Source organism: Clupea harengus, chromosome 7 (assembly GCF_900700415.2).
Source record: "Clupea harengus chromosome 7, Ch_v2.0.2, whole genome shotgun sequence".
Classification (NCBI taxonomy): domain Eukaryota; kingdom Metazoa; phylum Chordata; class Actinopteri; order Clupeiformes; family Clupeidae; genus Clupea; species Clupea harengus.
The window spans coordinates 6,429,178-6,501,070 of record NC_045158.1 but is presented as its reverse complement, the minus strand read 5'-3'; the positions used below and the strand labels follow the sequence as shown (position 1 = coordinate 6,501,070).

Sequence of the window (71,893 nt, the reverse complement as noted above, 5' to 3'; positions counted from 1 at the left end):
TATTATTATTATTACTGAAAGAATGGTCACTGAGTAATGGATGAGACAAGGCCAGGTTGGCAATGAAAGTGTGGCACAAAATGTTAGGCAACTCAGGTGTGAGACTTTATTCAGCTTTATTCACCACTTGTAATAAGTCCAAAGCTCTGTGAGGCTAGGCACTCTCTTATTATTTCAACAAAGCACATTCATTTGTAAAACACACACACACACACGTTCCTGTTCCTTTTCTGGTTGAAATGTATGTAATGAATCATCTAGTTATTCATCAGTAGTGTGTGTGTGTGTGTGTGTGTGTGTGTGTGTGTGTGTGTGTGTGTGTGTGTGTGTGTTTTAGGTCCGACAGTGTGGATTTGGAGCTGCTATCTCCCTCTGTGGGAGACTCCAGTACAGGAATCAGGAGAGAAAGCTCCGAGTCTACAAGCCAGGGTGAGTATTCACTGGCAACCTGTAACCAGCAGGATTGAGATCAGACCTCACGATCAGATCACTGTGCAGCTCTGATCTCGACTCTCAGTGATCGTGTGGGTGAGGTTTCAGAGGTACTGCCCTGAGGCGCATGAGCTGTCAGTCGCTGCAGAGAGACTAGTTTCTTTGTCATTGAGGCAAAGCCTTGCTTAGGTTCAGTCATAGACAGGGGGTTCAATTGAGAATTGTAATGTGGGAGGGACCTGTGGTTTCAGGGTTCACAAGGGTGCACATCAGCAACATCGACAAAATATTTTTTTATTTAAAAAAGAAAAAGAAATTCACACACATTTCTTACTTTTCTTATTTTTATACACATTAATAAGTAGGCCTATGACTGACATAATTTGACAGACGGTACATAAAATATATCTGATATATATGATCATCATCATATATATATATATGATCTGCACTGACAACCCTCTGCTCTGAATGTGGCAGTGTGCAAAACTACAGCTGAAGGCAATAAAACATTTCTGTTAATCAGGGTCAAATTTAGGAATGGTGGTGTTAGGCTACCACTGAAGGAGAGAATATTCATACAAATTAATTAAATAATTACTTTGAAAGGGAATTAATTTACATTCTACTGATATTAAAATACACACAGACATTCATTAATTGATGAATTATGATTGATGTTATAGCTAGGAAATTATCAAACTAGCATGCATTACCCACCCATGATGTAATCTGTATTGCTTTTATATTCTGCTCAAACCACTCTAGCTAGCTTGACAATTTAACATCAATTTGAGCTTGCCAGCCAGCTTAATGTAACAGTTAGCTAGCTAGGCAACCTGTCGCTTACTATCTTACGTTAACGTTAAACAGCATGGAGTAAAATCGACACGTAGCCTACGTTGTTAACGCAGAATATCAGACATTTTTACATCCTATTTCTCTCCCTACTTGCCATCCACCTATATGTCTGGCAACTGTGCCGTCTGACTGACAAAAAAGAGGGTTGATCTGCAAGGTGGCTTTTGGCGATATCCATTGACGGTACGAAGGGAAACCCCGTGAAACCTCTGATGTTTGCAAGTTGCTACATTTTATATACTCTACAGCCACATACCAGTCGCTGCAAATAATGTAGGGTTATAAGGCCTACAGGAGGGAGCGAGAACGTGTTTTAGTCATCGTTTCAATTATGAAGACCGAGAAGTGTAAACTTGTTAGATACATTGTTGTAAATGGATGTGGTGAGATCAAGCCTTTTGAAGTGTGTGTATGTGTGTCAGTGTGTGTGTCAGTGTGTGTGAGCCAGGGCTGAGCCCCGGACAGCCTCTGATCAAAGGCTGAAATACTGTAGAGGAAAAAGTGTACTCGGCAGTGAGAAGAGAATATCCAAACACTCATACAGCCATGAACTGACTTGTCTGAAAATATACACTGTTCGCTCCCTTGTAAGACATCCTACCTTCTCACCCCCCGCACCCCCACTCTCCAGGCTCTCCACCTTTCTCCCCACCGGAGCGGGTGTACCACAAGACGCATCACTTCCTGTCGTCGTACCCCTGGTTCCATGGGCCCATCTCGCGGGTGAAAGCAGCCTACCTGGTGCAGAGCTCGGGCCTTGAGGGCCACGGCGTGTTCCTTGTGCGGCAGAGCGAGACGCGACGCGGGGACTACGTCCTCACTTTCAACTACCAGGGCAAGGCCAAGGTAAGGGACCAGCCTCTGCTGGAGATTCATCCCAGACATGACTGAATATCATGCAGTGGCTGAGCCAGAGCTAAAAAATCTTCTGCCTTATTAATGAAAGCTGATCCTTGCCTTATTTTGTGGCTTAGGTTTCAGGTTATCACACACACACACACACACACTAGTTTCATAGAAGCCTGATATTTTAATTAATTGTACACATTATATCATCATACATTTGTATTTCAAAGCATCATGAAATGGTATTTGAATTGGATAGGTCCCAAGGGGCTAAATCACTGGAGGCTGAGTCCCCAGACAACGTCACCCACCTGTGGCTTAGTAATAAATAGGGCACCTTTGCTGTTGCCTCTTGATGCACATTTTATGAGCTCCTGGCTTGTGCCAAGTCTTTTCTCTCCCCCTTCCTTGGTTTGAAACAACCCAAAACTGTGGCAACATTTGTTGCTGGCTCATCTATTTAACAGACAGCCACCTGGACAGTTTATGGAAATACCACCATCAACTTGGAAACCCTAAAAACAAACCTAATTTGAAAGCGGTGTTATTAAAGGTACAGCCCGCGATTCTAATCCGATACGCTTGCTCCTCAAGGTCCCCTTGCTGTCTGTTCTGTTTGTGTGCTCACAGAACTCTGGTGTTCATACACAATCCTGGCTCTATAGATGGGAAACAAACATAGTGGCTCGGACCACGGCATAAATAATTCCAGCCAATCAACCCATTGCTGCAGAAGGGGTGTCATTTGACGAGCTGTTGAGCTCTTATACGAGCTCTGTAACTAGACTTTTGGTGCAGCGTACATGATCATACGTGCCAAGTCGAACTGAAAGGTTCCATTCGTTGTGACATGCTATCAAATCTTTCAGATCTGAAAAAGGTTTCATAGTCCTCCAGCTCAGACCTTCGGATCCTGAGATACATCCTTCCTGGCAAAACAAAACACAACATCAGTCTGACTGGATGAGACAACAAAAATCTCCTTGGTGCAAATTCTGCAACTTGACAGTCTAGTCCTTTTGGAAGTATATCTGCAAACGGGAAACTTCACTACTACACAAACAATTTGACAATTCTGACTGATTTTACGTCTTCTAATGGCACAGGAGAAGTGGTCAGATATATATCTTTGTTTTTCCAGCATGTGGTTATATATGCTGGGTTTCTTTCCAGCATCCTGTTCAATAGCCACCCTTTTTATACATTCCAGAGACAGCAACTGCTTATGAACTTGTCTGTTATTGGCCTACAGCTTTAGGACAACTGACCTAAAATAATCGTATAATAATCGATAATGCTTAGTTGTAGACATCAACAGATTTTGTGTTCTTTTAAATGAAAAGCATTGAACGTCACTCTAGAGGCACACGTCTGAGAAGCGCTAGTGGTCCCGCGGACCTGCAGCTACAGTGTGACCTTTGTGTTGTTGGCGCCACACTTTCCTGGCTAAGGGAGCTCCAGCAGCGCAGCGCTGGGAGCCACTTGGGATGCGTGGTTTGCATAGTTTAATCCTGCAATGTTTAGAGAACTCATTTCCTGTCTTACCTCTCTATGAAATGTCCTCTGTAACCTCTCCTTTTCTCTACCAACCCCCCCCCCTCTTCTCTCTCTCTCTCTCTCCACTCCTTCCCTGCTCCTTCATTATATTTTTCTATTTCCTGTTCTCCCTCCCTCCCTTCCTCTCTGCTGTTCTTCGCTGCAGCACCTGCGTCTGTCGTTGACGGAGTGGGGTCAGTGTCGCGTGCAGCATCTGCGCTTCCCCTCCGTCATGGACATGCTCAGTCACTTCCGCCTCTACCCCATCCCCCTGGAGTGCGGGGCCGCCTGCGACGTCACGCTCTCCAGCTACGTGGTGGCCAGTGCCACCTCAGCAGGTACTGTAGCCCCCCCACACGTGTCCACACACACACACACACACATATACATACATACACATACACACACACACACACACACACACACACACACACACCAACACACACACACACCAACACACACATACACACACACCAACACACACACACACACACACACACACGCATACAGACATACACACACACACACACAAACACACACACACACACTACATACACACACACACATACATACACACACAAACATACACACACACACACATACATACACGCACAAACATACACACACACACACATGCCTGCTTAGTTGCCAGGAAATAAATGTAGAAACGCATGCATGTACACACTCAACCTGGACCACGCACAGACGTGTTAATGCACTGCCTCTGTCACACATGGATACAAATACATGAGCGTATCCCTTGATACAACAAGTTATTAAGCAGATCCACTGAAGAGCCTGTATCTAGTCTTCGATCACAGAGCCCATATCTAGACTTAGATCCCCGGAGTACCTGATGGTAAAAGTTAAACCCAGGCAGATAAGCAGGGCTCTTGAGAACTGGAAGTAGAACTTGTTTTCTGCAGAGGGTTGCTGTGTGTGTGACTGAGAGATACAGCTGGTCTGTGAGAGACCAGGGGCACCAAGGGGCAGGATTCCCACTTCTTGTCTTGTGGTTTAGACAGCTACTGAGCACTTCTGAGAAGTCATGCAGGTTACAGACGCACACACCAACACACACACACACACACACACACACACACACACACACACACAGACACACACACACACACACACACACACACACACACACACACACACACACACACACACACACACACACACACACACACACACACACACACACACGCACACACACGCACGCGCGCGCGCACTCCCTTTTGCTCTCTATTGTTATCGCTGTGTGTCTCACACAGTCATGCACTTGCGCAAGCACACACACTCACCAGGCACTTTGAGGAATCATTCAAAGCCTGTCTCTTGTGTGTGTGTGTGTGTGTGTGTGTGTGTGTGTGTGTGTGTGTGTGTGTGTATCCGCTCACAGGTCAGAATTCCCCGGCAGTGCTGGTGCCCTTCTCCCTGCACCGCTGGAGCTCCGAACCCAGCCTGGCGCTGGGCAACCCGCCCAGCCGCTCCTGCCTCTCCCCCTCCGTCAACCCCTTCTCCTCCGCCCTAGCTCCTTTGGGGTCGGCCCCGCACCATCGACCCCTCGCGCACCCTCAGCGCCCCCCTGCCCTTCCGGAACGGCCCGCCCCACCACCCCTCCGCCGGAGCGAGTCAGTGGGCCGCCGACCGATGCTGCAACGCCACACCAACCCCCTTACCCCCCTCCTGCCCCAGAGGGACTCAGACTACGAACTGGAGCCCCCGGACAGGGGTCACAAGCGAGCCATCGACAACCAGTACATGTTTCTCTGACAGCGAGCCATAGAAAGGCCTGCACAGCACTCCATGTAGATTCCTTTTTTTTTTTTTTCTCTTCCTCAGACCAGTGAACCCGCACAGAGACGTCTACAGTCTGCACTTAACACGTGCGGAGGGGGGGGGGGGGGGGGGGGGGGGGGTGGCGGCGGCAAGACCGCTGAGACAAGTTGCCCCTGTGCCCTTAACAGGATGTCTCTGCTGAGGCATCGACATACAGCACTTGTACCATAGACAGGGGGGGATGCAAGAGACCTGTCAGCGATCACTCCCCCTCCCCACTGACAGGTGGAGCTGCTGAGCCTGGACGGGGAGGGGGAACTCGAGCGGCACACAGTGACATTGTTGTGGCGTGGCTCCATTGGCACACAGGAGTAGGTGCACACCATTGGTGTGTACATGTGCGTGTGTATGTTTGGGTGTATACACGTGTGTATGTATGCGTTGTGTATGTGGTGTTTGAGTGCGCGATTGCCAGACTTGACTCAGGATTGCACCTGCGTCTCATATTGACATTGGCGTCTCCATGAATGTATTTTCCTTTTTGAGTATTTCAGTCAGTCTTTGCTATTGCTACAATTTCACTGCAAACAGCAAGAGATGCGCTTGCATTCTGAGGACGTGGGAACCCAGAGCGAAGCCTTGAGGCTTGGGGCGGAGGAGAATCCCATAGTCCTCAATAACCCACCTCCTCTGACACACACACACACACACACACACACACACACACACACACACACACACACACACACACACACACACACACACAAACTCACACTCACACTCACATTTACACACATGCAGACGTGTAGCAAACCACAGAGGCATACACTTTATTTTAAAGTGTATCTGAAGCTCACTCAAGCAAGAACACAATATAGTATGGCTCAGTTCAGGGATTATTTCGTCTGCAAATGATTATTGCAAGATATGACAGCTCACAGCAATAAGCATTGATAACCAAACCAGTATGAACAGTATGGGCCTGTTGCACAACCTATAGATGCTCTTATGCTTACCAATATCAGGCTCTCCTGGGGAACAAAAGCCTGTCAGCAATGAACAATTATAATTCACCCATTAAATTTATATATATTTGAATATTTAGTATAGTTTACGTGTTAGAATATTGGACAAATGCTGTTGCATTTGATTTTGTTTCATTTAAAAGGTCCACACAAGCTCAACATTGATGTCCTCCCAACATCTGATAGCCTTTGTGGAATCCTAACTCCATAGTTCATGTAAGCTACTGTTTTGGTTTACCATTTATTGTTGAGTTAAACATTCCTCTTTTGTATAGCCTAACCAAAATGTTGCTTCAGTGTTCAAGCACTAGTTCTCTTCCATACTCGTATTAACAGTAAATGTCTGTCTGTCGCTTAACACTAACATAGCTAAGAAATGTCCAAAAAAATAAAATAATAAAAAAAATTCATGCAGGTCACAGCCCCAACACGTATTCTGCCAATGTCATCGTTTTATTTAAATGTTTCTGTTTTTAAATATCAGAACATTTCGAACTAAGCAGCTTGGTTGATGCCTTGACAAGATTGAATTTGATTGTTGGTTGAGCCCATCGTAGAAAAAAAGTGTCACGCCGCTCCTCTTCTCACTCCGTCTGGTAATATGAGGGCCACGTTAACCCCAGGGTTTTTTCCTGCACATCGATCTAGTATGCCGAAACTCCAAATCGAATTCAGCTGTTTAAGATCAAACGCCTTAAGCAGAATGCTTTTTATTGAGTCTTAATTCTGCCTTAATCAACCACACGCACCAGTGCAGCCAAAAGCACACAGATGCCCCCCCCCCCCCCCCCCCCCCCCCCCCAATCTCAAGTCAGCTTGTGTCTTGTGCACACAAAAAACGCAACGGTAGTCTTTCTGTGTGTCATGATTTGGAAGAGCCCTACCACTCCTACAAGCTTTAATCTGAATCTGCTCTGGATACTTGTATTGTTTTCTTTGACATTGTGTGGTGAATTATCTTGGAACCTTGCACCATTGCCACACCAGCACTGCACTGCCTTGTATAAGCACATCCAAAACAGTGGGGCACTCGACTCTCATCTGTTCAAACCACGTGTGCCTTTCGCCCGTCTTTGAACAGTGTATGTTTCAGATAACAAGTCAGTTCATGGCTGTACGAGTGTTTTGATCTGACTCACAAACCCCACCCCATGTATTTTTGCATTAACATGTTTGCAGCTGTTACAGAAATAGAAATGCAAACTGTACCTGTGTATTACTACCTCGTTCATAAATGTTCCAGATTGCTAAGCACCATGAACCCACACACTGAAGTGGGAAACAGGTGAATCAGCATCCACCACATGAGTGTTGGATTTTTTTTTTTTTTTTTTGACACAAAGGGTCTGTTGCAATGTCAGAACGCTGCCAGTAAGCACCCACTCCTCTCACATGCTAATATGTGTTAGCAGAACTAGCATCCCAGCACACACTGCAATAGACCCAGAATGTCTTTTATATCAAAAAAACAAAACACTTATGTATGTTCCTCAAAAAATAAGCCCATTGGTCATGGTGTTTTTGTGAAGACAATTTGTACAGAGAACGTGACTCATCACCTCCACAGTATCTTATTGACAATGATTAGGAAAAGTTTCACCTCAGTAGTCATTGCTGACCATGCTTCTGAGCTGTCTGTCATCTTGTCAAAAGAAGCTCCCTAGGTGGAGCGCCACTCTCCCTCTCCCAGTCTGAAAGCCAGTCTCCCTGAAAGGTCAAACACGATGAATGTATACCTTCTCTATACTGTTGATTCTAGAAGACCACTGTAAAATCCCTATCTTGCTCCCATTCCCTTGGCTTACTTTAACCAGAAAACACCCTCCTGTTAAACCTATTAATCATATTTTAATCTTACTTTTCATGTAGTTCTATGCATTTAAATTATACCAACTGTATATTTGTGCTTTATTTTTTTTTCTATGATTTCTAAAAAAATAAATGTTATTGCTAAAAATGGTCAAATGAGTGGTTGTTCAAGACAAGGATGTGTGGGATCTTCTCAAAGAAGTTCACTGCTGACCTCTTGTGGATAAAAATGTAATTTGACCATTCATTGCTGAGTTTTCTGACCGCCTCACACAATTCTGTTCTTCAATATCAACTAAAGGCTACCGTGAGTGTTACATTTGTAACTTTCAATATCAAAGTAAACAATAGGTGCTCTCTTGTGAAGGGTGTTATGTGATGAAGTGATAAGACGTTGCCAGATTCTGATGACTTTCTATGAAAATAGTTACAATGACACTCAGAAGTTACACACTAAACGCTGTAATGCCTGTCACACTTTCCACTCCCGAACGAGTACAGAGTAGAATTTCTCTTTAGTATGTCGCTTGACCATTGCTGAATTTCCATTCTTGGTACAACAAATTAAGGAGCTTTCAGTGTTCTGAGTAAACCATAGAAGATGGTAGACTTATTCTAAACGCATTACCCCAAAGAAGAAAGCTACCTGCTTAGGTAGTTGTTGCAGAAGAACCATTAAGGGTAAATGTTTACATCCATGTGTAGATATAACAATAACAACTCATAGATTTGGAAGTAAAGCACAGTCTTACACACCTCAGGTACCTACTGCACTCAAGTGGAAGTAACGTGCATGACATCACTCCTACGTCAGGACCTTACGGAAATACAGTGAAAATATAGTCGTCTTAAACCAACAGGAAGAGAATGTCTTTCTAAATTCAGGATCATACACATTCAACTAGTCATTTGGTGTTCAACCAAGAAGGGTATCGTTATTAGTTTCAGAAAGCATTATATTTCGCAAACATTGCCCTGGTACGTTTGGATAGCACAAGGTGTTCGACGGAGGGACGCCGGACAAAATGTCCCTCTTCCAGTCCGCAATTGATTTCCTCGCTGGGCCCGGTTCGGGAGGAGCTGCGAGTCGGGACCAGAATGACTTTGTTGGGCAGATTGTGGAGCTTGGTGACATGAAACTTAGAATTAAAAGAGTCATTGCAGAAGGTAAACGTGTGCTTAACCTTGCATGCTATTTAATTATGTTGTGTCAGTCAACTAGCTAGCAGTTGAGTGGGTTAGCAATGCATTGCTATGAGCTACAAGCTAGCAACTTCCATTCGTTGAACGTGTCAGTTAGCAGTGTCACCTAGCAAGTAAGCTATGAAACTTGTTAGCCCTTAGCTAGAAAGCTAATTTAGTTGACAAACATTCCAGCTCCAAACCTAATTTGCCAGGCGCTTGCAGAGTCGTTCGACGATTTTGGTCTTTATACATGATGTATTCGGTGCTGTCAGCTCTGCTGTTGAACCGTAGGCAAGGCGTTCAACTTCATTTAGCTAATACCCGCGGTTAGTCGAGCTAACGTTAAGTGATGATAATGCAGCCCTGCTTAGCATCAAGGAAGAATTAGCTAGCTAGGCAAGGTAAGTTGGTCTTTTCTAACATTATGTTGCCGCTAAAGCACATAGTCAAGCTATCTCGTTCTCTAGCTAGGTGAGTGCATTCACCTGTCATGTACTTTTCTTTTTTCTGATCATGTTACATTATCCCTCCCATAAATGTCATGCCTGGTACGATAATGTTGCTTAAGACTGTCAACGTTTAGTACACGGATGCTTAATCTTGACACGTACAATAAACATTTTTCTTGAACTCATGAGTTAATACATGCTAACTACTTGTGTAACTTAACACCCTGTGTGACGAAACATTGCATAACTGGTGTTTTTTGGCTGTCACAGCGCCTGTATGGAGATGGCTTGATGGTTATGTTAGCTCCTATGTCTGCAAGTGGTTTGATTGGGTAGATTTGTCATAAGCATCTGCTTAAATCCATAATTCCTTTGCCTGATGCGCATAGATGAAGAGCAAACCACGTACCCAGGTTTGTGGGAAAGAAATGAAACACTTCCTAAGTGATACTTAGGCAGAAGCTCAGCAGTTTTGTATGCTGGGTTTGTTTGAGCACACTGAATGCCTTGGGCAGTGGTCAGCTTCATGTGAATGTCTCAATTTTTTTCTCACAGCTGGTCAGGAAATACTAGTGCAGTGCTTCTACACATGGTAGATTTTTTTGGGGAAATAAAATACTTGATAAGACATGTTGGCGGTGAAATCACTTGGCTAAATTAATTTAAATGAAGCTCTGTTGTATGAATAGAGCTTTGCTGACTCGATGCTTCTTTGGTGTTTCCCTCTGCTCTCTTTCAACCTGTCTAGAAGTTGTTATTCAGCATGTAGAGAGTCCATTTACAGCTGCGAAACGTGAAACTTTAAAGGCCTATTCATTCCAGGAGACCAGGGCACAGAAGGGCACTAGCCATTGATTTACTAGTTTCCATGGTGACCAAGACATTGAAGCCACCTGACAGGCTGTTTTTTTTGTTCTATTTGTTTTCAGGCTAACATGCTTTCAGTATCTTAAAACTGTTCACATACTGGTTCCACTCCTTAACCTGTAGCTACAGTTCAAGTTTGGAAGCCTGATAGGACTTTACATATTGATTGGTCCAATGATTGTATATTCAGTGGATGGATTGAACTAGAACTTGCTTTGTTTGCTAAGCTTTCATTGGCCACACTGCATACCATAACTTATTTTGTGCTGTGGCATTTAGAGGGTTTGTAGGAATATAGGATTATTTCACTGAGTGCTGGAGCGATTTGCAAGGTTATGCTGACTCACTAAACCACTAGTTGACTAATTTTTGGAGAAAAGAAACCCAAAATGACCTCTTCCTGGAATGCAGCCAGTTGCTCTTTTCATTGTTTCCAAAACTGTAAAACATGTTACATTTTTGGTTCTGTCTCTATTTCATTAAATTTCAAATGTGAAGGTTAAAAACATTTAGATTATTGATGTTAATGAAGATTGTCATGAAGATCTCCAATTCTCCTCTTTTGCTCTTTTAGGGGGCTTTGCCTTTGTGTATGAAGCACAGGATTTAGGTAGCGGCAAAGACTATGCTCTCAAGGTACGTGATAATATTTTCAACCTACTGCCTGTCAATCTTAATCATCCATGTTTGACACTACTTACCGGTTATCAGAATTGCTTATCAGACCGTAGATGTTGCACAGGCGGTGCCGTGCAAGTCTGATAATGGGATTTGCTTGCATACTACACAACTACTAGTGGCTATACTGTTGGACTTTTTCTCAGTGGTGTTAAATATTTCTCTCTAGCGGCTTCTGTCCCATGAGGAGGAGAAAAACAAAGAAATCATCCAAGAAGTCTGCTTCATGGTATGAATGTTATTTCTGCGTCATGATATAAATATTATATTTGGAAGTTACAGAAACACATCAGGTTAACTGTACCTTAGATGTACGGAATGTAGTATTGCAGTAATGCAGAAATATCACTTTCTCATCTATGCCTGAACTAAAACTTCAGTTTCTATTCCCCATCAGAAAAAGCTGTCTGGCCACCCCAACGTGGTGCAGTTCTCTTCAGCTGCGTCTATAGGGAAAGAGGAGTCTGACACGGGTCAAGCAGAGTTCCTTATCTTAACTGAACTGTGTAAAGGTACAGTATCCTCACCCCCACTTATTGTAGTGTTCCCAATGCTCCAGTTTTGTGGCCAGAACTGACACAGACATCCATAAAGATCTCCATGTTCCCACACATAGGACATAATACACACTTAGTCTCCCATTGGAGTCCCCATGACTCCTGCTGCCAAATCAGTGAGGTGTATACTTTTAATGCAGTTTAGTCATGTTTGAACCCATAGACAAAACTAGATGTCGCATAGCAGTGTGTAATATGACTGCCACATTAAGTGAGCGAATGGGCAAGAATTAAACGAAGCTAGAAAAATAAAAACAGGATTGAAAAATATATTTAAAAAAAAGAATAATATACATCTATATATAAGTGTAATTTAACCCTGTAAAGACTGACTTATCCAATATTCATTTATATTTATATTGTTTTGTATGGCAATGTTTTGATCACAAATTGATCACATATGTTTTAAAGAAAAACGAATATTGTTCATTGCATTTGGAACGTTTTGGCATATTTCATGTGGGTTGGTTCTTTTATTTCAAACAGAGGGGCCTTTTTAAAAACCTTTTTGATTTTGCCTTGTCATAGGCAAAAAAATCAAAACAAAACAAATAATAAAAAAAAACCCACACGTTTTTGATTATCACAGCCCTCCCCAGTAGTCAAATGGGGCAGCACCACCTCAGGAAGGGGTCCTCAGGAAGGGGTCCTGAGTCCATGTACCAAGTTTCATGTCATCAAAAAGTTGCTGAGATGTGATCTTTCTGTCAGCATCATGAATTGCACTACAAAGACACTGGAGAGATTTACAGACAGTAATCCTGATAATAAACCAAGGTTATTTACTAGGTTATTTAAACAACACTAAATAGGAAAGATCCATACGGAACATTTAAGGAACTATATTTTGTTATTGTTGGCTGTAGACTAAAAGGATGTGAAGCACAGACCTCCCGTGCACATGCAGGAAAGCGGCATATATTATCATTACAATTGAAGATGGACCAAACAATGAAGGAACAGAGGAAAACATGATGAAACTTGTTGTAGCGACAATGTATGGATGATTTGTTTGAAATTGGGTAAATAGCTCCTATATGCCATTATTAATGAGACTACACAATTCCATTCCAATCGTGCCATGTTTTGATAAACACTATACAATGCCAAACTTTGACAAACACTATATGAGTAGTAAGAGTTTCGTTCACTAGCGGCAATTTGTTGTTTGCTGTATTGTAGAACAAACACTGAGGTTAGTGTAAATGTTAAGAAGGTATGGTCGAATCATTGTGATTGGCTGATGTACTCTACGTTGCCTTGTTATATATAATCTACTCTTTTGTGTTACGATTTCAGTCCTCAGATTTCAGTACAGTAGTTTGCATTGACGTGCTGTGAAACGGTTTTATATTTCATATTTATACACCTATAGAATGTTCAAGGAAGCAGTGTTATGTCTCGACACCATCCATTTCCTGTCTGCACCACCTCTGAGAATGTGAAATTTCCACAGTTCTGAGTGGCAACTCATAAACTTTCTCAACAGTAGAATGCCTAGTATGCAGATTGTAAGCATTCCCGCCCTGGAGTCAGCAGCCTTCTCTTGCACACATCCGGTCTCAAACGTCTGCTTCCTCTGTCCCACCCCCACCCTCCTTCCCTCCGATTTTCTTGCAGGTCAGCTGGTGGACTTCGTCAAGCGGGTGGAGCAGAAGGGCTCCATATCATGTGACACGGTCCTGAAGATCTTCTACCAGTCCTGCCGGGCCGTGCAGCACATGCACAAGCAGAAACCTCCCGTCATCCACCGCGACCTCAAGGTGACGCCCCCTCTCACACAAACGTGTGCCTTTGCTGCCATCATTGCCAAGTGTTTACACATACTGTAAGCATTTGTTACTGATGGGTGATGGGTGGGATGCTGGCCCCCTCGCGGCTGATGCTGTTTCACAGAAACTACTGCTGTACACTGTTCTCATTCACGTGTGTAACTGATGGGGTCATGTTGTCGTTCACATATGTTACCGATGCACGATGTCCTCATCTTTAACATCTCATCATGATGGTGCTCTGTTGTGTGTCCGTGCCCCCAGATTGAGAACCTGCTCATCAGCCAACAAGGGACCATTAAGCTGTGTGACTTTGGGAGCTCCACCACAATAGCCCACTACCCCGACTACAGCTGGTCCGCTCAGAAGAGGTCCATGGTAGAGGACGAGGTGAGACACATGTCACGGTTTCCATGATCGTGTTTGTGTGCGTCTTGGTTTTCATGCATCATGTGATCTATCCAAATAGATATATATCCAGATGTTGGTCCGATGTGTGCAGGGCTTCAGCTGAAGGCCTTTTGATCACCCTGCCATTGTTAGTTGTTACTGGTAATCACTCAGTTCTGTGTGGAAAATATCCTCAGCCGTGTTCGTTAGGTGCCTGGTTTGTAAGAGGTTTAAAAAAACAAAAAACAAAAAAACAGCTCAAAGAATTGTAGACTACATATTTTTTTTTTTTACATCTGCATTTTTTTTACATCTCTTTCAAGTGAACCTGTATTGACCTGTCGTTGCTGCTGTTCCTGAAATAGTTAAGAAGAATTGCATTTAGCAGGTTGTTTCCCGGTTATAAAATGATTAATTGAATCAGGACCCTCTGGTTTGTGTCATTCCCTCATGAGCGTACCGGTGACCTCACAGTCCTGTCGTTTTGTATGTAGTTGTCATAGAAATGTGTTCATATTTAATTTTACATTTCCTCTTGGCCATTGCCTGTTTCCCACCGTGCTTATTAGATTAAATGGGTTACTTCCGCTTCAGGAGTCTGTTGCTTTGCTTGCAATTTTTGTATAAACAAGTTACTTGCCTATTACGCATGTAATTTATATGATTTCCTCCCCTCCCACTCCCCTCCAGATCACCAGGAACACTACTCCTGCTTACCGCACGCCTGAGATGATTGATATGTACTCTAACTTTCCCATCAACGACAAACAGGACATCTGGGTGAGGGCAAAGGAATTGTGTTGGTCTCAGCTAAATTCGACGTTGTGAAATCATATGTATTGTATTGCTACCTGTGGTTACAACAGCACCAGCCAAACATGATTGTTGAGAGATACTACACAGAGAATAGCTGACAATTAGAAAAACACTTGACACTTCTTGTAAAAGAAATTACAATGTAATGATTTCCCTCTGGTAGGTGACACCTGCTGTGTACTGACATGGAGCTTCAACCCTTTCCTTGTTTTGATCATTTCCCCTGCTGTCTGTACAGGCCCTCGGATGCATCCTCTACCTGCTCTGCTTCAAGCAACACCCATTTGAGGAGGGAGCAAAACTGCAGATTGTGAATGGGAAATACTCCATCCCCCAGAATGACGTGAAGTACACCGTCTTTCACGAGCTCATCCGTGAGTATGTCTGCCTCTGGAACGGGGGGAGAACACATTCCGGAGTTGAGTTCAGGCCTATACCCAGGGTTGCCAAGGTTACTTTTGAAATGTAATAGGTTACAGAGTACAGGGTCACTCTGTTAAAACGGTAAAAAGTAATTTAACTATTTTAATTACTTCATCAAAGTAATGCAACTTATTATATTTAGTTACTTTTGATTACTTTTTGATTGGCAGGCGAGAGGCAGTGCAAATTCAAACGAGAACCAATAAAAAAAAATGAATGGAGCCTGTCTAGACGGCGATGCAAGATGCAAGATGCAAAGCAACAGAATTAATGTTTTAATCTAAGAATGTTTTGTCCTCATGTAGAATTTAGTAGAATAGAATATGCTGTACTCTTCAGTCTTTGTTGAATATGCGTAGATTATGTTTGTAAAATATATAAATATGCCGCTTTGAGATTGTTTTATAGAAATTGATCTTTGAGTGGGTGTTTGTTATTGTTGTGTGTGAACAGCCTGTACAGTCCCTTAAAGACGTTGTTGGTTGTCTTGCAGGGTCCATGCTGAAGATCAACCCAGAGGAACGTTTGTCCATCAGCGAGCTGGTGAACCAGCTGCAGGAGGTAGCTGCTGCAAGGAACGTCAATCCCAAGTCCCCCATCACCGAGGTGAGTCAGCCCCACACGGCCCCATTAGAGCTGGCGTTATCGTTATCTCCTCAGAAAAAGTCTGTGCAGGCGTCTGTGTGTTTGACAACCTAGAGAAGAGTGGGTGAGGACTTTGTTTGGGAAAATCAGGGTGCAGCGAGGAGAAGAACTACCATGTTTTTGAGCTGGCCTCACTCATCGTTTATGCTTTCAAAGAGCAGTCCAGCAAATGTAGGTTGTTTAACATGAAATGGCAGGATGCTCCTGTGATTTTTCTTCCTAAATCACTGGTGGTGGTGGTGGTGGTGGTGGTGGTATATTCTGGAAAGCAGCAGGACTTGGCTCTAGTCTAACGCGGAGTGGACCCTGATGTCCGAGTCGTTTTATTTTATCTACAGGGTACTTGTGCGACGTACTCCGGGGTCAGATCAGTACAGAGAGATTGTGAGAAATGTTTCAGTTCTCCTCGGCTGTAAACACCCTCGGTCCTTCGAATGTAAACAGGAACTAGTTCCCCCCTCACAGTGAAAGCATCCTTCTGAAGCGCCACTGAAAGACTGCTTCCCTTCTTCTCCTCCTCCTCCTCCTCCTTCTCCCTTCCCCTCTCCACCACCACTCAAACAAAGGAGCTTCTGATCTCTATCTCCCAAACAAATGCCATGTGATGTCACACAACGGAAGGAGGGAGATATGTGGAGGAAGAGGGATAGAGGGAACGATGTAGTAGTGGAGACGAGGAAAAAGAAGAAAACACAGAACACTTGCACGCCGGATGTTGGGGATAATGAAGAAGAAACTGTTTGATGTTGACAAACTGATGGCGGGGCTTAGGGCTGTGCATTTAGTGGCTCCTGGCTCAGAACCAGCTTTGTTGCCTGCCTTTATTGTTGGCTGGTAAACAGTAGATTATCAGTTCAGTTTAGTGTTGTTTTGGTTTAGTTTGAGCTTGGCTTGGCTTGGAGTTGAAGTTTGTCACAACAGTGGCTGCATTACAGTCTGTGCGTAGATATGACTGTGCGTCTTGTTTTATCGTAGTGGAAGCAGAGTTGTGGTTTCAGCTCGAGTGGCCCGTGTGTGGTGAATGAGTGAGTGCGGCAGGCAGTGATTATAGTGGGGTGGTAGGGGGTGGGGGTGGGGGTCGCCCCCCTGCCTGGCCGGCCGTGTGTCTGCGAGGGCAGATTTTTAAACCCCAGCTGATCTGGGTTAAGCTGGGGTTTCCCTGTGGATTACGCAGCTCACTCCCTAGAGAGAGACAGAGAGAGAGCGAGCGCGAGAGAGAGAAGGAGGGAGAGAGAGAGAGAGAGAGAGAGAGAGAGAGGGGCGCGCAAGAGAGATAGAGTGAGACCAGGCCAGGTCTGGCCGTAGTAGCGAAGGTTTGTGCGTCGGCTGACGTGGCGAAGGCTCTCTGTGCTGCTCAAACCAGCAGTCGTGGCTCCGGGAGATGATAATGGTCACGGGTAGAAGCACCAGCTCCAGTTATCCTTAGCCACTCATCAGCGTGTCCGTGTGTGGATGCGCCTGGGTCCCGGTGCTCTGGCTTCTGTCTTGGGTGGTTGTCGTCGTTGTTGTTGTTGTTGTTGTTGTTGTTGTTGGTGTCCCTGACCTTTGTCTCGATGAGTCTGTACTACTGCCTGAAGCCCACTTACGATGGCTATGAATCCATGCAGCTCCTGGAGCAGAATGGAGGCTACGGAAACAATGGAGCCCAGCTTCCAGCGCAGATCAACAACATCCACAATGCAGGTGAGAGCTGCGCTACTGTTTCTCTTTCTGTCTTTGTGTGTGTGATGTGGCTAGTACATTATTACAGTACAGTATTGTTGAAAGAGAACTGAATCCAATGTTATTCATTGTGTGGTTTGTGTGTGTGTGTGTGTGTGTGTGTGTGTGTGTGTGTGTGTGTGTGTGTGTGTGTGTGTGTGTGTGTGTGCATTGTTTTGCTTATGTATGAGTAGCCATGTAATTCCTATTATGAGTCTAGAGCTCTAGACTGTTGCTTAAAAACTGACTGTGCATTTTGTGTGTTTGATTTTAAACTGGCAGTTGTGTAGTTGGCTAAACCCGGCTGCACCCCAGCCTGGACATAATCACATCATAAGACCAGGTTCTAGATTATTCTCTATTCTCTGCTGGCCAGTCACTGGCTGATGGCTACACCCTCATTATCCATACTTCACAGCATACAGTTTGGACTTCAAATGTAGCAAATGTGGCACCCAACATAACCATTGTAAATACATTGTAAAAAAAAACATTGCAAATAGTTGCGTTCTTTCTGCAGATAGATTTTTTATTTATTTTATTTTTGCAAATAGTTTTTTTTTTTTGCTTAGAAGTCGTGGAAACAGCAGAAATAGCAGAAACTAGATTCTTCTGGAAGGTTCTTCCTAAATTTCTCTAGGGGCTCCGTGCCGTCTTGTAAGAGGATTGCGGTCTTTGAGCAGCCCACCATCTGCTGAGACACGGCTCCGATAAGGAGCGAGGAGTCGGGAAAGTGACCGCCACCGTCCATGCCGTCCTGTTGTAGCTGGTGTAGCTTGTCCAACTGTGCTCTGCCATCACGCAATACAGTTTTTGTTGGCAGTGAGACTAGCAGCATGGATATATGACAAGCAGTCATATACCCCTCTGGGTGTGCTGCCTGTGTTTTCTCAATCGGCGGGTCGATTTTTCTTGCCAGTGTCATCATAGCTTTGGCCCATATCTGTTCTTAGAGGTGTCATGTGAATTAAATATACAATTGAGTGTCCATTAAGGATATATGTTTTTATTACATACACAAAACTAGTAAACTGTGGCTCTGATGATAATTGAGTCTCTATTGTATGTCACTAATAATGCAGTTTCCAGTTTGTGTGGTCAAAAAAATTAAAGTGCTTCAAGACAATAATGATGAAATTCTGGAAAAGGGTGAAAAACTAATGCTGGCCAATATGCCAGAGTGTTTCTGTGCATCCTGACTCTCTATTGCAGGTGTGTTCACACCTACATTGCTTCAAAATAAGATGATCATTCTGGGTGTAGAAAATGTTTTAAACACAAACTGATATACACTGATATTCCATTATTGACAGAAATGTTTGGTTTGTGTGTGCTCTTCTTAGGGATGTATGGGTCAGATCCTGACCAATCAGGCAGCGGCTTTCTGGACATCCTCAAAGGAGGGACCGAGCGCTTCCTGACCAATATCAAAGACACCTCCTCAAAGGTCATCCAGTCTGTTGCCAGGTGAGTCAGTTCACTGGTCAAAGGTCATCCAGTCTGTGGCCGGGTGAGTCAGTTCAGAGGTCAAAGGCTGAGTCAGTCCAGTGGACATTCACCAAGTTTCCAGTGGCCCATATTGTACAAGCATGTGGTGGAAGTAAGGTATTCAATAGTGAGTAGTACTCTCATTCCATTATTTATAGGTCATCTGTACATTAGTGTGGGTCATTCCAGAAAGAATGTACTCTCCTAGGCACACCTTTGTCCACTCCTACTTTTTGGGCGATGTAGGGTTGTGCCCAGGTCTGGTTTAGTGGAGTTGGTTGAGGGTTAACCTAGTGAATGGTGCTGTTCTCAAGACACCACCTTGCCTAGGAAGGTCAATGGAGCATAAAACTGAGATCTAGTGGCAGATAATCCCGTCCCAATGGACTTATCTGTCCTCCTGCTGTTCTAACTTCTGTTTACTGACCAGCTTCTACTTGTGGAGTATCGTTCGTTCGTTCATTCATTCATTCATTCATTCATTCATTTATTTCAGTAGACTACTGCATACTACATATTATTCAGTCGATCAGTTCACGTCCATGTAAAAGGCCCTTTTCCAGAATTTTGCAAAACCTTGTTTTGTATTCATCGATGCGTTTTGAAACTCCGGCGGCTCCTTTCCTCCTGGATTGGAAAGCTAACTTGCTAGCCCATGCAATTTCCCATGTTTTCTGAGAGCCCAGATAGTGCATCCACTCAGTTTAACACCTCTATGAATTGCTCTTTTCTTGTTGGTGCTTGTTTCTTTTTTTTGGGTGGGTGGGGGTAGGGGGCTGGGATAATATCATGTGGCTGATAAACTTAAATGGTTGTTTTTAAGCCCTTGTTGTCCTCATCTCATCTCCCATTTATGCCCATACCCCAAGCTCCCACTCATCTCCCACTCATCAGTTGTGTATTTTGGTCAATCTGCATTTTTTTTGTTCTGTTTCTTTTGTTGATGTCGTTCATTCTGTTCCTGACTCTCGTCTTGTGGTCGTATCTCTCCGCCCACTAGCCCCAGGTAATTATGGGATACCACGTGCATTCTGTTTGTGTTTTTATTTGTGCCACTGCGTGTGTGTGTGTGTGTGTGTGTCTCGTTTTTTTGTTCCGTTTGTCTGCACTTGTTTTCCTGCTTACACCCCACAAATCGTGTAGCAGTAGTTCTTTTTAGATGAGACCTTGCGCACTAAAATCAGCCGTTTGAAAAGCACACAGTTTGTCCTGACTCGTGTCTACGTAGATCCCTCTGTAAATTGACCATAGAGTGTTTGTGTGATGGACTGTAATGGCAGTTGTGTACATTGTGTGTGTTGGTGTGCACTGGCATAGATAGTGATCCGGAAAAGGTTTGATGCACGGGCATGATAATATTCAGGGCTTGGTTACGTCGGATGACTCACTGTCACTGTCTTTGCTTTCCTCAACAGCTATGCAAAAGGAGACCTTGATATTTCCTACATCACCTCCAGAATAGCAGGTATGTCACCTTTTTAATTGGAAAGCAGACCGCCAAAGCCACATGTCAGTCAGTGCAGTGTAATCACCAGTGCAGTCATCTATTAAAACAACAATATTTGTTATGATGGAATGGCAAAAATGACACCATTGTGTGTGTTGACCATGTAATCTGTATTCATTTCAGATTTGGGCATTTTCTTTTTTTCTTTCCTTTTTTTTAATAACTCTCTATGCTATGTATCTCTCTGCACAGTGATGTCTTTCCCAGCTGAAGGAGTCGAATCTGCTATTAAGAACAGTATAGAGGACGTGCGTTTGTTCTTGGACTCCCGCCACCCGGGTCACTACGCCGTCTACAACCTCTCTAAGCGTTCTTACCGACCCTCCAGATTCCACAACCGGGTATGCCGGTCTGCTTTTCCTCCGAATGTCTGTTTAGCGAGGCATCTGCACATGTACGACACTGGATTTTGGTTCAGTGAGCATATTTGGTTTGTAAAAAAAAACGCCTGCCGTGCCGTGACTCCAGATGTCTTAACCGCCCTGCTGTGCCCTGCGCAGGTGTCTGAGTGTGGCTGGCAGGCGAGGCGTGCGCCCAACCTGAGGAACCTCTACAGCATCTGCAAAAACATGCACCAGTGGCTCAAGCAGGACCAGAGGAACATCTGCGTCGTGCACTGTCTAGTAAGAAACGCAAAATATGTTTGATCATATCATTTAAGTGGTGTTTTCTGTTAACCAGCTTGCTCAAGCTGTTTGGAATACTACGCCCGTATAGCCTACTTTAACAGCACTTTGTGCTAGAGCTTGCTTGATAGACTTTTCAATATCTGTGATTTTCCAAACTACATCACCATTTCCCATGTACATTGACATTAACTAGTTAAATGATATAATATTATATTATGTGATATTATATGATAACTGATGATTGTTTTCCTCGTCACTCTTCTTGTGCCGTGTGTGATGTGCAGGATGGGCGTGCAGCCTCAGCGGTGGCCGTGTGCTCATTCCTGTGCTTCTGCCGCCTCTTCACCACGGCCGAGGCGGCCGTCTACATGTTCAGCATGAAGCGATGCCCACCGGGCATTGCCCCCTCACACAAGAGGTAATGAGGGAGTCTCTCTCTCTCTCTCTCTCTCTCACACTCCACCTTTCCAACGGGAATGGTGGCATGTTGTACATGTCAGATGTTGTACACCTGGCGACGTTGTAATAATGTTTTGTTTATCAGTAAGATACCTCCTTACTAAGACTTGTTAAGATTTAGGGTAATGAAGGATCACAATTTTCAAGTCTGTGACCGAATAAAAAAAAAAAATGTCTCTCTCTCTTTCTTTCTCTCTCTCTCTCTCTCACTCTCTCTCACTCTCTCTCAAACACTCCACGCTTCTAAAGTTTAGGTTGTCTTGAAGCTTACTCCTGTCCTAATCATAAGGATGAGGTTCAGCTCGGCTTTAGTGTAGTCCAATAAGCCACCTACTTTGCTGCAGAAGTCGAGTAAACATTGTTGCAGGGTTGTAATAAAACAGATGTAAAAAAGTATATGAAGTTACGAAAATAAAAATGTATGGATTTGCAAACTTCTTTTATATAATTATGTGTCAGTTTCTGAGAAGGTAAATAGAGGAGTTGCAGTTGGTGTGCACCCAGGTCAGGCGGCCAGTTCACTGATCAGGTTAACTTAATCTGGAAGTCTTGAACAAATCTGTGCCATAGTGTTTTACCTCCTTATCCCCTACGTGTCACCCAGTTGGCAAGGCAGGTGAACTGAACACTAGCAGTGCGTGGCTGAGCTGTGCTAATAAATCAGTGTTAATGGGGATTGAGCCTGGATGACTGAGCAGCGTCACATAGCTTTGGTCCAAGGTATCTATAGTGAGGAATAGAGGAAATATACAAGCTGATAATTTCACTCATCAGCACTCATTGATGTTTGCTTGCTCAGAGAGCTGGCCCAGTTTGCCTCAGGTGACTCATGTAAGCCTGTGGTGACTCATGTATTGCGTAATGTGTGTGTGTGTGTGTGTGTGTGTGTGTGTGTGTGTGTGTGTGTGTGTGTGTGTGTGTGTGTGTGTGTGTGTGTGTGTGTGTGTGTGTGTGTGTGTGTGTGTGTGTCATGTGCAGGTACATCGAGTACATGTGTGACATGATGGCCGAGGAGCCCATCATCCCCCACAGCAAACCCCTCCTCATCCACTCCATCACCATGACGCCCGTGCCCCTCTTCAACAAGCAGCGCCACGGCTGCAGGCCCTTCTGCGAGGTGTACGTGGGAGACGAGCGCGTGGCCACCACCTCCCAGGAGTACGACCGGATGAAGTAAGAGGAGCATTTGTTGCAACACACAGGGGGTCCTCTCCATTGCTAGTCTTTGGGGAAAAGGGCCTCGAGTTCACTTTCATGCAGTTTGTCAAATGGCATGACGATGATGGGTCTGCTTGTTTATAATGTGCTATAAAGTGCTGCCAGTACAAAGTGCACAATGACGTGGCGTTTGTGCTGTAGCCATCAGCCTGGTAACGCTGAGTAACTCTTAAAGCTGTCAGTGCCCCACATGATGGCTCTGGGCTTGTAATGTGATGAGTCTTTTATGAGGGTGTTGTCTTGTTATCTGAACAACAGCTTCTGTTTTGGTATGGATTTAGCCTGGTGGGTATTCTTAGAGCTGATGTGGAGGGGGAATGGTGCCAGCATTCTTGAAAAGCACAAACACGGGAATAAGAATGCCCCCAGTGATCTAGACATGTCGGCTAAAATCACTGGGGAAGTAAACATTCATACTGAAGGACTCATGCCCAAATAGGAAGTGCTGTATATTTTACCCTTTTAAAGGCTGTCTGTGTAAAGACTTAAAAGGGACAGTCTGTGATTCAGACCGAGTCATAAACATTTCCAGCCAATCAACACGTTGCTTCAGGATCACCGAAGGAGGGGTATAATTGAATTGTCTCTTGAGCTCAAATATCAACAACCTTTTGCCTGCATCTCTAAATGAATGATACCTAAGGGATCCCCAATAATCTGTGAACTAATTGTATTCCTTACTTGCAGGGACTTTAAATCAGAGGATGGCCTTGCTGAGATTCCTCTGAACGTCACAGTGCAGGGGGACGTGCTCATTGCCATCTATCACGCCCGCTCCACACTGGGTGGCCGACTTCAAGCCAAGGTACCCACTGACAACCAGGGAAAAACTCTGCCATTAGCCTGTAATACCATAAGGCTTTAAGCCGTGCCCTCATTTTCTCTGGTCTGATTTTGTCAAATGTGATTTTAGATGGCCTCTATGAAGATGTTCCAGATCCAGTTCCACACAGGTTTTGTCCCCAGAAATGCCACAACAGTCAAGTTTGCAAAGTAAGTATGATGATTGCCTAAAAGTGTAGGGTTTTGTGTTTTCCTTTGATTTTAGACTGCGTCAGGCAAAGTGGATCTTTAAACGGGACACGTCTTTTACCTGTGGATGACACACTTTGCCATGTCTGGTAGCAGGCAGTGTTGTCAGAACCGTGTAAAACTTTTTATGTTCTTATGGAAGACCAAAGGATGATGTTATCTATACGCATGTTCTCTGTCTCGCACTCAGGTATGATCTGGATGCCTGTGACATCCAGGAAAAGTATCCCGACCTCTTCCAGGTCAACCTAAATATCGAGATGGAGCCTCAGGATCGCCCCAGCAACAAATCACCACCATGGGAAACATTTGCCACCAAAGGCCTCAATCCCAAGATTCTCTTCTCCAGCCGAGATGAGCAGCAGGAGATTCTCTCTAAGTTTGGTACGTAATGATGTATAGTCTTATGTCTGTGTCTGTGTGTGCACCTGTGAAAAGCTAAATTGTTGATCGAGGCTGCCATCTCACTGCACATTTGCTGTTGATCATGGGCATTTTTCAGCTTTCTGTGTTAATTCAGCACTCACGCAACGCTACCTATGGGGTGAATCTATTTTGTTAGTTTGTTTTACCCCCCTTTGATTGATTGCTTTGTTCTACCTCTTACCCACCTAGGCAAGCCTGAGCTCCCCAGACAACCAGGCTCCACGGCCTTCTACGATGCGGAGTCGCCTCAGGCGGAGCAGACGCCCGACGACCCCAGCACGGAGCCAGAGTCCCCGCAGAGCACGGACACCAATGCCAATAACTTCTTCCAGACTCTCGACTGGCATGGTGGGCAGCCATTTTTACATTTACTTCTTTTAACAGTTTTCAAAATGTGTTGTGGCGGGATACTTGCCTTGTAATTGATCGTGTTGGTTTTAATTTAGTATTTGCATAGTTATCTGTTTATGTAGTGACATACTAAATGAAAACCATGAAGTAATAAAACCTGAATAGCTCAAAGAAGCTTTGCTAGGGTCCCCTCTGATGCCCATTTTGTTGTGTTCAGATGTTGGTGGTCAGCACGATGCATCGGACAGCTTGTCCGGCCACATGGATGACCAGGAAAATCTGAGCGATGCCTCAGAGGATGAATCCTACTCGTACTCGGGCCCTCCGGCCGAAGCGATGTCCCGCGATCCCAGTGAGGCGCTGTTCGACCCGGACTTCCAGTCTCCCACCCAGGACCCTGAGACCCAGCCCAGCGACATGGTGGATCTGCTGGGCCTGAACACCGACACTCCCTGCCCCTCGGCTCCTCCGCAGACCAGCGCTGACGGTGGCATGAAGGCCGCCTCCAGCAACAGTGACCTCCTGAATGACCTCTTTGCCCCTATCGCGACAAGCGCACGACAAGACAGCACCGATGACCTGATTGGAGACCAAGCGGGACAGGACCTGTTCTTTGGCCACGCTCCCGGCAACAACTCGGCTGCATCCCAGCCTCCCAAAAGTAAGATCAACAAAGAAGTGTTTGAGCTGGGCTGGGGTTTATGTCTGGCCTGTAGAGTAAAATTCTCTTCTAACCAACGCTACCCATGATGACGATTTCCCTTAAGGAATGCAGGCGGTTGGCTTCAGGATGTGCTTTTTGTTTCGCAGTGAATGACTTTTTCGACCCGTTCGGAATGGGATCAGACACCTCCGCACACAGGCAGTCTGAGCCAGACCTGTTTGGTGACCTGCTTGGCTCCGAGGGCGCCGACACCACCTTCGCCTCCAGCAGCTCCAACCCACCCCCAGCCTCCAACTCTAGCCTCTTTGACCTCAGTAAGTCCTCTCGTAATACATGTGTCCTTCAGCCTGTCCTTCAGACAGTTTGTTATTAGTCTCCGAGTCTCATTTGTAAAGTCATGACCACCTGTCTGCTGAAGCAAAATTGTAATGTCTGTCTGTTTTCATTTCTTTTCTCAGATAAGTTGGCCAGCGAGCCTCCCAAAATGACCTCCTCTGCTAGCCAGCCAGACCTGTTGGGTGGATGGGACAGCTGGGCGAAAGGTGGAACCAGCACAGCAGCCAGCATGAACACTATGTCCAGCAAACCTGCCTTTACTGGTAAATAACACCGCCCCCAGGGGAACCCAGTTTGGTGAAGGAACAGATTCCTCTAAGAGCAGCATGTTGATACGCAGAACTATGTCTGCCTCTTTGATTCCTAAGTTGACATACATTGCTGTAGTACATGCACGAAGGCACACACACACACACACACACACACACACACACATATTTAACAGTAATTTCCCTTTTTTTTAACATTTTTTTTTTATACAAACTTCCAGCACCAGGCGTGTCCTCCTTCTCCAAGACCAAGTCACAAAGCTTTGATCCCTTTGCTGATCTTGGAAACCTGGGATCCACATTACCAGGTAAGGCTGTGTTAGTTATCCCGTCACCAGAAAGACCTCTTCCCCCTCACAATGTCTCCACCAGATGTTACTTAATCCCCTTGCTGTTCATATTGACAGGTTCCTCCAGTGGGGGTTTCTCTGGTTCTGGGTTCTGCATGAAGTCTGGGCCCTCTGCTGCCCCTAAAAGTGGAGGTACGCAGCGACAGGCTGGTGGCACTCAGGCAGGTCCAGGTAAAGGATGGATGCCCCCTGGTTCCGTTCCCAAGGCCCAGCCACCAAAAGCTGCCTCCCAGGCCAGCAGGCCGAACTACAACGTCAACTTCAGCGTCATCGGTGGCCGGGAGGAGAGGGGCATCAGAGGTCCAGGCTTTGGTAAGAACTTGCGTGTGAACTTGTGGTTCTAAGCTAACTACTATGTCAAGCACTTTATGCTTTCTTTTCTTCTTCTCTGCTGCTGAATTTAATCCTATAGGCTTGTACTTTTTCCGTTTTTTTGTAACAAATTTGTTCTCATTCTTGTTATTCTTCTACTCTTTTGTCTGCTTGTATTTTTTTATTTCTGTATTTTGTTCTGTTTTTTCTGTTTCTTTCAGTTTTTTGCACTTATTTCTGTTATCATTTTTCATCTATTCTTGTCTTAAATGCTCCAAATGTAAAGCACTTTGAGCTACACAAGGTGCTATACAAATAAAGTTTATTATTATTATTTGTTTTATCATTAAAATTTAAATTTAAATAAAATTAACCATATTGTTTTATCTTAATATCGTACTTACATTTTGTCTCCGATCGTTACAACAAAGAGGAAACTAAACATGTTATTTTATTGATCTCCGTCTTCTTTTCTCTCAGGCCCAAAGCCTAAAGTGAAGCAGGATGACTTTGAGGACCTGCTGTCCACTCAGGGCTTTGCCTACAAGCCGGACAGGAAAGGGCCCCGAACCATCGCAGAGTTGAGGAAACAGGAGATGGGCAAAGACATGGACCCTATGAAAGTCCAGGTTCAGCACCCTATTACCTAAATCCTTCAGCCTTTTCTCCAAAATGTCTATTTAGTGATTAAAAAAATTAGATTTGGAAAGCTGTTCTGGAATGCTGCTGGTGTTGGGTGATCAGGTGTAGTCATAGGCACGTCTGACCCCCCCCCCCCCCCCCCTGTGTTCCTCTAAAATGCTTAGATCCTTGAGTGGATCGAGGGGAAGGAGCGGAACATCCGGGCCCTGCTCTCCACCATGCACACCGTGCTGTGGGAGGGAGAGACCCGCTGGAAGCCCGTCGGCATGGCCGACCTGGTGACCCCCAATCAGGTCAAGAAGGTTTACAGGAAAGCTGTGCTCGTGGTGCATCCTGACAAGGTGAAAGCCGTGACCTCATAATGACAAACGCACAGCTTCTGCTGAGGAGGCGTTATTGCTCTGTAATTCATTGCTTAGCTTAGTCTTCAAAAACATTCTGCGTGATGATATTCTGACATCTTGTGTTTTTACTTTTTTTTGGTTTTTAAGGCTACGGGTCTGCCCTTTGAAGAATACGCTAAAATGATCTTTATGGAACTGAGCGACGCCTGGTCTGAGTTTGAGAACCAAGGATCCAAGGCCCTCTTCTGATCCCCTCTCCGGCCGCCGCACCCTGCGGGCAGCCGCTCTTTCCAGGCGTGTGGACTCCCTCTGGTGGTGGGGAGAGGGAGCCAGTGCCCACTGTTCTCACCCCCCACACACCTCTTAGCCTTCTTGAGTACCGGATACTGCCAACTCCTCTGGGGACAGACTGCAGGAAGGAGGTGGGCACAGGCTCAATGCCTGCGAGGAAAATGAGGGTTCAGTTCGAGACAATCAAAAAAAGAAGGAATGATTGAATGGCTTGGAAAGAGCATACTTCACACATCTTCAGTGCAAATGTGAATTTGAAATGCTGGTTGACTACACACGACGGGTCACGCCACGTCCCATTTGGCGACAGACTGTAAATAACTTCATCACACTCCTGGGATTATGAATGCCAGGCTGGGTGTTGGCCTTTCGGTCTTCGAGAGTGACTACGCTGTGTCATGACGATGTGTCACAGGTTAAACACACACACACACACACACACACACACACACATTATGCGCTGAACCTGGCATCGTAGCTTACAGTCTGTGTCTGACACTGCGAAACATTTGATGTTGGGGTTGTAGTTTTGAGGTTAAGAAAAGAGAAAAGGAGAGGGGTAATTCCACCATGCTGTGTTTGGAGCTTTTGTGTTGATTTAGTTTCTTCTTGCAAATATGAGTGCTAGTTTTCTATTGCTTCATTGTAAATACTGTTTGGGTGGCGTGGACGGTGTGGATGCATATTGATATTGCGCATTGAATGAATGAATGAGTGGATGGATGGATGAATGGATGAATGTATGAATGAGTGACTGAATGGAAGGACTGCACCGAATAGCCACCTTCTAAGACTTCTTCCCATCATGTCCTTGTTTTTGTGATCGTTGGCCCACATATCCACTTTGGGCCTGCACTGTTTCTACCACCCGACCCATTCACTATTATTATTATTATTATTATTATTATTATTATTATTATGTGTAAGTGAGCAGGTGAGGTATTTCCTGAATTACGTCAACTCAACATTTGATTTCTGTCTTCCCTTCCTTCTTATCTGGACCTCATGGACCACAGACTTCTATTTTCTTATTTATTTTTTTGGAAGGGAACATAAGTATACATGATAATTAAATATTAACAAAGAAAACAATCATAATATATAAATTGAATGTCTTTCATGGAGGCTAACCTAACTTTATGAGCCAGTCATTTTACCAGGCATTCCAAAGCATCCACTAACATGAATGTGCTTTTTATAAAATGGCTGTGTGGAATGTATGTTCGCTCTCTTTTTTTCTTGCACAACAAACTGTTGTCCATTCCTCTCACCAGTACAATATTTTCAACCATACCCCACTGTCATCGTAGCTGGCCAGCCACCCACCTTCCACCTGCCACCTTTTGTCAATTTAAGCTATGGACTAGCAAGCTGTGAGGAGGATATAATGCCTGCACAGTGACTGGAAGAAAAGCTTAACCAAAATCAGATGTTTTTCTATAATGAATGTTGTTTTCAGTGATTTATTCACCAGTGGGGAGTCAGATAGAAGGAACTGAAAATGACACAAACAATTGCAGTTGTAATTACTTAAAATGTTGTGCTGCTTTTATTTGTAAAGCATAAAAAAAATCAAAGACTTATGCCATTTCGAAATATTCAGAATTGTCACATTGTGTGTTCAAGTGCTGGAATGTGAAAAACAGAATGGAGACTTTGTTTGATCATACCTTGAGATGCAGCACTGGCCGTGAATAAGTGCTTAAAAAAAATCATTTATCCTGATAAAAGCCTTAAACTGTATTTCCTGTTTTTTTCAAATTCATCTGTATTTGAGCATGCTTACAGATCGTACACGCCTCTCATCACGCACCATCCATTATGGCATTGCCTGGCTACACTTTTTAGTGTAAATGCTAAAGGTGTTGTTAAAATGAAGATAAAAACCATTGTTCCCATATAAGTGTGGGTTTTTGAAAAGTATTTTGTGTTTGAAGAAAATTATTATCCCTGGTTGGATTGGGTGTGAATGAAATAACCCAAGACACATTCCAAATAATGCATCTCTCATTATTTACAGTCAGTGAGCGCTTTTTTTCTTTATATTGTTTTACTGACGGGTGTAACTGTGTTATGTCGCAAAGTTGCACTGTCATGCAATAAGAGTGACCGGGTCTGTCGGTGAGTTATCTCTTTGAGATTGTTCACTGGCATTCAAGTTGAAATGTTGAAGTTCTAAACAATTACAGGACCTCACGTAGCAGTAAACATTCTAGAATGATTCAAGTGAGTGGGTGCAGTGTTCTTTTGGAATCAGAGTGATAATTGGACCCTGTTGTGACCAAAATATTCAGGGCATTGGGATTTAGTTCTTTTGCTCTTAATATAGTAGACCTTGTGATGCCCAGTGCTCATCCCGTGTGTGTGCTGTGTGTTTTTTGTAAGCCTGTTGCGTCTGCTAAGTGAGACAAGTGAAGATAAGCTTTCCGTTCTTATTTCTGTTCACCTTGTGTATCTTTACCTTTTTTATTTCATTTTCCATTCTGTATGTGACCAATAAAAAAAAGAATCAAATGCTCTTGTATTTTCTTTCACCTGTCTTCTCAAATCAAATAGGCCAAGGCTGAAGGAGCCACTGATTTCTGGCTTCTGTCCCAGTTGAACACGTTGCATGACGAATGGAACGAATCTGTCCTACAGTCAGCTGCTGCGATACGGGGACAATATGATGTTATGATGTGAGTTAGCTGTCTGTCAGCTTTTGCTTTCCATGAAAGTGAAAAAACTATCAAATTTACGATTAACATCTTCACACTCCTTTACGCTTATTGCGATGACAGATGTGCGTGTTCGGTGAGCAGGGAAAGTCAAGTTAGCTAGTTCAACTTCTGGCCACATTTAGACGAAAACAATTACCATATTAAAATAAAAGTAATCAATCTGTTTTGGTATTTAAGAAAGATCAGATACATCAATTGCACAACCATAATAACTAAAAACATATGGACAAAAAAGGGATAACTTATCTCACTGTTGTTTTAAGCACCTCCCCTCCTAACTGGCACCTGACTAGCGCTTAACTTGCACTTCAGCAGTTACATTCCTGCACTTCTTTTTCCTCTTTTCTAGGTTGTTGTTTTTCTAATTCTCATGTAAAGTAGTATTTATTGTTACACCATGCTTTTTTATTGCTCTTAGCTTGACTGTTCTCTCCCTTGTACGTCGCTTTGGACAAAAGCGTCTGCTAAATGACTAAATGTAAATGTAATGTAAATGTAACACAGGGAAAGCTGTTAAACTAAACTGGAAAATTTCTTTATGTTCAGTAGGATGTCATTCTGACACACATCATGTTCTTCTAATAAAACAAAGGACCGTGTCCCAAAAAAGTGGGGTGGAATATATTCAGAACATCCTAACTACTAATAAAAATGCTGAATCTCGTCATTCACTGTGCCACAATATTGTAAAGGTAGCCTATCAAAAAGGCAAAATTGCATTTTATTCAAGGCGAAGATACGACACAGACCACACTACTGCTGAAACAAAGGATTGTGTCTTCATAAAAGCAGGGGGGGGGGGGGGGAATATATTTAGAATATCTTAAATAATGACTATGTGACCGCAATTGCATTGTGCTCAATGGGAAGACAGTGTGGCATAGATAGACAACGCTCTACTGATTAAACAGATGATTGTGTTCTAATAAAAGTGGGGTGGAATGTATTCAGAACACCCTAAATATTAAAAAGTGTTATTTCATCATGAATTTTGTCATTGATTGTGTGCCATGACACTTTAAAGATAGCCAATCAAACAGCCAAATTGCATTATATTCAATGCGAAGGCACTATGATGCACACCACTCTCTACCGATGACGCAAATAATTGTATCATAATAAAAGCAGGGTGGAATATGTTCAGGACATCCTAAATATTAATACCAATGTGTTAATTAGTGATTAATTTTGTCAACACAAACACAATACTTTAAAGATAGCCGATCATTAGACCGCAATTGATGGGAAGATATTGTGATATAGACAACATTGATTAACCGAAAGAATGTGTCTTGATATAAATGGAGTGGAATAATGTCAGAACATCCTAAACATTGAGAAAGAAATGTTTTTAATAGGGATGAATCTTGCCGTTGAAATGCTGCAAAGTTCATAACTGCTGCAAATGAAGGATTCTTTGATGAACCTTTCAATCACAGAATGGTTAATTCACAGATAAATCATTATTTTTAACTTTATCAATGTATTGACTATATTTATGACTAATTTTGCACCTTATTTGATGGATGAAAATAAGTGTTCATGGAAAATGTGTCATGTGTCAAAACACTAGCCCACTGTATCCTTATAACATAGGTCCTATGATGTCTTTCAAGTGAATAAAGACCTTAAATATTCAATGTCATGGTATGCCTTCAATTATTTTATTAAAAATAACAACAACAACACCTACTATTACAACTAGACCATCGATTGTATAGAGAGTCATTGATTTTTAGACTGTCCAGCGCGTTTTCCTGTGTCAGAACTTTTAGTTTGTTACAATAATATGGTTCTTTCCTGACGTTATTTTGGTTTATCTCTGCTAGCGGAACGGAACTAAAGGTAGGCGCCAATAGCTTTTAAACGGTCGCGTCTTCCGACAGCATGTATGTGTCAAAATACATGACACACTTCCGGTGATGTCAAAACAATACTTTTGTTCTTTTATGATGGTAAATTCTTATGCTACAGTCTTTAAACGACACAAACACCCCTTTACACAATGTTATATTTATATTATTAGGTTTACGGGACATAAAACCGATGAAAGTTATTTCCTCTTGAGTCTTGATGCAATTCACAGACTGGCGGTATATTCGCGATACGGTGCCTTGACATTTTAACTGCACGAAACGATTATTCTTGGCAGGTTGTTTTGTTTTTAGTCGATGGTGGTTATTTAACTAATACGACGACTGCCGTTTGAAGACCGAGGTAACTCCCGATAAAAAGTGACAGAATAAACTGGATGCGGACCTGAGCTCTCGTTGGGCAAGTGTTTGTGGAGGAACTTGAATAGAGCGGATACTTCCTGTGTTGCTGCTGCTGCTGCAGCTACTGACCTAGAGATGCGCGAAGGGGGTGAGAAATGGAGTTTCACTGAAGACTAAAGTAACGGACAGACTTCAACCCAAAAAGGATACAGTGAACATATTTGGTTGAAGGTACATCAAGTTGCAAAACAGATTATTTTCAAGGTGACTGGCTTGAAATGAAGCTGTTGAAACCAAGTTGGGTCAGTCACAATGGTAAGTATTTCAATCGCGGTTGTGCTGGAATCCGATGTTCAAGTTGCGCTTTTGTTGTTTTTTGGGGCAAGCTTTGTCGAGCCAAGATGACGATAGGCTTGCCATCAGTCAGGATGCAGCTTTCTGTAAACACCTGCGCTTAGTTCTTCGTGGTCAGCCTCGAGTGCGCCCTGTTTTTACCACTTATTTTTTAAGAAATTGAATGAATTGGCTACATATTACTCCAACAGTCAACGGGACCCATTTTGGAAGTTGCAAAGCAACTGAATCGAGTGGCGGCATGTCTTGAACACTGCCAGAGCCTAGGGCCGTGTAACTGTTTTATCTGTAATGCTACCATATAGCTAACGTCAACTCTCACACATTATGAATTGATGCATTTGGTCATTGTTTCTGTTTGCTTTGTATATGGAAGCCGAAACGCAAATGTTACTTATTGGTTACACCCATCATGTAGGGGAAAACGCCTGTCAAGTAAACAACAAAGGTAGCCTAATATTTCAAAACTCGCGAGGTTTCCATACATAATAACCCAAACTCTGCTGTTGTTTAGCAGCTGACCCTCGTTGCTTCTTGCAAAACTGGTGTTTTTTTTTTTCACTCGGAATTCTTTTTTTTTTTAAACTCTAGATTGTTATTCCAAATTGGTGGATGCAAGTATACTTTTAATGGTTGCAGGTTTGCTTTCACCATCTCCTGCAACATTGTATACAGAATGTGTATGATTTGTAAACATTGCATGCAGAAACATACATTGTTACTCTATAGGCTGCGACCGTGTGCGTGTTGTTTGCACATCCATACTTGCTTGAAAGTGCTTTCAGGCTGTCATATGTTTATGTCTATGGCACTGACACCAGCATTTAACGTGAAATATTACATGCTCACTGTATAATCATATAAATGTGAATGCACTTTTGCAGGAAAACCAATATTTTCAGTCGATATCCATCCTGATGGAACCAAGTTTGCTACTGGTGGCCAAGGTAAAGGTTCATGGTTCAAAGTTCATACTTAACTTGGGGTTGTTGAGTGTCCAACATATTGCAGTGAAATGTATAATGGCACAGTCAGAGCATTTTTATTTTGTGCATGGTTGTTGAGGTTTTTGTTGGATGTCAATTCAGCATTAGCATAGCCTTGGACATATTTATCAATCAAAATAGGATATCCGTTGAAGAGCTTGGATTACTCATGGCAGGCCTTGTGTTATTGAATAGGGGAGGACTCTGGGAAGGTGGTCATATGGAACATGTCGCCAGTACTACGGGAGGAGGACGAGAAGAGTGAAAACATTCCCAAGATGCTCTGCCAAATGGACAATCATCTAGGTCTCATTTATCACTTTCCATTGGTTTCTTGGCTGTAGGGCACCTGCCAGTGAAGGCAGTTGTTGCTGAAACACGTGTGATGCAAAATGCAGGTCATTGTGGAGTCATGATCGACTGATTAGGAGTGTCAACTGATTAGAAGTTTCTCTCCTCCTGTCTGCAGCATGTGTGAATTGCGTCCGATGGTCCAACAATGGCCTGTACCTTGCCTCAGGTGGAGATGACAAACTGGTTATGGTGTGGAAGCGAGCAGCGTAAGCACACACACACACACACACACACACACACACAGCTGGGGGTTCGTTCATTCATTCATTCATTCATTCATTCATTCATTCATTCGTTTGTCTGTCCGTTTGAACAGGTTCATTGGTCCCAGCACAGTCTTTGGATCTAGCAGTAAGCTTGCCAATGTGGAGCAGTGGCGATGTGTGACCATTCTGAGAAATCACACTGGAGGTGAGCATGTCTAGTCACAATACCATCACATTGGAATAATGCAAACTTAAATATCCCAAAGAAACTGATCAGAAATGAATTTGCAAGTGTATTATCAATGCACAAGTGGACCTTTTATTTATTTATTTATTTATTTATGTGTGTGTGTGTGTTGCAGATGTAATGGATGTGGCCTGGTCACCTCATGATGTGATGTTGGCCTCCTGCAGTGTGGATAACACCATTGTGATCTGGAACGCACGTAAATTTCCAGGTGGGTTCACAGCAATGAGGCTCATTAACTACATTATATTTACATGGTTTGTGTAGTTGAGGTCCTTTTTTTAACAGCTGGCAGACCACAAAGTTTGGAAAGCTGGTAGATGCAAAGACAGTTGTGCAATTGCAATTGACTTCAAGCCTGTTTTTTCCTTTTCCCTCCCCAGAGATTATAACCGCCCTGAAGGGCCACACTGGTCTGGTGAAGGGGCTGACGTGGGACCCTGTTGGGAAGTACATCGCCTCCCAGGCAGACGACCGCAGCCTGAAGGTGTGGAGGACCATGGACTGGCAGCTGGAAACTAATATCACTAAGCCCTTCAATGAGGTGAGACTCAGGGCCATAGGGTTCAAGGGCTCTCATGTGTCGTGGTTTTGCATGACAATGGTGTCGGAGTTGTGTTCTGGAGCTCTGTTTATTTCTTTGTTATGTCTATCTGTTATGCAGAACAGCTTTGACAAAGAGGAGTTTGGCATACATTTCCTTTCGGTACTGATAATGAAGTGGAGCAATTCAAAATGCTTAGCCTTCTATGAAGTATAAAATGGTGGACATGTTTGTATATATTTGCTGTCCTACAAGGTGAATGGTCTGTTCAAGCTGGAGATTTGTCTGTGGAGTTCAACGATTTAGATTTTTATTTTTTTAATAATCGGTTTAGGTCCCTCTTTGCTCCTCTCTGTGCAAAGAATAGGCCGCCTTGAATATGGTTCCAGATGTAATTCCTGTATATAGTTTCAGATGTAATTCCTGTCTATTGTTCCAAATGTAATTCCTCTATATAGTTTCAGATGTAATTCCTGTATATTGTTCCGGATGTAATTCTGTAAATCATTTAACTGTGTTTTCTCCTTGTTCTTTGTTTCATTTGCAAATGGTTTAGTTGTGTGTTTTTATTTGTGTAGGTAATTACACCCAGTTAGGGATAAAAAAAGGGCCTTCTTTTCCGTTTACTTGGACACTGCAGTTTAATCCCCTCTGTGATTTCTCTCTCCCCTCCCCTCTCTCCAGTGTGGTGGGACCACTCACGTCCTCCGTCTCAGCTGGTCTCCCGACGGACAGTACCTAGTCTCCGCCCACGCCATGAACAACTCCGGCCCCACCGCCCAGATCATAGAGAGGGACGGCTGGAAGACCAACATGGACTTTGTTGGACACAGGAAGGCCGTAACCGTTGTGGTAAGACCAGCTGTTATTTTCGTCTCTTGTTCATGTCTTCCAGCTGCGTCTCGCATTAGCCTCACCATGTAGGCAGCTCCCTTTAGGCACTCACAGCTGTCTAAATATCAAATAAATAATGTTCCTAGAGACAAACTGATGCTGACAAGTCTGTCTCTCTTTTTTTTTTAAATCTTGAAGTTCACAGATCTTCTTCAAAGTAAGCCAAACCTCCCTGTTTATATCAGCCTGAACTTGAAGCTCTTCTTTCTTTTGCAGAAATTTAATCCCAAGATCTTTAAGAAGAAGCACAAGAACGGGAGTTCTCAGAAGGGGAGTGGGCCCTACTGCTGCTGTGCTGTGGGAAGCAAAGACCGCTCCCTCTCCGTATGGGTGAGGAGGACATACACAGACATACAGGAGTGTTGGACCACGCCATTATCATTGCATGATTGCATTATCTACGCACTTTATCACACGGCTGTTTCACCAAGATGTATTCATTATTTTATGAATAATAATCAATGAGCATTTTACCCTGACATGGTGATGTGGGTTAATTTGAAGTGAAGCGTGGCTTATTTGGTGTTAGGATTGAAGAATGAAAAGGTAAATTAATCACCTTGTTGTCTGTGTGTCTGTGTGTGTGTGTTCTTGGTTTTCAGTTGACCTCACTGAAACGGCCCCTGGTTGTGATCCATGACCTGTTTGACAAATCTATCATGGATATATCATGGTGAGTGTCCCCTGTGGCATTAAATAAGGGTGCTTTAGTACATACTTGTGTGTAACATACGTTAGTTTACTGTAATGCAGACGGCAAGTATATTCTTTTATTTTGTATTTTCTTTACTATATTCCTCTATTACTCTTCTCTCTTTTACTATGTGTCTTACCCGTTGACAAATCTCTCAATGGGACAGGACCTCTCAGATATGTTTTAGCGGTGCAATATGTTTAATAGCCCTTTGAATTACCAATGTGTATAAATTGTGCTATTTTAATAAATTTGCCTTGCATTGCCTTTCTCTGAGAACTTGTGCCATAGACCTTGATAACTAAAAGGTTGTATTCCGGTCACTGTAGAAATGACATCTATATTTAAAATATATGTTATTCTGTAACTGTAGGACATTGAATGGAATGGGAATCATGGTGTGCTCCATGGATGGCACTGTAGCATTCCTGAGTTTCAACCTGGATGAGCTTGGAGACCCGCTAAATGAAGAGGAAAAGGTATCATCATAATATCACTGGTTTATTTAAATTCTGACATGCATATATGAGCCACACGCATATAAAAGATTGAAGAAATTATAGATCTAGCTTAAATCCTTAAATGTAAACTTATACCTGGACAATTGCCTTTCTAGACAAGCAAAGCCATATGTGATTTAGTAGTTGTTAGTTCTTATTGCTTTTTTTTATATCTGTTGCTCTGCAGAACTCCATTCATCAGAACATCTATGGTAAGAGCTTGGCCATCACCAGCGTAGAGGCCCAGCTCTCCACCACCATCATAGAGAACCCAGAGATGCTGAAGTACCAGCCCGACAGACAAGCCGAACGGGCCAGCGCAGTCCTAGGCATTGGCCTTGAGACCCAGACCACCAAGCTCACCAACGTCGTCAACGGAGAGTCCCTGGAAGACATCCGCAAGGTAAGATATGACCCAGCGATGTGTGTGTGTGTAACGGAGAGTCCCTGGAAGACATCCCAGCGATGTTTCAGTGTGCCTCAAGTGAATTTGATGAATCGCTGTGCAAGTATTGGTGGCACATTATAGTGTTCCTATTTCCTGACATTGATCTGACCAATCACCATCTGATGTACATCGCACCATCATAAAACTATTATCTAAACATAGCTTGACATTAATTGCCATATTAGCTAACATGTTTTAATGAAGAGCATGTGTTTTTCTTTTTTTGGAGACCGTATAAGGACAGAGCTAAAATCAAAATGAAACAACCTTGAACTTGAACCCAAAGTTCTGTTGAATTGTGTTTTCTTGACAGAATCTGCTGAAGAAGCAGGTGGAGACCAGGACAGCAGATGGCCGGAGGAGGATTACCCCCTTGTGCATTGCGCAGCTTGACACAGGGTAAAACTTCAGAGATAGAGAGACAGAGACTGGATTAAATAGTTCAGACAAACCACCTCGGTAGGGCATTAATGACTGACCTTGTGAGTGGACTTGTACATATGTTGGTATATACCATATAAGGGCACACATCATAGGATTATCCTTCCTCAATAAACATGGGCTGTATTCTTTGAAGTAAATAACAGAAGGATTTTTCTGTAGAAGAGTCAGAAAAAGATCCGCAATTTCTCCTGTAGGGTTTCTTTTTAAGAAAAAAACAGTTTTGCCTGCAGTGTTGCTTGTCAATAAATAATTTAGGTTTGCACCTCAATACCTATCCGTTTGTTTGCTGTCTGCAATTAAGCCTGACAACCATTTACATTTAGTGTTTTGGCCTGTTCTTTTTATTATTATTATTTAATTTAAATCTTAGGAGACTTGGAGGATGAGGAAGGTAACATTGTTCCATAAATATGACCTACAAGGCCTTGGTTAAGGAAGAAGCGCCTTGAGACTATTTGATTGTTTTGGCACTATATACATATAATTTAATTGAATTTAGAGACCTCCTCATATTCACACTGGCCTGACCAATAGCCCCTCTGCTCTACCTGGTGTCCCTCCGGCATCATGATTTTGTCCATTTTCTTATTCTTCTGCACAGGGATTTCTCGCCGGCGCTGTTTAACAGCGTACCCATCCTGCCCGGCTCCTCCATGTCCAATCAGCTCACCCCGCAGCTCTCCTCCGAGTCCAACGCCTCCAACTCCCTGGGCCTGCGCCCCCTCCAGGACACCTCGCCAGGGAAGCCCTCCGAGGAGAACAAAGACGGGTAAGCACACACATGAAAGCAGGGGTTCTTCTACCTGGAAAACTCAACTCAACGTTAGTGGTAAACCTCCTATTAGAAGAGCCCTATGACTTCATTCCTCTAGCAAAACAAAGCCATAGGGCTCTTCTGTTAGGAGGTTTACCATTTCAACACGCTCCGAGTTAACGTACCCAGATTTGTCACTAAACCATGAACTTGGAAACAAACCCAGGAGTCCTTTAACTCTGCAAAAATATTCTATTCTTTCTCCAAGCGCATCTGACCAGTGTAAGGAAAAGGCTGTTGAATAGATAAATCAATTGGGTTCAGTTAATCTAGAGTGCCATTGATGTGTTGGGACAGTTTTCAAAGGAGGAGAAGGAGTGACAAGGATTGTACTGTCATCTTGTATATGAACATAAATACTTCTACTCATAAATGGAAACTGTGGAATGGAAATGGAAACTAAACCACAACTCCTCTCTCTCTCTCTCTCTCTCTCTCTCTCTCTCTCTCTCTCTCTCTCTGTTTCTGTCACTCTCTGTAGTGCCACCCCATCTACAAATTCCATTGGCATGAAGACCACCCTGTTCTCCCCTGCCGCCAAGATGGAGCCCATGAAGGCTCTGGACTCCAGGTTCACAGAGAGGTCAAAGGCCACGCCAGGGCTCACAATCACCTCTACCCCTGTAGGCATGTCCCCCCTAGACAAGTAAGTGTGTGTGTATAAACACTACGTTTAAGACGTGACCGAATTGAAAATACAGAATCGCCGTCAATGCTGGTTGGTGCTAATGCTATTCAACAGTGAGCACTTTGAGCTGAGTGTGTCTCTGTGTGTCTGTATGTGTGTCTGTGTCGTCAGAGCTAAAGACAGCAGCACTTTGAAGGAGTCCAAGTTGAAAGACGACACGAGCAGTGACAGCGAGGAGAAGATGGCCGTGAAGTCCTTCTCCATGCCCAAGAGGAAGGCGGAGATGGAGGGAGGTGAGGTGGTGGAGAAGCGGAGGAAAGGCCGGCCCAGGAAAGACAACAAAATGATGATGCCCATGTCACAGCCATTCCCGCAGGTAACCCGTCACAACCCAGCTTCCTTAAAGGCACTGTCCGCCAATCTGGCGAAAGATTGTTGCAATTGGAGTTCAGCAACCAATCAAAATACACCCTTCCGTGCTGCTTAAGCGACGTGTTTGAATGGCTGGAATGGTGTATGGCTCGGCCCAATCCACTTTTTAGAAACACTGTATGTTGTTTTGAGAGCACAGACAGAATGGACAGCTAGAGGACCGTGAGGGGCAACTTGTTTAATTTGACAAAGTGTATTGGATTGGAATCATGGACTACACATTTAACTAGAGCTACAATCATCAAGCTGTAGAAGCGGATGTTTCTCAGCTTCTCATTAACACTGTGATCTTTCTTGGGAATTGTGACCCGGGTGAACTAACCTGCTTGAGTACATTTTGTTATCCCATGATATTTCTGAAAAAAAATAGGTTATGCACCCACTTCAGGGATTGATTGGTTGTGTCTGCCTGTTTCCTCACAGACTCCAGTGGTGGTGGAGAAGGAGCCGTCTCGAGCAGCTGCTCCGCCTGCAGTGCTCCTTGCACTTCCCACCCCGGCGTCGCAGAAGTCTTTCACCCACCAGGTCAGCCCTGGGGCTCTGACAAGGGGTCTCCTGCTCTCCGCTCCCAAACATGGAGAACCTGTCTGTTCTGTGTCCTACGCTTTGCTAAGAGCCCTTCGGTCCTTGCACACCTGCACAATATGGTGACATGTAGTGCATTGTGGGACATGCGCTATGCCTAGTACCCCTCTGCAGTGGTTGTGAAAAACAAAGACTACTACATGGATTCAGCTTATTAGAGAAATAGGGGGGCACATTCGTATTGCGTGATTACCAACACATACAGTAGTTCAAGTGTGGTTAGTTAGACGGGCTTGGATTAGCTGAAATAGCAACTCCTTTAAAAAGTGTTCAAAGTGACCAGGGAAAAGTTTGACAGTTGTAGCTTCACTCTTTTTCACTATGCATATTGTGCAAAAACAAATTACTTAAACTTATCATTACATTCAAAACAGAACACAACTGAACACGGCTGTATGCAAGTATGCGTGTCTCTGTCAGCTGGTTTTTGAAGGTTCACTGATTATTTTGAGATATACCCAATACTTTCATTAATGTGATCTCCCCCCCCCCTCTCTCTCCTGAGCGCAGGTGAGTGCGGAGCCCTCGGTGTACCTGGAGGTGGAGAATGAGGCATCATCCGTGGCCGGGGTGCGTCTAAGCCAGCTGCGCTGCTCCAGGGATGGCCGCGAGTGGAACAGCCTCCTGCCCAGCCGCATACTCATCGCCGCCGGCAGCCTGTGAGTACTCGGGCGGGATGAGGGGGGATTCTGATGTGTGGTTGCATTAAAAGTACAGGCCAAAGGTACTGCCCAAAGGTTGTTGATATTTGAGCTCAACAGCCGATCAAATGACAGCCCTCCTGATTCCTTGCTAAAAGCGTGTATGGCTCGGTCTGAGCCACTCTGTGTCCAATTTACAGAGCCTGGACTGTGTGCGCACACACACACACACACACACACACACACACACACACACACACACACACACACACACACACACACACACTACGGACAGCTAGAGCACCGTGAGGAGCGATTTGCTGCCGAAAAAATTTGTTGGATTAGGATCGCGGACTGCACCTTTTAATAACTGCTTGATTTATGAATCTAGTTTAATATATGACATTAGCTCATTGATCAGGTGCCCAAATGAACTAATTCATCTTGATAAGCTTAAATTGCTCAGCATCCCATCTAATGTTTGAATGGATCTAGCCCACATGTGTTGCAGATTTGTGTTGGATGTGGGTGGAATTCATTCTAGTGTCAGATAATGTTGTATGGTATGTTCAGATCATTTCTGTCTTTCAGAGGTGTGATGAGTCTCTCTCTAAGATGTGTGCGAACAGGTGCTGGCCAAAAGTATCCAACGCTGTAGGGAACCCTGACTAGCTGTTAAGCAGTGTGCCTTCCACTTGGGGACCTGAAGTTCCATCCATGCAAATTGAAGTTACTGCATCATTATACTAAATTCTATTTAACAAATGAATCCTTCATCCCGTCAGATGAAGAGGCTTTCGTAAATCTGCCGTGTTTGGGATTTGAGACGCATTGCAGAGCTCTGAGGACTAGTCCCTGATGTCTCCTAATTGAGTCCGCAAACTCAAGGTGTCACTAAGAGCACTAACATAATCTCAGTGTGATTGCCAGTAATGACGCCGCGATTAATTAGTCGCAAAATGAATTGCGTGACACGTGAAGGTCTGATTGCGCAACACTTCCGCCGACACGACCGCTGAGAGCAGACCGTCCGCGCGTTTTAATTAGTTTAATATGTGGGTAAAGAGGTGTAATTGCATTCTGATGGCGAATGACTGATTTCGTGAGCCGGCTGAGGGAGACTGCCTCTTCATTTAGACGAAAGGGATTAAAGCGAACGCATGGTTTCAAGCGAAGGCTGAGATGCATGAGGTCACTCCCCAAATGTCTCTTTACGCCATTACAAATCGAATTTAGTTATTATAAAATGATTGTTGACTTGGAGGCTTTAAGTGAAATGTAGGGGGTTTGAAGAATATATTTGCACGATGAATGAGGAGTGCGTGTTAGATCACCTGAGTACACGACTTGATTGATACTGAGCAATGATTGCTTATCCTCTTTTGTATTTGTTTTCTGTGTGGATGGGTTTTTTCCTCTGTATTTTTTGCTTCGGGTTTTAATACGTCTTGAAATGACCTTTTTGTGGGTTTGCTTTTCACTGATAATAAAGAAAACTTAGTCAAAGTGTCTCTCTCTCTCCCTCCCTCTCCCCCTCTCTCTCTCTTTCTTTCTTTCTTTCTTTCTTTCTTTCTTTCTCTCTCTCCTTCCCTCTGCTCTTCCCTGCTGTTGTTCCCTTCAGTGAGGTGGTGGCAGTGGCGTGTGAGGACCGCACGCTGTCCGTCTTCTCCGCGTGCGGCCGGCGGCTCATCCCGTCCATCCTGCTGCCGGCGCCCGTCTCCAACCTGCACTGCTCCGGCTGGTTCGTCATGGTGCTGACGGCCGCCGCCACGCTGTCTGTCTGGTGAGGACCTCGCCGCTCGTGTCCAGCTGCACGATGAACACATGGGAAATGCATGAGCCATTGGGCCTGTGAAGGCTGTACAGTTGCCTGGTCATTTGTACATTCATATTAGTTATTATGAATTAATTAGTATTTTTATAGTACAAGTGAGGTGTGGGGTTTATCATTATTGAGGGCTGCTCAAGTGAGGGAGGGGAATACATAACCTTGGTGCTGGTGGTAGCACCTGGCTCCAACAGTTGAGCTTCTGCAATGTCGTGTGATTTATTATATTTTTCGACATCTGTATTCACTGCACAGTGTGAGTAATGTAACATTTCCCCCTAAAGATACACCTGGGGTTGTAATGCTGGTATATATATTATTATTGATTGATATTGATATTGAAAACCTCTGAAGTGCTTGCCATGGCTTTGGGCTTGTGCTCTTCTGTTGTACATTGGCATCATGGCACCCCTTCTTTTATTTAAATTTTTTTGAGATTATATTCACATTTGCATAAGGTTATTAAGGCATAAGGGGACTTCTCATTTAAATTATTTTGGTTGATAGGGTTTAACGTTATGTATTTCTCTGTTTATTTTCGGGTGCCGTCTTCCTGGTAGTCATATGTATTCAGACAGCCGGTTTCATTAATCGTTTTGTCCTTGGAAGGATCATCAAACAATACCTGCTGTGCAGTTTCAGTCTCTCACACTTCTGTTGCTTGCTGTGTGTTTTATTTGATACAGGGATGTGCAGAAACAGATGGCACTTGTCAAGAACGAATCCATGCTCACCATCCTCTCAGGTAAGTGACGGTCCAAAAGCTGAGCATTTAAATCTCCCTTGTTTGTTTTTTCCTTTGGTCCAAAGCAATACATCTTCATTTTGTGTAAGCCCATCAGTTGGCTTCTGACTTGTGGAAGGCTCCCAGTCCTATATTTAGCTACTATTCATGGGTTGGAATGGAGTTCTTATCCTTAGCATGGCACGCCAAGTAGCTTAACCTCCTCCTTAAAAAGGGCTTGTTTTGGAGGTGGGTGCTCACAAGGTGATGTGGAGGAATTGGACTGAATCTTTTGTGTCAGTTTGTTCATCCCACATATCTTTTCTTCTCCTCCTCGTTCTTTTCCTCCTCCTCCTCCTCTTCCTCTTCTGATCCCTCATTTCAGGCCCAGGCATCAGTGTCACGCAGTCTCTGCTCACCCAGCAGGGTGTCCCTGTGATTGGCCTGTCTACTGGGAAGTCCTACTGCTTCAGCTCCTCCCTGGGGACCTGGTAAGGCCTGGTCTCTTTCTCTTTATCTCTCTATCTCTCTCTCTCTCTCGACAGAGCCTTAAATAAAAAATGACGAGAGGCAGAAGCCAACTTGAAATCCCGTGAGCGCTTTGTGCTGTTCGTTGCCACCGTGAGGGAATGTTGTGAAATGTGCGTTGTGTTGGCTTCGCTGTAGCCTTGAGCGAGAGCAGTCTTAATTAGCAAGAATCTGTAATTCTGGTTCTTATATGGGTTCCTCATTCCACAATATCATGCGCCATCGATGCCGCAAGTGGAATTTCGGCTTGAGGGATCTTGAAATAGAATTACAAAAACAAGCCACATGTTTTATTACTTGGTCTAGTTGTCACAAAGTGGAAAACATTTTGTTTATGGTGTTGCTTCAGACCTGCCTTAGGTCGGTTAGAATACCAAATGTGTGAGTTTCCCTCCCTCTCTCTCTCTCTTTCTCTCTTTTACTCTCTCTCACACACACACTCTCACACTGTGTGTTCCCTCTCTCACACACACATACAATCACACACTGTGTGTTCCCTCTCAGGAATCTGATTGCTGACAAGCTGGACTCGCTTGTGCAGTGTGCCGACTTCAGGAACTGCCTGACTTCCCAGGATGCTCTGGGCTCCACGGGCCCTTTGGCCATCATGCAGGGCCGCAACATAAGGTACACGCACACGCACACGCACACGCACACGCACACGCACACTCTCTCTCTTTCTCTAACGCCTGAGCCCACCAGCTTTCAGGTTCACCTAATCACTTCAGTCTATGGATACCAGGGTCATGTGCAGGCATGTTCATGTATGTCTGAAAAGTAGGTTAAAGTGCCATTGTATATGTTTTATGCAGTGTGTTTGACACAGAAACCCATGATGGTATGTACATTCTGCAGATACATGTAAATACTTATTCAGGTTCTGACCATAAGTCTGTATGGTTTCTGTTCTCCCGCATGTCACCTGTGGCTGATGTGTGTGTGTGTGTGTGTGTGTGTGTGTGTGTGTGTGTGTGTGTGTGTGTGTGTGTGTGTGTGTGTGTGTGTGTGTGTGTGTGTGTGTGTGTGTGTGTGTGTGTGTGTGTGTGTGTGTGTGTGTCTTCAGTTTAATGTGTACATGTCACCATCCTCATATGTTTGACTTCAGGCTGACGTGTGTGTGTGTGTGTGTGTGTGTGTGTGTGTGTGTTTCCCCTGTCTGCAGCGCGGGTCGCATGGCCTCTAGACTGTCATCCACGCCCCATCACCTGCAGCAGGGCATGACCCTGGCCTTCCTGGAGAACCAGCTGGCGTCGACCCTCACCCTTGGCTCCGGACCAGAGTACCACCACTGGCTCATCGTCTACACTCGCTTCCTCGTCAACGAGGGTGAGCAACGCCTCCTGTGCAGAGGCTTTGGGCTTGGTAGAATGCTCTCGAACAACATAAAAACCTATAAAATAGAGCTTCATTTTATGTGTGTTTGAGAGAAAGAGAGACAGAGACAGTTTTAAACGTGTGTAATTCCTGCGTCTTGTGTATTTCAGGTTATGAGCAGCGGTTGCGTGAGCTGTGTAAAGACCTACTGGGACCAGTTCACAAATCCACCGGCAGCTCCTGGGAGCCCACTATCCTGGTGATGACCACAAGCTTTTCTCTTCCTTTTCCTCTTCTCTTTTTCTCAATTCACTGTTAGCGTGAAATCCAAAGTGACAATCTTAGTTTCTGAAGAAAAGAACCTTTTATTTCTGTCCTAATCTTTCATACTTAGCAGCGTCAGGCACCATCAGCGTTGCAAGAAAAATGTCAGCTTGAGGCATCTCCAGATATAATGACTAAAACAAGCCACATATTTCTGTTACTTGTGCTATTGTCATCTATGGTGTCTCTTTGGAGGTGCCTTAAGTGGGTTGTTGGAATACCAAATGTTTGAGAGGAAATGGCCAGCTGAGCCGCTGGTACCCATTGATGCCGTTTATCTTTACTGCCGTGCCTTGAGGTGGACTGATGCTTTACTCCTCCTTTCCTTCGTGTCCTGTGTTCCCCTCCAGGGCCGGCGGAAGAGGGATCTCCTGCACGAGGTTCTCCCAGTCATCGGACAGAACCTGCGCTTCCAGAGGCTCTTCACCGAGTACCAGGACCAGCTGGAGCTGCTCCGGAGCAAATAGCACTTTTTAGTTTTTTTCGGACGCTCCTTTTTTTTTTCCCCTCTAAAGAGTCTCGGAAACGAAAACCTGTTTCGCCCCGTGTTTGACGGCCTGGGCCAATCAGCCGGCAGACTGCCTGCATTTGGTGCTCTCTCCTGGGTTATGTGCCTCGTTCTCCAACCCCAAACCCCCACCCAGCCCCTGTTGCAGCCTCTGTTCCCCAACGGAAAGCACTGTCCAGAGGACGGTCACGAACCTGGTTCAAATGAATTCTCTCGATAGTAATAATGATGCTATTAATAATAATGATAATGACAAGAATGCTAAACTATGGTCATTTTCTTTTTTTTTTTTTTTTATTGTCTAATAAAATGTGTAAAAACAAAGTGGTGCCAATGATGTATAGAATGAGAGATGATGAGGAACCTCTGCTCAGATGATCCTATTTATGATGCACTGAGTGGACTCTGACAATCCCCCCCCCCCATGCTGTCATCAATCCCCCCTCTGTCCCTCCCTATACTCATCATCCTCATACCAACACCTGCCCCCCCGCCTCACAAAGACGGTCCTATACTCGCTAAGATGCCCCACGGAAACGGTCTGCGGCAGACATGAAAGCGATTTAGAGGTTGGGGAATTGAGTCCACTCTGAGCACCTGGTGATGCTCTGAGCCGTTGTCTTCAGCCGAAGGGAAAAAAAAGTCACCCCCACTGACCCCCCCCCCCCCTCTCATTTTTTTTGCCCCTCGAGGAATGAGAAGAACTAGAAGCACTATGACGGGACACTTGTGGACACTCGTGACGGCACTAATGGGGGGGAAGAGTCTTGTTCCCCGGAGCCCTTCGCTCCACTCTCTAACCCTCTCCTCTTTGTACAGCCTCTCTCTGTTAGACATTTGTAAATGTTTGTACAAGACATTTTCTGTTTTCTTTTTTTTTTTTTCAGTTTTCTATGAAATGGAGGCAAAGCTGCAGCTAGGAAAAAAATAAACAATTGACCAATGTTATGGCCTCTGCTTTGATGCTGCTATATGTGCTTTGATACTGTATGTGTGCATTACTTCAAGTCACCCTGCAGGATAACCCCTCACTGTCATGGCTGAGGAGTCGTGACAGAACTCTGTGGCGGAGAGGTTGGTTTCCGTTTTCAGTAAGCTTATTTTGAGGAGGGCTAATTCAATAGAATGGCAGGAGTAGCCTACTGCTAGGTGCAGCATATTGACGTGGCTTATGAGAACTCTTTAACAACGGGTTGTTCAATTAAGCTGTAATTGGCACTTGTTAGATACCAGATGGCGCTAACTCGTTGAGAACACAGAAGTAGTTCTTCAATGGATTGTTGATGATTGTTGGCTGATTATCTTTGTCTTTTGAAGACGGGATAGTGCTGCTTGATCGGCCAGTTGCTATTGGCTGCTAGAACGGGGTGTTTGCTAGCTTCTGTGGCTATGTGTTTGGCCATGCCTCCTTTTCCTGAATAGCCACAAATGCTTACCAAAATATTACGCTCATTCTCCCATGAAGATTCAAAGTGAGATGATTAATAGATGGAAAATGTAAAAAAGGTGTGAAGAGAGACACTAAGAGAAAGGAGGTAACACTTGTATCTTCACTATAAAGACCTGCCCACAATACCATAATCATCTTTCTAACTAAACTGAACTGATTCATTTCCCTAGGCCTTACACCACACAGGTGTTCAATCATGGGTCTTTTGTTGTGTCTAGTTCTCAGATTAATTTGTCTGTGATTTCCTCCACAAACTCCTCCCTATTCATCTGAGTGATACGAAATGTTAAGAAGAAACTTCTAGTGATCCAAAAGATGATTGATGAAATTTCCAGTGTTACTGGTGATTTTCTCATGCTAAATAAAGTAACGGATTTGGGAAAGAAAACGTATGACCAGCTGTGGCATACAAGTTGGAGAAACATAATTGATTGGAAGTTTAACTGGTCCCTGGTTCTGTCAATATGTCCATTTTAAATAGAAACGTGTAAATGGTATTGCCGATTTAGATTTCTGAAACCTTTGATCTATGCGGTCTATTTGGTTTGATTCTCGCTGGTGACCACGGGAGGGCAGTAGAGAGCCATGCTTGTGTCTGGGGCACATTGAGCTGCTCAGGACAATGCTGAGCCATCCCACACTCAGGCAAGGACTCCATGACAAGGTCAGTAAAGGCTGGCTCACCTGTCAATAACGTGGAAGCGAGTGTATGCATGAGGGTGAGCGTTCCTGTTTTCCGGAACACCTGCAGCGATTGCTGTTCTTTGAATAATTCATCCTCCCGAACGTGCTAAAAATAACCGCGTCTGGAAATTAGGCAGCGACTTCTGCACAACCATCAGAATTTGAATCTTAAAAAAATTATAAAAGGATTTTGACTTATGATTCTGGGCCTTGGTCCATCATTTCTAAAAGAAATGTCGATTTAAATACCCCCTTTACATACACACTCTGACCATGTGTGGTCGATATCCAGCAGTGGACTGATTTAATCATTATTATCACAGTTGTACCTCAACGTTAACAGTATAAATATTTTCCTGACTACCAGAAACAATGACTACATTAAGACATGAATAGATGCATGATTGACGTGTGCAATGAAGTTCTATGAGGTCACATAGTGGCAGGCCCACCACTGAATCGCTCCTCAACACCAATAGCCAACACCCTTGACTGTTATCCACTCTGACACACACACACACACACACACACAGACAAACACACACACACAAACACACAGTTATCTGAGATACCACCGGCATTCCCACAGATCAATAAGGACCAAATGCTGACTTTGCTATAAAAATAGATTGTGACATAAAAAGAAGTAGGGTATGTCTCTCCATCCAGCAGTAAACTGGACAATTCTAAGCTTTGTAACTCCTGACAGGGGGGGGGGGGCAAATCCCTAGCAATATAGACTGAATCAGACTGCATCCCATCTGCATTACATTAGAAAATGTTGCTGACTTCAAATATGGGGTTTATGGGATTCACTGCAAGGATCAGGGATTTGGATGGTTTTGATGCCTGATCAGTCTTGATCAGTGAAAACACTAGGTAACACGTTTGACTGCTGACCAGAGGTGTGTCAGTTTTCCAAAATAAGATGGATTATCTTTGAGGCAGTTTTGTCCTGTGGACAGTTCTTCCATTCAGCCCCAACAGAAGGCCTTAAAGCCACATCAGCCTGCCGCATAGGGTGGAGAGAGGAAGGCGTGTGAGGGATACAGGAGATCCTTGCAGGGCAACACTGCTTTCTGTAACACAAGAGCAAGGTCTGTGTAATCACGACTGGATTAGCAAAGCCAGATGGCCAGTCTGCCTTCTACCCCACTCTCATCCGAGAACCCCACTCACATCCGAGAACCCCACTCACATCCGAGAACCCCACTCACATCCGAGAACCCCACTCACATCCGAGAACCCCACTCTCATCCGAGAACCCCACTCTCATCCGAGAACCCCACTCTCATCCGAGAACCCCACTCACATCCGAGAACCCCACTCACATCCGAGAACCCCACTCTCAGTCTTCAAATCTCACACGTCCCTAACTGCATTTCACCTTGCCCACCACAACATTCACAGTTTACAAACATAAACAATGAATTACTATTTATATACATTTTATTTACTGCGTTCTAGCATCTGTCCTGCATTGCATCATTTCCCATGTTGGTGGTTAGTGAGTGTAAATTCCAACATTCTCCTTATTTTCTCCTTATTTAAAAAAAAAGAAAAAAAGAAAACGCTCTTGAGCGTTTCAGTGTGAATTACTTCCCCTTCACCGTCAGGAACAACTGTTCCCGAAGCCGGCACATGGCTGCATGCACCGGCGGCTGAGCACCTGAGCGTTTCTCTACAGCCTCTTCAGAGCGCGGAAAAACAGCCCTGACAGGCATGAGATCACACGCCCTGCCCTGCGCTCGCAGTCTCTGGGGGGGCTCTTTCTCCGACCGAGCAGGAGAGGGGAAGATGGGACCGCCTGGAGGCGAGACACAGCTGCTCTCACCACATTTGCCTTTATTTATTTTAACTTTACCTTTATTTAGGCTCAGCCGTCCACTGGGACTCTGGGTAAGGCTGTGTTGTGCAGGAGGCTCTCTCTATCTATTCTCTCTATCTCACTCTCATTCCCCATTTCCCCTCTATTATTCTCTCATTCTCTCTCTCTCTCTCGCTCTCTCTCTTGTTTCGGGATGGACCATTAAGGCTGTCGGCCGGTGTCGTGGAGGATACTGATGGGCCTGTGAATGGCCATTTGACGAGATGATGCAAGGATTGCTTTTGAGTTCCACTGTTTCCACTCAAGCGAGGAGGATGTGCTTTAGACAGCCATCCTCTCTCCAGCCTGGACATGTTTAATGTGCTAAACTCACACTTCCTCTCATCAACACTAAAAAAATGAATCTTGATTTTTTTATCTGGTTCACGTGTTTTTTTTTGCCATTTAACCATAGTGCTTTTGATGGATATTGCTGTGTATCATCAAGGAACGTAATAATCCAATCAGTTGTGATGGAATGGGTTGGAATAAGATAGCAGACTGCAAAGTTGGAGGAGAATAATGTGCCTGTGTGGGTGATGACTGCTGACTATGACAGGAAGAAAGAAAAAAAGAGAAAGCAAGAGAGAGAACGGGGGGTGAAGGAGAGAAAGGAGTGTGGGAGAAAGGGAGCCGAAAACAAGAGAGAGCCGTGCAAATGGATGGGACACCCAGTGATGTCTCACCATGACTGGCAGGCTGCACAGCCTAATTTACCAGCCTACGCCCCCCAACACACACACACACACACCCACACACACACACACACACCACACACACACGCACACACGCACACACACACACACACACACACACACACACACACAAAGGCATACCGACACACTTGCATATTTCAGCCAAACACAAAAAAAAGCTTCTCTATTTGCAGTCAGTGTCCCTCTCCATTTGTCCTCTCGCCGGATTGATGAGGGCCGCAGTGACAGCTCACTCACTCATACAACAGATGTGTTGTCAAGGAAACAAGTGTGGTAAAACTGAAAAAGACACAGACTGAAAGAAAAAAGCAAAGAGGGAAAAATGAAAAAAGAAATATAAAAAGAAAGAAATCACAAACAGCCCCATATTCAGTCATGGCCATATTTAAGTAGTATGCTACACGTACTAACACATAAGCTAACTGCCTGTCTTTGTTCTACATGAATACAAGCGCATTTCTGTAGATCTGACAATGAAGCTTAACATTTCACATTTATTTCCAATAAATATGGTTGTGACTGCAGTAACACAGAGGCATTGCAGTCCCACAGTAGGTCATATTCTTAGACGGTTTTGGAAAATTGTGAGAATCCAAAAGCATGCCGCAACCTCTTGTGGAACGTGCTCACCCAAGCGCTCACGTAGGTTGTTTCGACATGTGTTTAGGCCGTGTGGAAATGTGACGCACAGCTTGCTGAGCACCAATCTGAGGCCTTTTAATTTGGTTGCAAATTGTCTCAATCATTTGCTGCGCCCCCCCCCCCCCCCTGCCTTGGGCCATTTCCATTAAAGTGCAGCTTGAAACCATATTGTGACACCGTAATCATAATTATAACAACATTTCAACTTTTGATTTTATGGTAGTTTTACAAAAAAATTGAGTTTTTCCCCTCCCTTCAGCCAAGCTTTTTCATATTTCATATTTTCAGTCTGGATTTCAGCAGTGTTTGTAATACCACTGTAGCGCCCCATCAGTGTAATTCATATTTTAGTGAAATGACTGCAATCTTGATAATCTAATAAAACTAAACACATGCAATGTTTGTTTGACCTTGACCAGAATCACAGTGCAAACCTAATCCTCTTAGTTTAATGGCAAATGATTACATCCTATGGCCACATTAACACTGATCTCGTTTAAATTAGTTATTTATCAGTCTGCAGACTATGCAATGAAGTCCCTGTGCTGAGGAGATCGAAACATCTTGTTATTCACTGTGGAAAAAAATCTGTTTTGACTGAAGCCTTCCAACCTGGATAGTGATCAATCCAAAGCCATTGGGGTCTTTCCAGTGAAGGCATTTTAGGCAGACGACAGTCATCACACAGGTTCTGTTCTGAGGCTTAGAGAAATGTTGTCATCAAATCCCAAAACCATGATATAGTTGAACAAATACATGGGAGAGATTTCTGACAACTGTGATACATCGATTAAGAATAAAAGGAAGCTTGCTTATGAGGGTTTTCTTTTTGTAGAATACCTTCATGAATACACTAAAGGGATTTCTTTCTCATTAAGAAGACATTATTATCTTCAATAAGAAGCCTAATGAATTCTGAATAAACTAAGATGCTTGAACATAGGGCTACATTTTGATATTGACAGTCACATGGTATTAGCTGTGGTCAACTTGTGGCATTTTGTGATAATACAAACATTATCACAGAAAGTTCTTAAGCAGACACATTTTGTGTCTCAGTGATGGTATATTTCATATACCTATATATTTAGTATGTACAGATTGTATATTTATTTGAAAGAAAGTCACAATGACAGTTACTGTCACAATGACATCTATGCCACAAAGAAACCGATCAAGCACCCAAATAGGCCAGATATACTTTTCACTGTAAGACATAGCTATGAGATTATTATAGAATAATGGCCATGTAAAGTGCTGTTATACAATTCAAAGCCAAGCTTTTCCCCCAACCCCAGCTAATTATCTTTGTTTTCCTTTTTGGAAATTGAACAGCTTCCGGCAGTCTAAATGAGCTGGGGTGCACAATGTCTCCCCGTTTAACCCTGGATGTGCGGTTTGTGATTTAAAAACAGTCCTTTTTATGATGTGTTAGTGCAATGTGCCTGCTCCATCTTAACCTTAAAACCAGTCATTTAGTGATGTGTAAGTGCAACCTGCCCTGTCTCTTGTTTGTATTCTTCAGTCTTTCTTTTCCCACTTAGATTCTCAGAGCAGACGCAGTCAATTGAATTGTTTACACATTTGAATCATCTAAACAGTGACAAAAGCACTTTTGTTGTCATGCATTTGGCACAAGACTTAATGTGGATTACAAGGCCGCAAATGCCATGTGGGGAAGGGGAACTTTAGGGTGCGTACTATGAATGAAGACTGGTGAACCTTAAATGGAAAGTGGGTGACCCCAGTCCAGCCTCTCACCATTAAAGTGAATTTCTGTTTGCTCCACCATCCCCCAAAAGATGAGACCCAAGCAATGACATCCTTCTCAAGGTTGAAAACAAGAGAGGCTGTTATTTCTTAGCATTGTCAGTGGCAGTTGTGACACTGTAAATCCTCAGAGGGGAATGATTTAGGTAGGATATATCAAACAGCCTAAGCCTCAGGGAAAACGCCTTCACCCCCCCCCCCAACTGTCCTCTGACAGGGCTACATAACACACAACAGCTACAAGGAGAGTGTGTTGTTGGGGGGTGCAATGTGTTTGGAGCCCGTTCAGCCACATCTAACGGGACCTTGTCAGCCAAATGAAATCAAACAACAGCACAGAGCCTTGTGGCAGCGTTCATCTAAACGTGAACAACGACATTCCCTCCGTCACCATCACATTTGACAGCTAATCCCACAGCTTTCCCAGTTAAGCTGAAGTGGACGCAGCACCCTCCGAGGCATCATTCCAAGTCCCGTTTCCAGGCAGGGATTTTGGTGTGGAGCGGAAAGCTGTTCTATTTATTTATTTTGTCTATTTTAAATTATTTTCTTTTAGCAGTGAGAGTGTGGGTGGCCACCGATGTTCCTGAGGCCTGCAAGTGTAAATAGAGACTACTGTGAGGATCTGTGAAGAGCGTCTGTGTGTCTGTGTGTCTGTGTGTCTGTTTGTCCGCCTGTCAGCAGCCCCACGCCGTTGCACACACTCGCACAATCTGTGCGCCGGTCTGCTCAGTGGTGATGGCATTTTTTTGGGGGGGAAGACAGCTTTCTGCTGTCGATTCTGTTCACCATTTTGGCAGTTGCAGGCACGTGTTCCATGGGAGTCTAGCTTTGTTGCCATATGTAATATTTCACTAAGACTAGGAAGGAATAAAGAAAGAGAACTACAGTAATCAGGAAATATTGACTTTGTCAACTGAGTTGAATACAAATTGAATGTAAGCTCAAGACATTCCTCCAAAATATAAGAGAAGAGAGATGTGGCTGTGATGTGGATGGAAAAAGATTCCCACACATGGGTCATACTGCTAGGCTGATAGTCAATGCATTTCATGATGTCATCACCACACATGGGTCGTACTGCTAGGCTTATGGTCAATGCATATTTTGTTTCATGAATGCCTTTATTATTATTATAGCAATTAAGCACTTCATGGCGTACTGTGATGGAGCCACCCCACTCACTAAGGTGAATATACTGTGATTACATGGCAACTGAAATACATATGAAAATGCCATCAAGCACACAGAGGGCTGCCCTTCCCCGTGTACCTTTGGCAGGTCTGCCTGGCTGTTGTCATCTGCTGAAAGGCCAAGTAATGGTGTGTTTTGGAGGCTTTTTCTAGATGCTCCTACTCAGAAATGCAATATTCATTGCAACTCGTCATTCCCTGAGTCCTATTACGCCTGCCAATTTATCTTTTTTTACAATTTGCATCCTAGAATATTGAGAAATCATTCACGTTTCTTTGCGTGTCCAGAATAGCAATGCAGTGGGCTCCGATCACACATAACTTGTGAAAACGGAGACTGACTATTTGTGACTCACACTTTGGTGCCGATGCTTATGAAATAAAACTTAAGGGATTTTCACCCTTTTCATGACAGTCACTGAAGAAATGCTGCAATTTTAGACCACTGTTTTTGTCTGATGATGATTGTGAGCTCTCGGCACATTGTACCACCACAACCCCCCCACCCCCCCACCCCCCTCCAAAAAAAAGAAATATGAGGACACGCTCATACATCAGGAACCCCTGCTCGTTCCTGTCATTGCATTCTCAAATGAATAAAAAAAAAAGAAAACAAAAGAAACATGAGTCACCAATTTGAAGCGAACCACGTGGGCAGTCACACACAAAACACCCACTGCATGCAGTGCCCCCCCAACCCCACCCCCACCCAGCAGCTAATCAGCAGAATGGAGGATGAGCATTCAAATGCAATCACACTCAATTATCCCATGTGCCGAGTTCTGCTGGAACTCGCTGATGAGCAATCTTAGTCACCAGCCCACAACAAACAAACAGTGCCAATTGACACCCTGTCTGTCCACGGATCTCTGGCGCCGCAGCGCACAGACCTATCAGTAATCACAGGGAGCACAGATCCATCATGTGGATGCTGGTGAGTGGGGGGAGTTACAGCCGGGAATTGGGCCGGGAATTGGTCAGAAAAGGAGGGAGATGGTTCGGGAAAGAGAGCAGGAGCCTGTTTTTAATTAAATACGAAAAAAGATAAACAGGTAAAACTGAATAAAAAATGCATATTGGCAGATCTGCAGTTGCTGATCCACATTTTTCCCATCAGTGTGTTCTCAAGTTCAGTCCGTGATGCTAATCCTTGCTAATCCGATGCTAGTTGAATTCAGTCAATTGCTCCTCACGATCCTCTAGCAGTCCATTCTGTATATGTGCTTAAAGAAACTCAGAAGTTCATTCACAATCTTGGCTCTTTAAATGGGAAACAAAGAAAGTAGCTCAGACCAAACAACACTTTGCTTCAGTACAGGAAGGGTGTAATGTGATTGTTGAGCTAAAATATCAACAAACTTTTACCAGAATCGCAGACCTCACCTTGCCCAAAAAACATACTTCCTAAACAATACCTTCATAACATCTCCTTTCTTTGAATTCTCTGAATATTAATCGCTGAATGCTAAGCATCCTTAATGATGTGCTGTAGAGAATTACCATGCCAGCAATTCAGAATTCAGAGATTTTGACCATCCCACTCATGCCCTCTCATTCACATCGCACAGGCCCCAGTGCTGTTGTTCTGTTTAACGGAAACATCTCCCTGACCCACATCCTGCTTTGCATGTGATCTACAATTACCGCTGCTCCGACCCCAGAAAGGGATGGGATTTTGAATTGAATTATTTTAGTTGGTTTCCCCAGTGCTGTAGCGAACTAGGACACACAGCAGATACATCACAGGTTCTAAAAACATTAGGAGTGTAAAGGGGGAATGGTTACTAGTCACTGTGCACTGATATAGGGATTGTTGTACTGTAATAAAAATGACCTTTATCACAAAAAAGCTGTATTTTGTACCTCCAGTCTATAAAACTTGGCGATAGATACTGTGAGTCTAGCCTTTGCTTCTCGACAGAAAGTTTGGGTTTCTAATTGAATCTGTTCCTTGGGTGTCACATCTTCATAGGCAAACAGGGGAACAGGTGAACTGTGGCTCCCTGCTCAAGTCATGTCGACAGGGACTGATAAGCCTGATCTTCCAAGAGCCGGAGTGATCAAAGCTTTATTTATTTACTCTTGAAGTGTTTACGACGAGGCCTACTTTTTTACAGCGTTGGTACAGCAGTAAAGGACATAAATTATGCTGGGGAGAAAAAGTGGTGTTTCTAACGGAATCCTGCAAACGTCTTAGGTGAGGCTTGCATGCATGTGGGATGTGTAGGAATCCACTATGTTGCAGAGAAATACAGTCCTGTGGCCTGATAGGTTCACCTAGACACCCAGTCAATAGACATCCAACATAATCAACTTCTGAATGCCATTCAGTAAGAGGAATGATACACACAAACACACACACAATGAAGAAGCACACGCACACACACACACACACACACACACACACAGAGAGACACACACACACAATGAAGAAGCACACGCACACACACACGCACACTGAAATCAGAAATGATATGTGTTGATATGCTGTGTTTGCCAGTTTCTCTGTAAAATTGTCACCGCTCTCTCTGACCTTATTGTGCTACCAATCTTACCAAAGGCATACTTGTGTCATCATCATTATCAATCATCAATCACCACTTCCGAGGGTCGCTTTACTGCAACAGTTCAAGTAGAACCCCCCACCCACACACCCACACAAACAAAAAGTCCATGTTTTTGAGCTCTAACTAACTGAGCAACACATAATAGCTTCCTCTGAATCCAAGGTCTAGTTTCGAGTGTCGCATTCCCCTGCAGTCAAAGGCAAGGCGAGGCCCAGGTGCAGCACGATGGCTCCCTGAGCCTCAGCCATTTCATTTGCCTCATTGGTGATTCAGCACGAACAGGAAGGACCGCAGGTAAAGGGGGAAAAGAGGGAGAGAGAGGAGTGTGTGTGTGTGTGTGTGTGTGTGGGGGGGGGGGGGGTTGCTTTTCCTTGCCTGAGTCTAAATAGAATAAGCATGAAGAAATGTATAATCTGGATAGCATGTAGGACCCAGCGCAACACAAATCTCTAAATACGCTATGAGTGCCTGCCTGTTTGCATTTCAAGGGATTTGCACTTTAATATATTTTTCCCGCACTAATGTAATATTCAGTGACATTAATTCTTCCAGGGAGAAATCAACACATTTTACGTGTAGGTATACTCAATATTTGCATGAATTTTAATCTCAAAGTGGGTCTCAAAAGCACTTGTCGGACCATGTATCAGGAATTAGAGTAAAAGTTGAACTATTGGGCAAAAGTTTGAGTTCTCTGTGAGTAGAGTGATAACACACAGTGTATCATATCTAAATATAGATTTGGAAACTGTGTGAGAGGTGAAGGTGAACATAAATTCTTTAATAAATAATGATAAACAATTTTCCATTATTATGCTAGAAAAATATACGGTGGAAAAACACTAAAATAGTATTTTATGATGCAAGGGTCATGCAATTCCAAGGTTGGTGAAATATGTCCCCGTGTTGATTCAGGACACAGGAATGTTGACCTTAAATAACGATCTGAATGATTACAAATCACAAAAAAAAAATCTCCATTTCCTTATTACCTCCGCCAAGGAGGTTATGTTTTGGTGCGGTTTTTTTGTCTGTCTGTCAGCGGGATTAGGGGAGAAAAAAACACCTGCCTGATTTTCATGAAATGCAGTAGACATGTGCAGCGTAGGCTAAGGAATAACCCATTAACTTTTGGAGCGGATCCAAATCACAGGGCGGATCCACGAATTTAGTTTCACTTTCGTTAACATTGCGCGATAGGGCATTTGGCCTTGGCGCAGGTCTGCGCTCTCTCCGAGTGCCCTTCTAGCTGCCATTATGAATCCATTCCAGTGCCAATTTAAAAAAAAAAAAATCCTATTCTGTGTTAAGCAGATGTATTGACCCATAATTCCAGGCCTCACACTCCCCTGTCTAAATGCAGCACAACATGAAGTGAAATAGTTTTGCCATTAAATTAGACTGCACTCCATGGATTCTATAATCGTACAGTGACTATTAGCGGAGTTCCTTTTCTATCACCTGGGGCTGTGGAAGATTTGAGGCCCCCATTCCGCCCGCATGACACCTGATGAAAGGGTGGATATAGGGGTGACACATGTGCTTGATGGCCACACAGTAAATTGCACGTTGCTACAAGAAAGACCTATTAAGGACCAGTGGTTTGTTAGGTGCACAATAGTGGAGCTTTCTCTGTTTCAAGGACGGGGAATGGGGACACATACACACGTACACACACACACACACACACACACACACACAGCTGGACCGGGACACAGATGAAAAATCAATGAAACAAGTTTTCTGTAATTGAATGCGAGATTCTCTTCTGGCAATGACTTGGGAGAATCTATGGCGGTAATCAATATAAGTGCTGTTACGTAAAACCTCTTAGGCTCTAATTTGGGAGCGAGGGACCGTGGGGGCCATGCAGGGCCGAGGGTGGGGGTTGGGGGGGCCCCGGGGTGAGAGAGGCTACCGGGGGAAGCTCTCACCATCGCACCTTTATCCCACTAACTGGATTTCCACAGGAACCTCTATTTTCTTAAGCTGAAGACAATATACTTACAGGAGGCATTTCATTTCACTGCTCGCCTTCCTGTGTACAGGGCTAAGTCTGAGGGGAGGGGAAGAGTCCAGAGAGGGACAAAAGGCCACAATGTGTTCAAAGTTGACCCCTATGCTAAAAACAAACCAAAGGCAAATGGAAGGTGCTAGAAGGATTCTGGGCTTTTGTCCTTTATTCACACCTCAATCAGTTTGTTTTTAATTGTTCTTTATAGTGCTTTATGTGTGTTGTTTTACAGTCAGGTCTGTCTTGTGCTGCCTTGTGTAACTTCCGTTAGATGCTTGGTGCCACTGAGGATAGGATTGGGGCACTTGGGGCTGTAATGTCATGCGTACCTGTCAGGCTTTCTCGCTTAGCCCACTCTGAATATGAGCATGCATAAAACTTTGGTGTTGAAAGAGGCCGGAAATCTCTCTGATGGGGGAAAGAATTTCCAATGAAACACATCTAAATATGAGGCCACGCAAACATCAAACCTGGAACTTTTAGGTACTATTGCTATCAAATGAATAATATATATATATATATATATATATATATTTCTCTGTAGTGTTTTCTGTTAACTTTTAAGTAAAGTACTTAGATAATATCTATGAGGCCCCCCGTATCTTAATAACATTTCTGCCTGGTTGGAAATGTCCTTGAGTGCTTACTGAGTTGTCAGTTGTGATGACTGTTGATCTTCCAATGACTGATCTAGCACAATTGTTCACATCCTCTCCAAAAGTGAGTAAAATATACACAAAATGTAACAAGTTTACATTTATATTCTGTCGTTTAGCTTGACTTCGTCTCTGTCAGTAGCCTATTAGGGCCCTGTGTTCAATTCCAAGGGAGCTCACATGCTCATAATATGGATAAAGTAGGCCAACCCTTATGATATCGCTTTGGATTAAAGCATGTGATTGATGAAACAATGCATATTCGTCATCCTAGAGTTCCATCTATAAGCTTTTATAGTTTTTGTTTAATGTGTGGTTGGCTCAGTCTATTTAACTCCAGCACATTTTCAATCACCTCGCTCGATTTGGTGGTGAAATTTCTCCGGTCAGTGGTCACACTCACAGGCTCTTCCGTCACGTTTATGCAGCAGACGTATAAGTTTAGCTGGAGTCAACAGGTACTGAGAAGAGGATCAGCATGCAATCAGTTCCAGCTCAATGGCGTGGGGATAAGCCGACTATGTTTTCCCTTTGTGCTCGTCGCACTCTGCTACACAGTCTCACACTGAGAGAAACAACATACACTTCCACGAGTCGGTCTCATTTTATGATCAAATGATCCCTTTTCCGACGAGGAAGATACGATGTCAGAATCTAAAACATTCTATGCGGAGCTTTCCGTGAATACATATTAATTGAGTTTTCCTGGCACAAGAGGGAGGTAGAGAGCCACAGAATCTTGGCACGGAAGAGAAGACATTAGAATGCAAATTGCGATTTTAATATTTACTTTAGAAAGCAGGGCAACCAGAGACACTGATTTCATGTATTCATAACTAATACTTCTTTTTTGGGTTCAGTCCCTATTGGATGCACTGGGATAATGGATGCCAACGAGGAACCAGCATGACCAAAAACTAATTTCAGTGGCATCACCAGTAAAAAAAATCCTGAAGCCACATCATTTCAGCCTAGCATGTGTGTGTGGAACTACCAGACCTCTGACTGTGCTGATTCTGAGTCCAAGCAACCGGCTGTGTGAGTGTCAGAGGTGTTACTATAGGAACACCTGTTCTCTAATACTTATCTCTGCAGCATTTTTCATGGTGTCCTGTGCTGTGGCCTTGCACACATTATTCTGTCTTTCAATGGAGTCAGCAACAAAAGTGAGAGCAGTCAATCCACTATTTAAGTTCAGGAAATGTAACATTTTGTTCAGAAAATGTAATATCTTTCAAAAGAAAGTCCCTCAAGAATGTTTTTACAAAATGATGTATTAAAGCAAGGTGATTGAATGTTAAGAGAGTAAATGGTGTCATAAGTTTGATTCCAAACCCCAGCTCGTACTCTTGGATTAAAGTTCTGCAGCACTGACCACTGCAGCCTTTGAGATCTCTGTCAGACATCATGAGAGAGTGCTAAACAGTTAATGATCAGAGAAAGATAGGTGTAACATATTACAAAAGCTTTGTTACACTGTCAAGATAGCTTTCAGTACAGTGTAACACATACGTACATTATCAATCAACAACTGAGCCCAACCCTGGTGGTAGAAGTCTTCTCATGATTCTTTTAGCAATTTTTTTGGCTTAAAACTTGCTTTGTAGTGTACTTAGTATCCTTCACAGTACTCTACAGTGTTCTGACATAGCCCTTGTTACAGTGTCAGAACAGTGCTAATTAGGTTTTAGTGTGGTATTAAGGGTCATGCTGATTCAAGAGCAACATTCAAGAACATGAACACTCAAGAGCACAGAGTCAAGGGGCTCAACCTGACAATCACCCAATTATCCACTGGATCTCCTGAGCTCCCATTTCAACAGCATCGAATTTCACTAATCAGACCTCAAACCTGACGTGGTCTTCAGATTCAGGGACCACCGACGCGGCAGAGCCACTGGCATCTCACACACACACACTTTCTCTCCCTCTCCCAGTCTCACACACACACACACTCTGAGCTGCTGTGATGGCATTAACCCTTTTCTGTTCAGCCCCCATACACACACACACACACGCGGCGAATGCGCGGCTCCGAGCTGCTGGGCTTTTTTTATTAGCCTGGCTCCACTGCGGCCCGCTGTCGGTGTGATTAGCCGCCGAGCGCACCGGCTTTGGGTGGGATTTAATTGTAATTATCAGAGGATTCGGACTGCTTGGCAGACTGTCCTGTCGGAGGGGGCGAGTAGGGAAGTTGGGGGGTTGTGGGCAAGAGGGTTGAATTGGGGTGGGGTGGGGGGGTGGGCGGCGGTGTTGGAGGATGAGGCCTCACATGTAGCGCATTTCAACTAGTCATAAAAACAGACACTAAAAGCCCCCATGCTTTCATATATGTCTCACATAGGCATTATTAATGGGGGTGCGGGGGGGGGGTATTAGTATCATGATGCCTATGAAGCTGTAATTAAACCATTAGAAGTGGTCTCCGGGTTTATTAGCGTTAGCTTTTTTGCCTTGCTCAGCAGGTTTAGTGAGCCAGTTTATGTCAGTGGCATTACATCTTGACTGCATTTTATCTCTGTAAATGAATACAGTAATTTATGAGGGGGTCAAGTTCACCACGGTGACCGGAATGGGAAATTATGAAAGCCGGAAAGAGGCCCATCGACAGCGCACATGACCGAGTTGAAGCTGCTTATGAAAACGTCTCACGTTTGCATACAAAACGCTGGGAGAGAAAACATTTTGGCGCCGCAGTTCAGCGAGGACTCATTTTTTGAACCGATTGCAGTTATGGTTCAGAAATGCAGAACAGTTCTTCACCTGCTTACACTGTAACAGCCCATTTGTGACAATGATAGTTCCTGAGTGGCCATTAAAAATGGGGGGGGGGGGGGGGGAGATGGGGGGATGGGGAGGAACATCATTTAAATTGGCCGATTCTTATCAAGTCTTCCTAATTACTTCTGCATTCCTCTCACCTTCTCTCCTCCAGCAATGTGATATTTCCGATTCGGTCCCCGCCATAGCAGAGGTAGACGACTACAGAAGCTGCCTGTCATCAAAGTGGCCCCACGGCCTTTGGTCAGCCACCTCTGGGTTTGTACCGCACACGTCTAGTGCTTATCGCACCTCTCCATCTCTCGCTAGCCTGAGTGTGCTACTGCTTGTCACTATCAAAAAGCAGGCTAGAAGGTCTCCGTTTTGATTAATGGAACAGACAGCTTCTGGGTTAACAGAAATTAATACGCAGAGCGAGATTTACATTTCTATTAGTGGTAAAGAAAGGGGCTGAAAATTAATGTTCCCATTACATTGGCGACACATAACAGCCTAAGTGATAGGAGAGGGGCAGAGAAAAGAGGGGGAGAGGGAGAGAGTGTGATGGAGAGAGAGAGAAGGGGATAGAGGAAGGGAGAGAGAGAGAGAGGGAGGAGGAGGCTTGGAGGGACGCTATCAAAATGTATGAGGTACCTTGATTGATGTGGCCATGCAGTTCGACAGTAACACAGCAACTTGTTAATCACACACCTTGTCAGGGGCATAGTCAAAAGGACGAGAGAGGGGATGTAGCCTCTCCCATTTACTGAGCCCCTGTCATTACACTCCACATTGGGCAGTGCATGAATCAATGTGATAGTGGACTAGATGGAGCACGTGCCTCCATTACTATTACCTCTTCAATGACTGTAAGTATAAACACCATCGACTCGTCTAATGCCAATAAATGCTTATTCTACTTAAGTAGATTCTTTCTTTAACCAACATTATTCATTTTGGGACATTTAGGAACATACATCGGTGGACATACCGGCGTATAGGGTCATTAATAAGTCTGTAGAAGTGTCTGGAATTCTGAAGTTCATTCCAGTCTGTTTGTTTGTGTCATTTGAGAAGTAGGCGACAACAAAAGTTCATTCCACAAGTTCCAATGTGTTAGAAGCCCTATGGGTGTAGTTGGTTATGCAACTATAAATTGCTGTGCTGTGATAATTATGGGACAATATTTGTTTAGTAAAAATGTAATTCTCAATTTTTATGCATTAAAAATCACCACAGGGGACAATTCTGAACACATGACCTGTCAAGGGACTCATCCTAACTGGAGTCAATTAAGTCCCGCCACTGCAGCTGAAGTGTAGCACTCTTGCACATAAGTGCACTTTCTTATAAATATTACTGATGAGGAAGAGTCCTTGCTGAGAGAACTAAACTTTTATGTTTTGTCCAATAAAGCACAGCACCCAAATGAGGCCTTTTTTTACACGCCCACTGTTCCTAAAATGGATTTACTGATTTATCAATAATGAGTCATCAATCATAGGGTTCTTAGAGGGACAATTAATCCATCTGACAAGTGATGGGCAGGTCAGAGCGTGTTTTGCCCCAGGTGCCCCTTTATTCACAGGGTGCGATGGCCATACATCCCCCAGGATTTGGTTTGACAGAAATATTTATGGGGGGACATCTCATTGCTACAGAGAAAAGTCTTTGTTTAAAATCTGTCAGCACACTGTGATAGAATTCCAGCATGACAACAGCTATTGTATGCTCTGAATTAATGCACGATTGAGCATCATTCAGATATTTGGCCAGTGTCGAAAAAGCAAGCTTGTGTGATGGTAGACCCTTTAGTTAACTACAGAGTTCTTTATCAACTTAATTACTATCCTCTCTATCTTATCAGCAGACCCTTTACAAAGTTTATATTCCTGTGAAATATTTATACAAATCATAATATCCCAATCCCAATCCCGATCCCAACAATATTGGAAAGCACTTTTCCTAGCAAAACACTATTCTATATTTCTTTGCTCTACAGGGCTGAGTATTAGATGAAGACCTCTGAGTCTTTGCCAGGCTACTAATTTATCAGGATAAACCTAAGTATTAACAAACTTGTACATACTGTACAAGGATAATGTAAAATCATACAGTAATGTACAGTCTTGTACATAGTAACTATATCTATTTACATATCTGACTAAACATATGAAACAGGAGAACATCACAGATTCAACATGGCCTACTGTGAGAGAGATGAACTTACCTTGGCAGCTCAAAACCTTCCATTAACTGCAGAGACAGTGTATTTAAAGGTGAAGTATTTCTCTAGGGGTCTTGGAACACACCTTCTGCACCTTTGTGGAGTGCAGATTGAGTTGAATAAGGTTTGCACTGTATTCGACACAACTGTGGGCAGTGCCTATGAGTTGCCAGACCAAGAAATGTAGAAAAAAACCTGGCCTGGCTGGTACTGCGACTGTGATAATCTGCAACTATGATTCTGGGCCTTACAGTATACCACCAGCAACAAGGAAAAGACCCCGACAAGCTTTTATTTGATTTTTTCATCTCCTCAATCTGCACACCGGTGTAAGAAAATGAAGACAAAAGTCCAACCGTAAGAAAAAAAAGTTGAGATCAAGGTACCTTCCCACTGAAAAAATGCCATAACTTACAGTTTAGAGAGACCAAGCCTCATTAATCAGTACAGAAGTCATCATTTCTAGTAGCGGGAACAATAGGAAGCGAGTAACCTTCTGATGAAAATGTGGGCCTTATCACAGCTGCCTTGCCATTGAGAGTTTGGAGAGAAATCCTAAAAAACGCTCATTACAATTCAAAGACTTGAAATAATTGGAATGCTTAATTGCAAAGATGGCATCTCCTTAATTGAATTACTAGCCAACAAAGCCGTAGCGCCATTCAAAACACGACACGTCACGTAACGTTCTCCTGATAAGGAATAACTATGTGTTTAAAATGTAGCTAAGTGTAAAAGCACATCCCCCCCACCATACACTGAAGATATGGGCCAGAATGCCAGTTTAGCATTTAGTCATTTAGTTTTCTAGTTGTTTCTCCTGCTTAACCGTCTGTCACATTCCAAAGAAAAAAGCAGAGTCATTTCACAAGTGTGTATTCTGCACTGAGGACCAAGTGTTCAGCAAAATCAATACAGTGACAATGTGGCCGTGTGGTGTGCAGAGGTGACACGCTTCTCTCCTGTCGTACAATTAATGGGCGAGCTACTGATATCAAACTCTCTCCCAGGGCTGGGTTGATGCAAAGCCTTGTCATTTATTACCTCTTAAATTCAAATTTAAACCATTTTTACTGGCATGACAAACATAACTCTGCTCTGCGAACACATTTAGGAAATGGAGTGATTGGACCGATAAATTTCAGAGAGTAGTCTCTCAATTCTTCCCCAACACCTTAGTAGTACCATAACATGAAGGGAGATGACTGAGAAATAAAATAAAGTGAAATTGAATCTCTGGACATTAAAATGTCAATGTAAATTTAGTTAATTGTTCAGAAGCGAAGAAAAACTATGTAAAGTAATAAAAACTGTAGAAAATACTGACTTATACAGCTAAATAGTGCAATGAATGAACAAGAAAACACATCTAGTTTAGTGTGCATTTGCATTTCAACATAAATAAAACAGTAAACCTATGTGTTAGCACTAAACCACTATTTCACATATGATGTTTGACCAGCAAATTGCACATTTTTGTAATTTAAAAATGTTCTTTCCAATTCTTTCTGTTGCTAATTCCCCTTGTGTTCAAACATGCGCTACTGTGTATAATTTCTCTTTCGGTCCAAGAGGACCACAGGCTGTCGCGACCACAAGCCTCTTCCAACACACACACACACTGAAAGTGACAAGTTTTCACCAGTAGCTGTGACGCATGTGAAAGGTCACACTGGGCTTCCCGTGTCCATGAGCCTCCTCCCGTGGTGTCTAGACCAACCAGCTGGATTCATTGTTGCATTGGCAGGGAAACAGACCCCTATCTCTGACTCCCATCTGTGGATAAGGCCAACTGAGAGGGAAGTTGAGATGCAAATGTGAATGAATAACTTAAAGTCAGATATAGTGCAGAATAGATTTTGAAATGATGGTAGTTCACCAATTGAAAACTGATGGTAGTTACACTGTCGACTGTGATGTGCTTGAAACTATGTGTGTGCATTGATATATCTATGATGGTTAGCCTGACAGAGAGATAGATAGATAGAGAGAGAGAGAGAGAAAGAGATTGGAAATATAAGGTAATTATTATTAATTAATCCATTACTAATTTTAAAACTAGATCATAATGAGTGCTAGTTCATGTGATCTGCATTATTTTCCATACTTGTTGCCTTAAAGACGATAAATGTCCTTACATTTTCCAGAACTTTCTTCACATTACACCTTGAATATTTTTCACAGACTTTTGTTATTCTGTTGAGACAGTTGACAGTTGAAAAAACTCTTTGTGTCCCCTGGTCCAAATTGAGCTGTAGATTGTTTGTTCAACACGGCTGCCTTGCATTGTTCTCAGTGATAAAGGAAGTCCTTCAGCATCGTGTTACCACATCAGTTATGTTTGAACAATGAGACATAGCGGGCCACATCAAGGTCAATATCTGCTTTCACGCAGTGCATCATGGGAAAACAAGAGAACACAGTGTGTTACCAGGTAAAGTATTTACAAAATGCTCAGGTTTTGTCCAGACAAGGGCAAAGTCATTTATATTTCCAAATATCTCCTGAATGAACTGTACTTGGTAAGAGGATGCCCCAACTGAAGTGAATATAGTTAATGCAGTTGATTCACATATGGATTCACGTACAAGCAATTATTTGAGAACATTTACACTACATACTATACTAACTAACTATAAGCCAAAATAACCTTTTGGTATATAAAACTATGTAGAAAGACTGTGCCTCCTCTTTCTTCCTCTCTCCTCTCTGCCATCCATTTTTTCTTTGAGAAAAACAGTTACAAGTTGACGTATTTCTCACTTCTGGAAAGCCTTGAATCAACAAAAACCAATTAGTCTGCTTGCTTTCAACTGAAGGGCTACATGAATAACATCCGAAATCATATAGGATGGAAAGCATTAGAACTTAACAGCGTAGTCACAAACATAGTCACATAGTCACAAACCTTCACTGATTCCAAGCCTGTGAGGATGCAAGGGGGACTGCCATGCCTTTAAATAGCTGTCAGCTGGTCTGCCTATAAAAGAGGGAAGCTGAGAACAAATTCATTTTTATACCGCTAGACATGTACACTCAGCAATTAGTGACAGGATATTGGCAATTAGTGCTTTTCAGAGAGAGAGAGAGAGAGCAATAGTTGGGAGTGGGGGTAGAGGGGCACCTCTGCCATCGGCAGCAGCGAGGGCCACAGATGCTGTGGTTGTCGAGAGAACTTGCAGATGTCAGTCTGATATCGCCCATCAATCAAAGCGCCTTTTTGCGACTGCTCTCACCCGTGGTCCGGCTGGTGGTGGGGGTGGGAGTGGGGGGGTGCAGGGCGACAGGCAAGATGAATAGTGCTATATTTAGGGAAACAGACTATCAATAAACACCAAGGGGAAATGCATATACAGCCAGGAGGGGGGTTCATGAGCCACAGGTTCTTAAACAACCTGCCTCTGAAAAATGGGGGCAGTCAGGGTGCTGTAGTCAGATTAATCACACGCCTGTCCTACTAAACAGACCCCCCCACCTACCCCCATCCCCTTGTCTGACAGGAATGGATGTTACCCAATAAAAGAGGAATATAAAGTGCAGTCCTTGTGAAGTCAATTTTCATGGAGCGTCAAAAAAGTGAGGAGGGTGTGGGAAATATGGGGTGGGCTGGGCTTGGTAAGGTGTGTATGTGTATGTGTATGTTTGTGTGTGTGTGTGTGTGTGTGTGTGTGTGTGTGTGTGTGCATGAATGCGTGTGTGTTTGTTTGTATGTGTGTGTGTGTGTGTGTGCGCGCAGGGGGGTTAGGTGAGGTTGTAGAAAAGGTTGATGCTGGATTGCAAGGGTTTGTGTGTTTTTTGTTCTGGAAAATAATCATTTGGTTACCTTTAGAGCACATACTTGCATCAAGTCTCGTAGTCTGAACGGACAGCACCCACATGAATCAGGTTCTATCAGAATTTCAAATGGGCATGTTTATGTAACTTCATTACATAGGCTATCATCTTCCCCCCGTGTCTCAACAGGACATTCTTTAAGGTGTGCATTTCAATAGAAACTCCTTCAGCTGACGAGTCAGGGCTAGTGATCTTATGCTATTTCATCTCAGTGCCAAAATCTGTGATTTCTTTATGGTTTCACTTTCCATTTCCTATATACTTACATTGTTTTCATCTTTGATTTTTTTTTTCAATATCCACACATCTGAGCATTTCACATCAGAAATGCAACAATTACTGAATTGTTACAAAAGAAGCTGCAGTCATGGCAATGTCTTTGAGACCGCCTTTCACTGTCTAACAGGATAGAGACAGGAGCTAAAACGCTAAAGTTCAGGCTCGCAAAGTAAACATCATGTTCCTGATCTGTGTTCTGGCCCTGTTCATTTTACTCATTAGTATTGCATCCTGCTTTTAGCACATTTCAGTGGTTGTCAGAAAACATTCAGGGAGTGACCTTTATTTTCTGCGAATCTTGGCTATCTGCCCAATTCCCATAAGTGTGGCAGTTCAGGGAAGCTCTTCAGGCTTTTTGTGTCCACAGCATTTGGGCTGACGATCCGGTTAAGCACAGAACGGAAAACTCCTTCCTTTTGAATGCTTAGCTATGTGTTCATGGTTCATGAATTATTCATGGTATAAGAAGAGGTGCATGTTCTGATGACACGATATAACTTCTGGGAAGTCAGGAAGTCACAGGACGTCATGACATTTCCGCTGCTCCTGAATTTACCTTGCAGGTGATGTGGTCCAAAAAGTAGTATGGAAGGACATACAACTGCACTGGCAGCTGAAAACCATCCATTCTTTTAAACAGTGAATGAGTGTGGGCACTCTCAGAATGGAGGACAGTCAAATTCAGTGAGTGTTGAATTAAAGAATTAGGGTTGATCTTTGCCCTGACCATAGCTTACTGTCATCTTTGTTGCTGTGTTGCCTCTGTTTATTATTCGATGTTCTCACTCTTGCTCTGGTCTGAGTGTGGCCTAATCCTGTATCATTGTCACACGGTGCATGGGTGAGGTTATTGAGTCATGGAAATGATTAGCTTTAATGGCTGACAGGTTTGCAACGGACACGCCACATCCACTGGTTGACTTGGATGTGCATCGTTTCATGCGAGTCGTGTGTGGCAAAGAATTACACAGCACACTGACTGTCAAATGGACCGATCAGCAGATTAATAAAGTACTGTGTCAAAGGTTTCTGAACGTTGTCATGATTTTACAATGAGGGCAGACAAATTTGTTTCTGTGTGAATGCATTTCACTAGTGCAGCGCGGTAAGCAAGACAAAATATAATACAAGGAACTACAAAAATGGCTGCTGTTAAATTGAAGGGGTGTGCACAAACAAGTTGTCTCAGATTTGTATGAAATGTTGCCTTATTTCTGCCCCTTCCTTAACTCCGCCCCCCTACTCCTACATCCTACTTAATATTAATTTCTCTACCAATCAGGATGACATATTTTGAATAACGTGCCAGTTAGATAGAGTGTCCAAACAAAGGACTTGTGTAGTCACCAAACCAAACCAGTATAAAAGTACTGTATATAGTGTGTAATGCATGCAGTAACATATCATCCACTGTTGTGGCACAGTTTGAACTTACATTTACATTCTATTTAAATAAACGTAATTCCTCTCATTTACGTTTTATTTTATCCCAGGCAGAACTGGTCTTCACTGTAGCAGGCTATTCGTTGAGTCCTCATGAAGTCACTTTAATCCCGATAGATCAGTAATGTCCTTGTCCGGTTGGAAATCCCCCATAATTTAACATTTTATCTGTGCCATGATCCTGATGTTAACATCTCATATACATGTACATGTACACATGCCCTTAAACCTGATGTGTGATTTATGGAAGAGGTTATTAGTGTTTGGTTTTAGATTAGATTTCCATGCGAAAGCAGCTAATCCTGTTTGCAGAGCGGTATCACAAGACCAGTGAGGAGCGTGGCTATTATAATGTGATCCTATTAGTTAAGGTTAGCTGTGCACAGGAGGTCCTGGAATGAAAATGAGCCCAGAGACAGAGCGAAGCTCAGGAAACTAAACATTATGTTGCACTAATGATGAGCACTGCATACGTTCAGTCAGGAATGGACTAGAATACCAGGAGAGAGATAATACCAGTAAAAGCCCTCTTCCGTCTTTGCGTTTCAGAATCAGTTTTTTTTTATGCAAACCACAAGAGTTTGTGATTGGTTCTGTTAGATGTGTTTGTTCAGATTATTATCGTTATGTGAATGTCAATGACACGAAAAGAAAAAGTGTTTCACACAAACACTCATTCTGAGCACGGTCTCATGAGCACGGTCTCAATGGGCAGAATAGAAGTTTCAGGACTTCATTATATCATTACTGCTACTTGAACTTT

General features: G+C 43.6%; 3 protein-coding genes across 5 annotated transcripts in view; all 3 read left to right on the top strand.

Moving 5' to 3' along the window:
• The window catches only part of sh2b3 (SH2B adaptor protein 3), a 32,082-nt gene extending 26,537 nt beyond the window's left edge, over positions 1-5,545 (top strand). The window contains exons 5-8 of the mRNA XM_012815850.3: positions 338-429; positions 1,925-2,139; positions 3,842-4,013; positions 5,081-5,545. Coding sequence (XP_012671304.1) covers positions 338-429; positions 1,925-2,139; positions 3,842-4,013; positions 5,081-5,454 — 853 coding nt within the window. The 3' untranslated portion in view covers positions 5,455-5,545. The remainder of the gene's footprint in view (positions 1-337; positions 430-1,924; positions 2,140-3,841; positions 4,014-5,080) is intronic.
• A 3,017-nt stretch (positions 5,546-8,562) lies between these two features.
• Positions 8,563-30,609, top strand: gak (cyclin G associated kinase). 3 transcript variants are annotated; one of them, XM_031570301.2, is made up of 29 exons: positions 8,563-9,461; positions 11,370-11,431; positions 11,643-11,702; positions 11,871-11,985; positions 13,651-13,793; positions 14,067-14,192; positions 14,883-14,972; positions 15,247-15,382; positions 15,925-16,037; positions 17,684-17,759; positions 19,121-19,244; positions 20,266-20,271; positions 20,681-20,730; positions 20,965-21,113; positions 21,273-21,395; positions 21,686-21,819; positions 22,839-23,033; positions 23,766-23,883; positions 23,992-24,071; positions 24,301-24,494; positions 24,726-24,884; positions 25,105-25,548; positions 25,698-25,865; positions 26,010-26,150; positions 26,378-26,464; positions 26,564-26,818; positions 27,299-27,447; positions 27,625-27,801; positions 27,952-30,609. In XM_031570301.2, the coding sequence occupies exons 1-29, from the start codon at positions 9,320-9,322 to the stop codon at positions 28,051-28,053; spliced, it is 3,918 nt and encodes a 1,305-aa protein (XP_031426161.1). In that variant the 5' UTR covers positions 8,563-9,319; the 3' UTR covers positions 28,054-30,609. The 3 variants fall into 3 exon arrangements, with proteins under 3 accessions (XP_031426161.1, XP_012671426.1, XP_031426162.1); XM_031570302.1 differs by lacking the exon at positions 8,563-9,461 and adding an exon at positions 9,479-9,880; XM_012815972.3 differs by lacking the exon at positions 20,266-20,271.
• A 2,274-nt stretch (positions 30,610-32,883) lies between these two features.
• On the top strand, positions 32,884-47,992 carry LOC105889929 (protein HIRA). The gene is made up of 25 exons (XM_012815863.3): positions 32,884-33,346; positions 34,270-34,332; positions 34,567-34,677; positions 34,841-34,931; positions 35,042-35,136; positions 35,294-35,389; positions 35,562-35,722; positions 36,407-36,574; positions 36,833-36,946; positions 37,219-37,289; positions 37,684-37,789; positions 37,998-38,213; positions 38,572-38,657; positions 39,304-39,471; positions 39,998-40,162; positions 40,316-40,520; positions 41,000-41,101; positions 41,672-41,820; positions 43,424-43,585; positions 44,317-44,375; positions 44,740-44,845; positions 45,387-45,509; positions 46,045-46,208; positions 46,367-46,455; positions 46,871-47,992. The coding sequence occupies exons 1-25, from the start codon at positions 33,310-33,312 to the stop codon at positions 46,985-46,987; spliced, it is 3,024 nt and encodes a 1,007-aa protein (XP_012671317.1). The 5' UTR covers positions 32,884-33,309; the 3' UTR covers positions 46,988-47,992.
• Positions 47,993-71,893: the final 23,901 nt, after the last annotated feature.

Coding starts and splice junctions, on each gene's coding strand:
- gak (XM_031570301.2), top strand. CDS start 9,320: ATGTCCCTCTTCCAGTCCGCAATTGATTTCCTCGCTGGGCCCGGTTCG. Junction 20,731..20,964: donor CATCACCTCCAGAATAGCAG/GTATGTCACCTT, acceptor CTCTCTGCACAG/TGATGTCTTTCCCAGCTGAA. Junction 21,396..21,685: donor TCTGCGTCGTGCACTGTCTA/GTAAGAAACGCA, acceptor TGTGATGTGCAG/GATGGGCGTGCAGCCTCAGC.
- LOC105889929 (XM_012815863.3), top strand. CDS start 33,310: ATGAAGCTGTTGAAACCAAGTTGGGTCAGTCACAATG. Junction 33,347..34,269: donor AAGTTGGGTCAGTCACAATG/GTAAGTATTTCA, acceptor GCACTTTTGCAG/GAAAACCAATATTTTCAGTC. Junction 39,472..39,997: donor TCCGAGGAGAACAAAGACGG/GTAAGCACACAC, acceptor CACTCTCTGTAG/TGCCACCCCATCTACAAATT.